This window comes from Peromyscus californicus, unplaced genomic scaffold (genome assembly GCF_007827085.1).
Source record: "Peromyscus californicus insignis strain IS unplaced genomic scaffold, ASM782708v3 Scaffold_24__1_contigs__length_46423439, whole genome shotgun sequence".
Taxonomy (NCBI): Eukaryota; Metazoa; Chordata; class Mammalia; order Rodentia; family Cricetidae; genus Peromyscus; species Peromyscus californicus.
Genome location: NW_026294535.1, coordinates 30,059,201 through 30,131,289, shown reverse-complemented (window position 1 = coordinate 30,131,289; position 72,089 = coordinate 30,059,201). Strand labels below are relative to the sequence as shown.

Here is a 72,089-nt window from a genome sequence, read left to right as displayed (position 1 = left end):
GTAGGGCCAAGTGACCTTTGGGTATGCAACCAAGAGTGGTATAGCTGGGTTTTGAGGTAGATCAATTCCCAGTTTTCTGAGAAACTTCCATATTGGTTTTCATAGTAGCTGTAGGAGTTTGCATTCCCACCAGCAATGGAGGAGTGTTCCCTTTGCTCCACAACTTCGTCATCATGAGCTGTCACTTTTGTTTTGATCTTAGCCCTTATGACAGGTGTAAGATGGAATCTCAGAGCCGTTTTGATTTGCATTTCCCTGATGGCTAAGGATGGTGAGCATTTCTTTGTTTCTCAGTCATTTGAGATTCCTTTGTTGAGAATTTTCTGTTTAAATTTGTCCCCATTTTTCATTGGATTATTTGGTGTTTGGATGTCTAATTTATTGAGTTCTTTATATATTTTGGATATTGGTCCTCTGCCAGATGTGAAGTTGGAGAAAAGTCTTCTGAAGGTGGCTGTTTTGTCCTAATGGCAGTGTCCTTTGCCTTGCAGAAGCTTCTTAAGAAACTTCTTGCCTGTGCTATCAGTGTTCTGTTCAGGCACTTTGAACAGCTTTGTTTTTAACTAGAGTTTAGGTTACCAGACTCTTTCTGTCTCAGATCCTCCCACCGTCAATGTCACTGAAAAATCATTACCTCATTTTCGCATACCACCATTGAATCTTTTAGTAATAGAATAAAATTATATCTCTACAGTTATTTATATTTATTATGATTCTCTTCTAGAATAGACAGTACAAGTTGACTTGTTTTCTTGGATTAAAAGCAACAGGACACTTAACTAATCTCTGGTCAAATTTTGGAACTGTTCTGTGTGCTATTCTTATAGAATCTATCTCAAAAATGCATTAGAAATTGTCAGCTTTATCTACTTATATATCAGAAAAGCTTCACACATTAGAATGATCTCTATCAGCTATAAATGATTTCTGCCTCAAATATGCTTTTTCATTTTGAATTAGCCATATTTTTTTTTTTTTTTTTTTTTTTTTTTTTTTTTTTTTTTTTTTTTTTTTTTTTTTTTTTTTTGGTTTTTCCGAGACAGGGTTTCTCTGTGTAGCTTTGCGCCTTTCCTGGAACTCGCTTTGGAGACCAGGCTGGCCTCGAACTCACAGAGATCCGCCTGGCTCTGCCTCCCGAGTGCTGGGATTAAAGGCGTGCGCCACCACCGCCCGGCCATATTTTATAAACTAATAAACAAATATTTATGGATGATCCTTGCTTACTTTTGGAAATAAAGTCTGAGTGGATGAATAAATTGGAGAAGATTTTCCAGTCCTTATCTATCCTTTGAGGGTAATCGGTTCAACTATTTTCTAAAACGCAAGCTTCATTTACATCAATTTTGATAATTACCTTTTTGCCTCCCATGATATAGGAAACCAGTTTAAGTAGAAATTGTCTAACGCTATGTGACAGAATCCTAATTGTTCCCAGGAGTATATTGAAGCTTTGGGTTTTCTGAGCAACATTAATACCTCTTATTTGTGAAGTGCGGTATTCTTCACAAGTATGGCAACTGCTAGAGACTTTACTACGTTGTACAGCAATGGTTCTGTCTCTGAAAGGGTAAACATTGCCAAACCCTCAGTGTCACTGATGCATCTCACTAGTAATAAGATGATTATTATAAATTACTTAATATAAAAATCCATTAGAGAACAAATATATAAGCAGCAATGCTGTGGAGTTCTTTATATAATTAAAGTTTTGGAAGTTTTTCAGAGAATTCATAAATCATATAACCATGCCATTAGTGTACATATGTATATATGCACATAGTACATATGAGCTATACCTGGCATAACCAACAAAACAAAATGGTCTGGCACCTTAGAAATCTATATAAATGTGGCACATCTGTTACTCCATCTAGGAGGGAGGTCATGTAAGTCAGTTGTTAATTGGTGATTCATTCACATTCATATGCAAATCAATAAGTTACGGGAAGATTTTTCTACAGAGAAGTGCTTTCTTATGAAAAAGATTAATGGGAAATTATTGAATTTTATCTTGAAACTAAGAAAAAAATTGGAATAATGAGCTGTTTTAGCACAATTATGCATAAAACCTCTTGAACATAATCTGGTGGACCCCTTGATGATTGCTGTCTTTTGCAATCAGTTAGTGAGGACACAATCAGGTATGGCCAAGGAGAGCATCCCTAGAACTGAACCATGTGTATATTTTTCTTCAGTGTGTATGACAGCTTTTCATTTTTGTAAGATTTTGTTACTAATTATGTAGAGTTTGTTGACTAAGTCTATAATTGGCCAATTTTTAAAGTTTAGATAAAGCATCCATCATTGTTATAAGTTTGGTCTTTATATAATGTTATTTTTTCTAAATCACTTCATATTAGATGTTTTCTTTCTAACTAGCTTTTTTCTCTGCTATGGAAATGTTTTGCTTTCTTGGCAAATCCCAAACTCAGTCTGCACTCTAGGATACACTATATGGCACAGAAATTGAGGACAAAAAACCACTCTGTATGTGTAACATTTCCAAATGTGGTATGCTTCTGCCTGTGCCTTTCCATGAATAAATTGTGAACACTTACACACTTATAAACAAGACATTCTGCTTCCTGATTACTTGGTTATTTAACAAAATTGCAGCATCCTGAATAAATCTGCACTCTCATAAGGGATGTTTGAAATCTCAGATTATGCCTATAAGGTAAAGGAAGTTCTACACTACATATTTTACAATTCAAAGTGTCCTGTGTATTTGATATGCATAAATATTCCTAAATATAACCTTGTGAAGCCATAGATGTTACTTTATGTATGTTTTCAAGACTGACAGTTTGGCACTGGACAACCAATTGGTGTGCTCTTCCCTGGGGAATATTACCTGTCCTGGCCCCAGCTTTTCTAAGTTGACTCTAGTTCTTTGTACAGGGTTGAGGAGGCCTCATGCGGGTGTTCCCTTCCATTTTGGCAAGTTCAGTGGTGTCCTTGATCAGCTCACGTATGAGCAGTTTATTGATGAGACTTTATAGATACAGCCTTTGACTGACGGATGCCAAGAATTTCAGAGTAAGTGATATACTTAGTACAACCTGTTGTCTAGACACCTACACCCATTCCAGAATATTTACTACTTATATGCCTCTATCCCTTTCTCATAAGTTTGTGCTTAAATCTATGATGAAACTTTTTCTTAATAAACCAAATGCTCTTCCTAATAAATTGATAAGATACTTAAGAAGATCTAAAATAAATAGAGTATTGGATGATACTTATAATCAAAAACCAGAGAAAGGGCTTGAGTTAGAGGACTGCCTCCATAGTTACTATGTGTTGTAACTGAGCTCTCTGGACTCCGAAAACTGCACTCTCATTTGCAAGTTTCCCAGATATTCAAATAAAATACTCCCCCCAATAACCCAGGAAAGCAAGCTCAAATATATAGTTATAGAAGATACTCGACCATGTTGACCTGGTTACTTACACAGTACTGAATAAAATTATTGCCAAAAAAAGGGCAAAGAAACAAAAGGCATTCTTTCTCAACTGCACATGTAACAGTTTATATTGTGTCTTGTCACAAAAGAAACAAAGTTAGATTCTAATCATAAATATGTGGTATTTGATCCCAAATGAAATGAAAATAGAAATCCACAATAGGATGATTTTATGAAATCTGCAAAATCTAAAAACTCTGCTTAAGAAAAGAGCTCCTTATTTAAAAGGAGCCTCAAAGACTAGTTAGAGACCAGATGTTATGACTTTTTCCTTGTCGTCAACCTTGGTATTTGAGAGGCAAAAGCACTTTCAAGTGCCCTAGGTAGCAAACTTCTGTCTCAGAAAAACTAACATAGATTAAATATAAAATATATATATATATATATATATATATATATAAAGCAGTAAATAGAAGAAGAGAAATAATGGAAATAAATTAAGTAACATGGAAATAAATGGAGAACACAGGAAGGCTACAGCAAAATCCATTGAACAGAACATTGGTTCGTTAGGGTCATAAAACTGCACAAAAGCTCCAGTCAGAACTACTATGCCCGTGTTATTTCTTTGCCCCACAACACTCCAAAAGCATCAGTGTAAGTGCATAGACCACAAGACAGCAGCTAATATACCTGCTGACTTAAAAATACTGGCCGTGGAATCTCTTGACAACTTTCTTTGGGCCATCTATAGAAGGTTTTCAAGGTTTTGACTTCCTGTTTAAGATTAGCAGTGTTATAATTCTGAAGTAAAAGTAGAGGATGCCTAGTTAAATTTGAATCCCAGATGAAAATCAGACATTTTAATAGTAAAAATATGCTGGGCATGGTGGCGCATACCCTTAATCCCAGCACTCAGGAGGCACAGGAAGGTAGATCTCTGCGAGCTCAAGGCCAGCCTGGTCAATAGAGAAAGTTTCAGGACAAGCTCCAAAGCTACACAGAGGAACTTTGCCTCAAAAAACAAACAAACAAACAAAGTATAAATATTACCCACACAACATTAGGGAATAATTATACTAAAATACTGATTCAAAGTTTCATTCTTAACAGACACCCTGTGTTAATCTGCCTGTCCTTCCCACGATATAGCTGATTGCTGCTACACTCTTATGTGTCTCTAGATATCTGAGCAATACTGATGAATATAAACATCTCAACCTATAGGTCAGCCTTATTCATTTTTACTGCCCATCTCCTACCCTCAGAAACTCTGGACCTTCCTCATGATGTCACATATGTAGAACTCATTTTCACTGATGTATAGCCCTATAAACTTCCACCAGAAGAGTAACATAACAATGATCATCAGGAGAAGCAAAGACAGTAAACTTTAAAAAAAAAAAAATCCAAACGACTTGTTAGTTGCTTGTGATAGCCAAGACAACTTGTCTCTGATTTATAGTATACTTACAATAAACATATCTAATTTCATATATTAAATTTGTCAAAATTAATTTGTGGGCTCTATATTTGACTTCCCTGCTATATATTGAAACTCCAAAGTCAATGTATATAAAAGCATACCTCGTGAAATATAGATTGTTATATCATCACATATTATTAAATATTACCAAGCAACCTTCAAATTCAATAGTAGAGCTGTAGTAATTTCATTATATGGTTCTCTGTCATGATACGTTAAGCAATTATTTAAAAATATATGTCCAAATAGCACATATAGGCATGATGAGATTCCACCCTATTTACAAGAGATCAAGGGACTCACCCCTTTCTCATTTGGTAATAGAAGGAGAGCAGGATGTATATATGAAAAAAATTGACAGAATGATCAATCACAACTTTGTAAAATACAAAAGCCATAGAAACACACACACACACACACACACACACACACACACACACACACACACACACAAACTGTTTCCATACAGACATGTATACACATATGTATATACCAAAAGAACTGGGTCTTTTTTTTTTTCAAAAAATGTTTGTCATGCAAGCATTTTTGTATACTAAGAACAGAGTTAGAAGTGGTTCAACATTATATTGGGTCAAAAAATTTCCAACCTAAAGGCACTTTTGTTTCATATCCTCCTTCTTACAAAGCCATCATTTGGTCACTGCTATATCACACTCTAGGGCAGTGATCCTCGACCTTTCTAATGTTGCAACCCTTTAATACAGTTCTTCATGTTATGGTGACCCCCAACCACAAAATTACTTTTGTTGCTATTTCATAACTGTAATTATGCTACTGTTACGAATCATAATGTAATTATCTGTGTTCTGATGGTCTTCAGCAGCCCATGTGCAAGTGTCATTTGACTACCAAAAAGGTTGAGCCCCCCAGATTGAGAACTGCTGTCTAGAAAATGGACTTTGGAGAACTACAGATATAATTCTTGTCTTGTTCATCTATGTATTATAGATTATAGTCTTTGTCTCCAACTAAATGAAACAAGTTTTCTATCTGTATATGCAAAGAAAACTGTGGCAAGGTAAGTTGTTATCTTGGAAGAAGGGTAGAGTCTTATCTCAGTTACTCAGTTTTTGGTATAGGGACTTATTAACATACATAAATATATTCCACACCTTTGCATAATAGTGATAGCCCAACATTTCTAATAGAGCCTGATATTTATTTTCTTAAAAAAAAAAGTGAAGTTCTACAAATAACTGGTGCTTCCCTCTTTAGTCTGTCTCCTAGCCCTGAGTCAACATTGAAGAAGACCTTAAATCAGACATTTGTCTTCTAGCTGAGAGAAGAAAAAAGTAACTGATGGAAGCATGCCAAAAGCTCAGCCCAGGTTGTCGCTGATATATGCATGTCACATGCCATTGGCCAAAACAAGTTTCAGTGACAAACACAATACTAATGTGACACAAGTGTATTTACTCAGTATAGCAAGTCATATCTCCATATGTGATGATGAATATTCCCTATGCAAGAAGAATGTGTATTTGGAAAGAACAATACAAACTAAGAAGATTGGAGGAAGAAGTATATAATGACAGCTCTTCTGAGGCTGACAGGATCACCACAGCTCTGAGGTGAACATGGGCTACAAAGTATGTTCCAAGCTAGTCCATGCTATGGAGTGTGACCCCTGTAACAAAGAAGGGAAAAGAGAGAGAGAGAGAGAGAGAGAGAGAGAGAGAGAGAGAGAGAGAGAGAGAGAGAGAAATGGACAGAGGGAGGGAAGGAAAGAGGGAAAGAGGAAATTGCACAAACTATCCTTTTATTTTATTTTATTTTATTTTATTTTATTTTGGTTTTTCGAGACAGGGTTTCCCTGTGTAGCTTTGCACCTTTCCTGGAACTCACTTGGTAGCCCAGGCTGGCCTCGAACTCACAGAGATCCACCTGGCTCTGCCTCCCAAGTGCTGGGATTAAAGGCGTGCGCCACCACCGCCCGGCCTATCCTTTTATTTTATCAGTAAATCAAAATAAATATACACAAACATAATCATTTTATGGAAAAATTACAAGAAAAAGTCCATAATAGTAACAATTGTTTTCCAATTCACTTTCCACTTTTCATAGTCTATGTATTACAAGGATTTTTTATATGCACAAATACTTTTATAAATGGTATAAATGTTGTTTAAGCAGTATCATCCTCTTCTACATTTCAAGTTGTTTCTGACTAGAAGAATTAATATACAGAACTTTACATTTCATTGACCATCCAGAATCATTTTCAAGAAAGGTAAATATTGCTTCTTCCTTTGAATCAATAAATCATGATCCACTCCTGAGGAGAAGTCAATATCTACTTTATTGTTTCTCAAGACTCCAAATGGGAACTTTGATAAATGTCTTTAAATTCTTTTCAAGTTACTGATGGGATGTTCTTTGACAATAAGCAGGGCTGCTGAAAGTTGGGCAATTAATCATAGGACAGATCCTCATATCTTGAAAATAAATGGACCAATACAGAGTAAAAAGATGAATGGATCCATCCTGTTCTTCAATCATATATTAACGCATTTGAAAAAGAAAATTAATCCACTTAAATGTTTTTTGTAACTCTGATATCTCACCTTCCAATGATTTTTCTGAAATCTGGTGGAAAGAACTTATTAAATACTTTCTTTACTTTTCTCTTATTTGATTAATATAGCATCAAGAATTTCATTAGGGTGATATAGAACTAGATGAAAATAAACATTTATAATATATTCATAATATCTTCTATTTCAAAACTGTTCATCACAGAAAAGATAGATTTATGAGTGTACATATATACATAAGAACATACAAAGACAATTTCAGATGGATAGAACTGCTTTTACATTGAACAGTATGACAAAATAACAGGATACAGATACCAGACCAAAATATTAAATAATTGTGAAGACCATAGCGGTTATTTTATTTATTCTTTCAAAAGTTGTGATTACAGTTTTAAAGCATTAATGTTTGCTTGGGGGAGAATGAATGAAACCATCTTAACTGAATTTCCCTTAATAAAGAAATTGTGATACTATTGATTATTAAAAGGCATAGAATTTGATTCTCATAGGTAACTCTTTTAAAACACAATATTGTTTTTATCTAGCAAAATGTTCTAACTAAATGTGATAATTAAATGTTTAAAATTACTTGGGCAAGTTTTAAAATTCCTACTTAGAATCTTTCCCATTCTCCCTGCTGCAGCTAACCATTGCTGGTCTTACTTTAGGAGTATAGGAAAACTACTGAATGTAGGAATTAGAAGGCCAATTATATGAGATTGTGTGTCACTGGCAACCAGAATGATCATGTCACACTGAAAACATGTATCCTTCAGTGTATGCTTGTAGTACAAAACACAAATCAAATTACAACTCAAGTTACTGTTGCTGCATTTCTCTGCCTGGATCCTTCCTATTCTCATGGGTAACTCTTACAGAGCCTCCTGAATCTAGCTTAAATATACAAAAAGCTTTTCTGGATCCCTGGGAATAACAAATTCACTTCATAAAATATGGCAAGTGCCATTTGCACATATATTTATGTGTTTGCTTAGCCTCTAGATGAGGGTCTATTCATCAAACATTTTTCACGATTATTATAATTAACAGTACACTTATAGTTGACTCATCTGCCTAGTTCATTGAAAATAAAAGCTCATGTAACATGTAAGTATATGTCTTTTGTAAGTGTATGTTTGTCTCTCAATCAAAAGCGTTTAACTCTTTGTAACACAGGGAGCTGTTAGCAAATGGTTGCTGAGTAGTACAAGGATGATGTTAGTTCCTTTTCTTTTTAATTTGTTTTTAATTGAAAATAGATTCTGCTCTCATTCAATGCATCCCAACCACAGCTCCCATCCCACCATTCCTCCCAGCTTCCCGCAACTCCCCTCTCCCCCAGATCTACTCTCCTTCTGTTTCCCTTCAGAAAAGAGCAGGTCTCCAAGGGACACCAACAAAATCACAATCCAACACAACAAAACAAGATCCAATAAAAGGAAAGAGCCCAGATATCGAGGCTGGACAAGGCAACGAATTAGAAGGAAAGGAGCCCCAAGAGCCAGCAAAACAGTTAGAGGCACACCTGCTCCCACTGTTGGCAGTTCCACAAAAATACCAAGCTTACAGCTAAAACATATACTCAGAGGACCTGCTGCAGACCCATGGAGACCCCATGCTTGCTGCTACAGTCACTGTGAGCCCATATGAGCCCTGCTTAGTTAAATTGGTGGGTGTGTTCTCCTAGTGTTCTCATCCCCTCTGACTCCTACAATTTTTCCCTCCTGACTTAGGGTTTCAATTGCTATGAAGAGACACCGTAACCACTGCAATTCTCAAAAAGGAAGACATCTAACGGGGTGGCTTACAATTTCAAAAGTTTAGTCCACTATCATCATGGTGAGGTATGGCAGCATGCAGGCAGACATCGTGCTGGAGAGGGAGCCGAGAGTCCTACATCTTGAACTTCAGTTAACAGGAAGTGAACTAACACTGGGTGTGGCTTGAACACATATGAGACCTCAAAGTCTACCCTCCCACATGCAACAACACACTTCCTCCAACAAGGCCATACTTAGTCCAAGAAAACCACACTTCCTAATTGTGCCATTCCCAATGAGCTTGTGGGGGCCAATTACATTCAAATTGCCACGCTTCCCTTCTTCTGCCGAGTTTCCCAAGCTTCAATCCAAGGGAGGGGGGCACCCAGTGGAGATCTCCAATTTAGACTCTTTCTCCCCATCATGTCTGGCTGTGGGTCTCTGCACCAGCTCCCATCTACTGCTGTAGGAAGTGTCTCTGATGGTAACAGGACAAGGCACTGATATATGAGTGTAGCAGAGTAGCATTAGGAATCTTTTCATTATTTTCATTTTGTTTTGTTTTTAGTGTGGGTAGGCAGCCCTGTTTGCTTCCACTTTAGGTCTCTGGGCTATCCAGTCTCTGGTTCCTGGTCATCCAGGCAGTGTAGTTCATGGGTTCCCCCTTGTGGAGTTGGCCTCAAGTTAAACCAGACATTGGTTGGGCCACTCTTGAAAGTTCTGTGCCACCATTTTCCCAGAAGATCTTGTAGGCAGGACAGATTGGAGGTGGAAGCAGCAGCCTATAACATGCCATAACCCCGGCACTGAAAAGGCAGAGGCAGAAGGATAATGGGGCCTACCTGCCTAAATAAAACAAATATATAAATAGATATAGAGATAGGTAGATAGATAAATAAGTAAATACTAAAACATATGAACAAAATAAAACTTACACTATCTGTAATTGATTCCTAAGTGTAACAGAAGTTTCTCAGGTCCCACCTGGCCCGGCGGTCCCATAGTCTCCTATAAAATAATCATTCAGAGGCTTATATTAATTACCAGCTGTATGGCCTATGGAAGGCTTTTTGCTAGCTAGCTCTTTCATCTTAAATTATCCAATTTCTGTTAATCTGTGTATCACCACGTGTTCCATGTCTTTACCTGCGTCCTGTTACATGTTGCTCTTTGGACAGTGGTTTGGTGTCTCCCCTTACTCTCCTTTCTCCTCTATCTCTCTTGGGTTTTCCCGCTTGGCTCCATCCTGCCCTGCCATAGGCCAATGTAGCTTTATTTATCAACCAATAAGAGCAATACATATTCACAGCATACAGAAAGATATCCCACAGCACCTGAGTCTGTTACTCATTAGTCCAGAACTTTTTTTAAAAGTTCTTATATTTATTTACTATGTATACAGTGTTCTGCCTGCATGTATACCTTGCACCCCTGAAGAGGACATTAGATCTCATCATAGATGGTTGTGAGCCACCATGTGGCTGCTAGGAATTGAACTCAGGACCTCTGGAAAAGCAGTCAGTGCTCTTAACCTCTGAGTCATCTCTCAAGCCCTAGCCCAGAACTTTTAATAGGTTTAAATCTTTTTGTACTTAGTTCTACTTCTACAAAGAATTCAAATTTCAATTAGAGCTTCATAAGGATTGCAAGCTAACCTGTATCTTCACTAGGGTTTCTGTTGCTTCAATGAAACACTGTGACCAAAAAGCAAGTTGGGCAGAAAGGGAAGGGGCTTATTTGACTTACAGTTCTACATTGCTGTTCATTATTGAAGGAAGTCGGGAACTCAAACAGGGCAGGATCCTGGAGGAAGGAAATGACGCAGAGGCCATGGAGGGGTGCTGCTTACTGGCTTGCTTCCCATGGCTTGCCTGGTCTGCTTCTTATAGAGCCCAGGATCACTATCTCATGGACTGCTCCCCTCCCCCCATTGATCACTAATTGAGAAAATACCTTACAACTGGATCTCAGGGAGGCATTTCCTCTACTGAGGCTCCTTCCTCTCTGATGACTCTAGCTTGTGTCAAGTCGACACAAAACCAGACAGTACAGTCTGTAAAGCACCTCAGTCACTGCATGTGTTAAAGCAGTTTACATTATACTGTATGAATACATTTGTTACTGTTACTTTAAACAAACTAAAAGCATAAGGTCAATAAAATTATATCAAACCATCCCAGCACTCGGGAGGCAGAGCCAGGCGGATCTCTGTGAGTTCGAGGCCAGCCTGGACTACCAAGTGAGTTTCAGGAAAGGCGCAAAGCTACACAGAGAAACCCTGTCTCGAAAAACAAACAAAAAAAAAAAAAAAAAAAATTATATCAAACCAATTGAAACAAGAGACACACAAATTCTAATTTCAGAAACACCATGTTGACTTGTTAATTCAATATTTCAACTAGTTTTTCTAAATTATTTTCTTCTTGAATCACACTTACCAACTTTACCCTATTTTTGCAGCTGAAAATACATCTTTTTTTAGTTAATTTTGCAGGTACTTCTTATACACATGTGCACCAATCTTTATCACCTTGAGGATACAAATTAGACCAAGAGAGATGAAGTTCATGATTTAATGGACCTTACATTTTCATAGGAGAAAAGAGTCCACAGGAGAAATGAAATACTAAGCCAGGCTGGGTGCCACAAACCACCACTTAGAAAGCTGAAGCCTCTCATGGAGAGGCACATCCAGTAGAGACCAGTCCAAGGCCTTCCTCCTGCCTCAAGGCTACACAAGGGGTCGCATTAAAGGTAGCGGGCTCCAAAAAGCCCCTGGTATATACAACGAATAGAAAATCTCTTAATTAAAAAGGGGGGCCGGGAAGCCTCTCATGCACCAGAGATGGATTCTGATCCTACCACCAGGGGACCCCCCAAGCAGATCAAGCTACACAACTGTCTCACCATGCAGAGGGCCTAGTTCACTCCCATGTAGGCTCCACAGCCATTGATCCAACTTTCATGATTTTCCCACTAGTTTGGTTTGGTCATCTTTGCATGCTCCCCCATCACGATCCTGATGCACTTGCTCATAGAATCCCTTCTCTCTCTCTTTCTGTCTGGACTCTTGGAGCTTGGCCTGGGGTTTGGCTGTGGATCTCTGCATCTGCTTCCATCAGTTACTAGAGAAACACTCTGTGATGACAGTTAGGGTATTCACCGGTCTGATCACTGGGCTAAGCCAGTTCAAATCTGGCACCCTCTCCACTATTGCTAGTAGCCCAAGCTGGGGTCATCCTTGGGGATTCCTGGCAATTTCCCTAGCCCTGGGTTTCTCTCTATCCCCGTGATATCTCCCTCTATCATGATATCTCATTCATTGCTTTCCCCCTCCCTCCCTGCTCCAACTCAACTATCCCTTTCTTGCCTTCTTGTGGGTGGGAGTTGGGGGTGGGTTGGGAGGGGGAGGCTGGGGGGTCTGGAGGAGGGAAGATGGGGAATCTTTGATTGGTATATAAAATGAACGAAAATATTTTCTTAATTAAAAAAGAAAAAAGAAAGCTGAAGCCAGAGGGTTATAAGTTTGAGAACAGCCTAACTAAGGTACAGAGCTAGGGCTTATCTTTAAGAAAGCAATTTAGTTTCAATTTAACAATGCTTAATAAATACTAGAGGAGGTGATGCTACAAAGTAATTAAAGCCATATAGAGACTGGGTCTCCCAGGAGGCCTGGGAGGTCTCCAACAGTTTGAGATTTCTGAGAAAGAAATGGATACTGAAAGTGACATTTAATAAAATCAAAGACATGAGTGATGAAAAGGACTCACTTTGTTGAGGGCAACAGAAATGTATTCTGAGAAGAGATGAAAGTTTCTGTAAAGACTCAGGGGAGAACTAATTTACCATGTGAAATACTCAAAACCATTCCAAACTTTGGGGATTTAAGAAGCAGGGAGAGGGAGGCTGGATCAACTTGAGGTCTGTGTGTTTAGCAGGTATGGACATGAAGGCTCTAAAGATTCTGATAAATCACTTTAAATAAAGACAATGGAAGAATTAGGTTATTGTCCTTAGGACTGGCATGGATTGGTTTAACTTTTAGGCCATTATTTAGGTCATGCCATGGATAACTGAAAGAGAAGGCAAAAAATAAGAGCCAAGAAATTTGAAAAAAAAAAAAAAAGCCTGACTATTCTTGTGATCTTGCCAAGAAATCATACTGGCCAAGCAGAGAGTAGTGAGTGAATCAGGCTGACCCTCTTCTAACAGGATTACCAGACATACCAGAAAATTGGAAGTTAAAAAATGTAGGCCAATTCCGAAGATTTATAAAGTTCAGATATTACACCCAGAGACTCAAGTAGAGAAACCAAGCCCCCAAGCCAGCCTTCAAAGACTGTGTTATCAGTAGAAGATAAGTCACACAAAACAAAACAAAATTACATAAAGCAAAAAATATCATTAAAATCAAACTCAGTCAAAGATGCAATCAGCTCACTAGCCTATTCCAAAACTCCCAGATAAGTGATAAGAAAAAAAGAGTATTGGTGATTTGAGAAAACTGAGTGTGTAAAATGGTCACTGAAATGATCTATGTTTCCTTACCTTTGGCCATTGACATATATACATGTATACTTCATTGGCATAATGAAAACCACCCCCATGGAAGATTTAAAATGACAATGATGAGAGGCATGATATTCTGGACTGGGCATGTGTGAGGCTCAGTGAGGAAAGTAAGTGATCATCTCCTAAGTGGGAGAAGCTGAGTTGAGATTCCTAGCCCTCACTCAAAGCCAGGATCAGATGCATAGCTGTGAGGTCATCATGGGGGTGGTGTGGTGAAGGCGAAGGCAGAGACATAGGCAGAGCCCTGGAACTCACTGGCAGTGGACCTACTCAGCAGGTTCACTGAGTAACTCTATCTCAAAGTAAGAGGAGGAATGAGGCTGAGGAAAACTTATCTCTGACCACTGGTCTCCATAGGCAACTCCTAAGAGAGAGAGAGAGAGAGAGAGAGAGAGAGAGAGAGAGAGAGAGAGAGAGAGGAAAATGAATTTTTACTTACTTACCTAAAACCCCATCTCTGTGTGCATCCATACAAAGAAAGCTAGACCCTGCCTACATAGTATATGTCACACAATCTGTAAGCTTGGCCTGTGTCTCATAGGCAAACCCCTTGGGATTTTCGCTCCCCACTTTCTGGCTCCCTTATAATCAAGTGTAAATATAAAGAGAGCCTTTCCTGTACCAAGATGCTTCTGTCTGCCTCTTCCCTGAGTGAAGATAAAATACATGAGGACAGTAGCAACAGGGATGGTGAGAAGCTCAGAGGTAGGAAAGTAACCTATACTTTATTGGCATAGTGAAAATCACAACCCAAGGTAAAGACTTAAAATGATAGCTAGACACAGTTGCACACTGAGAGTGTGTCTATGAAGTTACTCATAGGTAATACGTTGAAAGTGAATAAAAAAAAAAGAGTAATGAGGTTAAACCTTTGATCTTGGCATCTTAAGACTAAGAGAACAGAATTCTGAAATGAGCTGAAACTGAACATGAGAGTAAGATACAGGCTTCCCCCCCTGATTTGGGTATCCTAAGAACAGGAATGTGATGCAGATATTTCAGTTCCCAAATGGAGTTAAAAATAATGCTACTAATATTTAGTCTATTCCAAATCTTAGCTCTAATTTCCTACAGAATGTTGATCTGCTGTGGGTACCTACAAGAGTTAGTGCAATAACAGATATTGCCACTCTTTTGTAATTCAAGTACATTATGTCAAGCTGCTATACATCAATTTCAGATATTTTTTCATGCTGGCATTTTTATCAATACTTATCTGGCAACTAAACCTTTCCAGATATGAGGACAGAATAGATAACTCTAAAGTTACTTGTGACAGGTGCTATATTGAATTGATTAATGAGCTTATCCTGCTTTTCAGTTCACTAACAGCTCCCATTCATCACTGTGGATTGCCATTAAGATTACTAAAAAATTCTAAAGAATGTTTATGTTTAAGTTCAATGACCAGCTCTCTTCCTGCAGGTGCATACTTTGAAACACAATTTTGCTCTACTGAGAAAATGCCTTATTTAATTTTCATATATTCTCAGAATGAGATAATATGAAAGCTAACTCGTATTTCCTCACCAGAGTTCCAAATAAAGATGCACTTTCTCCAAATCTGGAAATAAGAAAATGGCCCTTTCCAATAAGAAAATGGCCCTTTCCAATGCAATTTGAATTGCTAGTCTGAAACAAAAGTAAGACTGGCCTTGGAGATAATCAAATTCTAACTCCATATATTATTCATTTGGCAATTATTACTGTTGTCTGTATGTTCTTGAGGAAGAAATATGAGAAAATTGGGAAGAAAAAAGAGTTTTGATATAGAAAATTTAAGAAAGAGAAAGGGTTGTGTGTAGCACAGAAATGGAGATTTTCATGATGAGTTATGTTATGGAAGGGTTTGAAAACATGATATCTGGTTGTTTATGAGGACTAGAGAGGCAATTTGAGAGTCATGTTAACAAATGACACATAAAACAGAATGACATGTTTTAATCACCCCCCTTTCCTATCCTCCCTCCAAACATTACCATGTACCCCTCCTTGTTCTCTTTAAAAATTCAAGCCCACTTTTTCCACCAATTGTTGTTATTATTATTTAAAGCATAAGGAGACTATTAACTGAAAAGCACAACCAATCAAATCCACAGCTGTGATGCCCAGACCTACCAGATTCTACATCTACACCCACAACTCCTGAACCTAAGCCTATGGGATGTTTAAAGAGTTGGCAAGGAGATTCTTAGAGGCAGAAGATTAGGGAGCTTGCTCTGAGATTTTGTCTCCTAGGAATGTGAGAAGCTACATCCGTAGGGTCTGACCAATGTGACTGCCTAAACATGAGCTGAACCGAAGATCAGAATGACACCGAAGGACATGCCAAGGTGGATGCTCATGAGGCTTCAACCTTATACAAAGAACTAGACACACCTGTGAAATGCTTAGAGTGGGAGAAATATTTCCCCAATGGAAGAGCACACTAACTGGTCATCCATACTAGATGTTCAGCCCTGAAAACATGTATACAAGTAGTGTTATATAGACATAGCAGGTTATATTTATGTATTTAACACACACACACACACACACACACACACAATGATATTTTATTTAAAAAAATTATCTTTGGTATTTCTTAAACTTCACAATAAAATTGTATTTCAGTATAAATGAATTGGATGGCTTTAAATACAGTAGGATATTTTTATAAGTGAGCCATTTGACTCACTGGCTCAACTTATTTGCCAATATCCACTTGCAAAACAACCGTGGAATTTGCCAGCGTGAGAAGAAGCAACATGATTTGTGTTTTAGAGATATGTAGTTTGACCTCATATTTGACTGTAAAAAAATAAAACAAAGTTGTTATTCATAACTGTGTTGGACATTTGTTTACAACTTACTATTTTTATTTTTCTCATTACGTCTGTTTTGAGTGCAGTTCAGCCTGCTTTGGTCTTCGAAGGGCCTATTCCTTTAGACTCTAAAGCAGTGGTTCTCGGCCTTCCTAATGCTGAGACCCTTTGATACAGTTCCTCATGCTGTCGTGACCCCCGACCAGGAAATTATTTTGTTGCTACTTCATAACTAAAATTTTGCTGTTATGAATTGTAATACAAATATCTGATATGAGACCCTTGTAGCGTCTCGACCCGCAGATTGAAAACTGTTCCTTGAGAGCGCTACCCCTTTCATGATGCTCTCTCACTGTGCTTCAGAAACTAAATCTGTTCCCTTCACGAAAACAGAGGTGGGGCCAGCAGGGAGTATAGCAGCGAAGGGTTTCTAAGTAATAGCGCTAATACCGCAGTGGAACTCAAACTGTTTAATTTTGGGCAAACTGAATGGCTAGTTGCCAGCAAGCGATCATCATTTTCTCCTGACATCCCATTTATGACTCCGTTCTTATCAGCTACCACTGTGAATTGATAATTGCTAACAAAGCATCGCGGTACGTTTGCCAGATTTAAACAGATTTCATGGCACACTACTGCAATTCCATGCCCTTTCCTCAAAGGGTAAATGAGTGCCAGCTACACGGTATAGCACAAGGCACCAGAAGGCAATATTTGATTGGCTGGACTACGGTGAGTGAAGAGTGTCATTCTACTCAGATACTTCTGCTTCCAAAGGAAACTAATCTGCAATGAGAATGAAATAAAGGACTTTTATTGGGCAATTTCCCACCAAAGCTTCAGCAAGTCACACAGTTCTTGAGTATAGTACAGGCTGACAATAAACAGCCCAATTTTAGGTAGGTCACATATACAACTCATTCTTAATTTATAACATGAGCTGTTAGGACTTCCATCTTCCAGGGTAGTGACTTCTGGCTGCTCAGTACTAAACGTTCAAGAGTCCTGAAGAGATTCAGTAAGGCAAAGGATTGAGAAATTATCTACAGTCCACAGAAAATAAAATACAAAGGGCTATATTAACTGGAAAATTCTAAGAGCTAAATGTGCACAGAAAAGCCATCTTCTAATTATATATACATGAAACCTGAGCATCAAGGGCCAGTGAGAACTGCTTGGGACACCTTAACAGAACTGGTTTCCTGATTTGCTCTTCTCCTAGGCAGTATCCTTTCCCTGTTCATTATTTTAGGGTTCATCAGAGCCACAAATTGAAGTCTTATTACTTGCATACATTACTCTCAAGTTGACTTTGATGATAAGCTGGGGCACCTCCTGCCATTATCATTGCCAGAGAAAAAAAGGTCAAATTCCTTCCTCCACCCATCCCCAGGGAAGAAACACAAAATAGAGCTGCTCACAGTCTGCTAGGCAAATGCATCCCCGCTGGTCCCTGATATTCCCTGACCACGGACTGCCAGATGTTTGAAAATATGTACAAAGAGATTGCTCCATGTTGCTTTTTCTTTAACCTTGGAAATGTAACTATACTATAGAGTAGGCCTGGTAATTAGCTCCAGTTTGCACCAGTAAAATAACAAGACTTCCACACAAATATCCACTTTAAAAGGACCACCAACTTCTCAGTTGAAATAAAAACTATGCAAATTTTCAATTGTTTGTTGTGTTTTCAAAATCTTGGCTGTAGTCTAGTTTAAACATTGTTCTATCCAAGTCATTATTCTATTTGTAATCATTAGTAGAAATATCAGTGATTCACCACAGTGACTTGATTTTTCACAATGAAATCACAGAAGATAAATATTCAGCATATGCCTGAGAAGAAAAGAAAAGAAAAAAAATCTCTCTAGAAATAGAAGAGGTAAGTTGCTTTGGATTTAGCTTTTTCAGGATGGTATGACATGTTATAGATAGTATAGATGCCACATGTGGGATTATAACACCATTCCTCAATAGAAACTTACATATAATCTAACTCAGGACGAAATAAAGAAATGACTTTGGTTGGGGTTTATTTTTCCAGTTGTTTCTTGCATGGATACTTTGTGGAATCTGTTAACTTTGTTTCCCTTCCGGCAAGTTAGACCAGAGCTTGTCTATTGCCCGTTTTCCCCTTGCCTCCATACCTCCTTCCTTTTCTCTAACTTGATCTAATCAACAGTCTAAGTTTGCTCTTTCCATACTATAATGGCTACTCCTGGATGTCAACTTGACTACCTCCAGAATTAACTAAAACCTAAGCAGCGGGGTGCTCCTGTGTAGACTTTTTCTTAATCAATCATTTGAAGTGGGAAGATCTACCTTAAATCTGGGTTGTGCCTTCAAGTGGTAGCCTATGTAAAGGACATTGAAGAAGGAAGCTTTCACTCTCTGCCTGCTTATGCCCTCACTCTCTCTCTCGCAAATTCATTCCTTCACTGGCATCAAAGATGATGTCTTTGGGATCCCAGCATATCCTGAAGACCAGTTCATACATCCAGCTTCTATATTCTTGAACAACTATTAGATTCTTGGACTTCCCATTGGTAGACAGTTATCATTGGACTAACTGGACCACAACCTATTAGCCACTCTAAAAAGTCACCTTTACATACATACACAGAGAGAGAGAGAGACAGAGAGAGACAGAGAGAGAGACCCCAGAGAGACACAGAGACACAGAGAGATTCAATCTATTAGTATTGTTCCTCTAGAGAACCCTAACTGGAGGTCTGTAGGAGGCTCTGTTGCTACTACTACTGCTGCTGCCTCCACAGAATCATGTCTGTGAGTAAGAATTGAGCTGCAGAAGCCAGGTTGAGTAGAGATTGTAGAAATGAAGGGGAGGACAGGACATAAGAGCTGGTGGAAAGATGGATAGCATGTCCAGGATGCTGGGCAGGCAGACTTCAACTGAACTAGGCTGATTTCCCACCAGGGATGAATTGGAGGTTGCAGCTCCTAGGATGATCAAGAATTCTCTGCCTTGGGGTCTTATGCTGCAGGCACTGCATGGTTAGATGATAGATGGGTTGTACTTTTGACATCTCAGTGTGAGACCCCCCCTCCTCTTCGTGGGGTCCAGGTGAAGGAATTGCAAGTTTTCCTGTATCTGGACTGTCTGGTAAATTGCAAGGCCTGCTTTTGTGGGTGTGATTTTAATACTTCTACATACCCCCCTCCCTGCAAGTCTCAATTTATAGGGTACCAATTTTTCTACTTTTCCTCATTTGTCAGTCCGTACCTTCTGGGTGGAGCTGGACAAATGATTTTATTTGTATTTCTATGTGAGAGGACCAAGCAAATATTAGACACATAAGGTCCAGTTCAGAACTAGGCCTCGACAGGCCTCATTACCAGCTGAGGACAAAGGGCTATCGATCACTGACCCCCCCTGATGGCAGGGAGGATGGAAACAGCATGTACACAGGCCTGGGCCCCTTTAAGATGATGAACAAATAAGGGAAAGGCCTGGGACTTACCCAGGCCCACCCAAAAAAAAGGAAGACTGTAGCCTTGACCAACCCCCAACTAACTTTAGCCAATTAGAAGTTACTATCAAGATTGCAAACCACATAAGCAAATTATAACTGAGATGAGCTAACTTCTTTAGACATTCCCCTTAGTTGGGCATAAAAAGACCCTCACTTCCCTCCCAGGGTCGCCATCTTGCCTTTGTGTGAAGCAGGTGCCCCCAGTATACTGGAACATTAAAAACACTCTTGTCAATTGCATATGTGGATGGTGGTCTTTGTGGGACTTCTCCAGGATGCCCAACATGTGGAAGTGCAAAGTCAGCCTCATCTTCAAAACGAAATCAAATGGTGCTTATAAAATGGAGTTTTTCAGCTCACAGTATTGTTTGAGAAATCAGTCTTAAACAATATGGAGTAACTTAGAGCACAGTCTGAGCTCTACATAAGTAGAGCCATTGGTCATATATATATATATATATAAAGAACTTCCTCAATTTCCACTCTGAATTTTCACTCTCTTAGTATTTCTCATGGTGTGGAATCTTTTGGTTGAATCAAGTCAAGTTAAGATAGCATGAATTTTGCCCAACCCCATTCATAAATTAAAGTACAAACAACCAATACTCTAGGATATGACAACATTTGAAGACAAGTTTTTTACAGAAACGATTGGTTTACTATAAAGTCATTAGAGTGGTCTCAAGATAATATGCCTGGCATTCTTCAGGAAAAAGAAATTAGAACAGCCATGACTACAGGGGAAAAGTATAAAGGATGCCATTAGATGACCATCAGCTACAAGCCATGGAGAAAGGTAGGGAACAAAGCCTTCTCCCACAGCACTGTGGAGAAACAGTACCTCAAACACTTCTATTTGTCTCAAGAGCTCTGGGGAAATTAATTCCTGATGTACATGTCATCCCACCAATAGTACCAAAATAACACAACCAACATGCTTTTGGTGTTGTAGCTAAATGTCATCTACCAACCCAATGTCAGCTGTATGTCACACAGGTTGTTTGTTTGGGGTTTGATTTTTCACACATTATAATAGCACAAGCTCCTTTTTCCCCCCCAGATCAATATATATTTCATAGGAGTATTGTTAAAACAAATCCCTGGAAGTGTTACTACAAGGTCAAAGTATATACTTTGTTTTAATTTTTCCAAATACTCTATCAAAAGATTATGATAATTTATTATCTTACCAGTAGTTTAGGTGCCTATTTCCTTTCACACAAGTCAGTAGAGAGAATTATTTCACTATAATAGGCAGGTCAAACTCAGAGAGAAAAGTTTACTTTTTAAGCAGGAATAAATTTAAGACTGTTGTTTTTCTATGTATGAATTTGTGGTGTTCATGTCCATGCGTGATGGATGCTTCAATGCATGTACACATACATGTATAGATGCATTTGTGTGTGTGTGTGTGTGTGTGTGTGTGTGCATGTTGAGGCACCATGTTGACAAAAGGATTCTCCTGGACCACTCTCCACTATAGACAGAAGGTATCTCAGGTCCTTCCTGCCTGGCCCCACAGTCCCACATTCCTCTGGTCTCGCAGGCCCCTGCAATCCCTCAGCTGCTTATACAATAATCACTCAGAGGTTTATATTAATCACAAACTGTATGGCCTATGGCTTCAGCTTCTTGCTAGCTAGCTCTTATAACTTAAATTAACCCATTCCTATTAATCTACATGTTGCCACGTGCCCATGGCATTACTGGTCTGCTGGCATCTTGTTGCTCCTTCTGCAGCAGCAGCTGGCGTCTCTCTCTCTCCTCTCCTTTCTTCTCTCTGTATATCTGCTTGGATTTCCCACCTGCCTCTAAGCTGCCTTGCCATAGGCCAATGCAGCTTTATTTATCAACCAGTCAGAGAAACCCATATTCACAGCATACAGAAAGACATCCCACAGTGCTCCACTTTATTTATTGAGGCAGTTGAATACAGTGCTCACCCACATGGGCCAATCTTGCTACCCAACTTGCTCTTGCTAACTTATCTTTGCCTTCAAACACTGGAAATAAAATTTGCCACCTACACCCAGCATTTGTATAGGTGCTGGGGTTCCAAACTTTGGTCTACATACATTTATGGCAAGTAATTATCCACTGAGCCAACTCCTCAACCTAAATTTAAGACTCGTTTTAGAAAATACATGCTATTCACTTAAATATATTTATAATGAGGTAAATATTTATAACTATTTTCAGTGAATTTTAATTTTTGGTTGGTGAATATCTTCTTTTCCACAATTTATAAAAAAATGAAAGAAAAATTTAATTACAATTAAACATATAATCATCCTTTGAAATATCTTCTGGGCTTTTAAAATAAAATGTATTCTCTGGTTATGATTTTCACAGGTATAGATTAGATGATTACCACTGTAATTATATATTATTATAGATTATAGATTACATATATTATATGTAGATATATAATTATAAATTATTACTCTCATTCTAATATTAGCCTTAATATTAACCTTAATATTGGCTTAAAGAAATGTACTAACCTTTCTACAGTTATGGTAGACTACTCAATATTGATTTCTCTAAAGTCTATCTGTGGTGTTTGCCAGAAAATGTGCACATTTTTATCAGGTTTATAACAGTAAAAGCTTCTATCATGGCTTTTGAACTTGAATCTTTCCAGACTCCCTGTCCTCCTGCTTTGTTAATTTAGCCTGCAGACCCAAAAGCGGATGCTTAGAAATTAAACATCACTAGCCTTATTTTCATATCTGTGGCAAAAATGTTTTGCCTCCCAAATTCTTAATCAATGTGCTACTTCCTCAAAATAGATTGAATGGCATAGGATATTACTATTTGATTCCTTTTCAGCCTGCAGAAAAGTACAATGTGATACGGTTCAACCTAATATGCAACAATATTTTTCTTAGCCAACATCAAAGGTAAGCCCTTTTACATTAACCATATGTGTTTTTACCCTGAGGTATAGTTACAGCATTCCTTTATTTTTTTCTTTTTAGAAATGTGCTGTTTCTTTTTCTAGTAATTGTCTATTTTCATAATGTGTCCTTACAGATTCATTTCCCACAACTTCTTTTCTCCCAAACCTCCAGTTAGATGAGATTTAGAATGTCTTCTCATGTCCTCTGTCTCTCGTTATTTTTTATTTTCTATATTTTGTCACATCATAATGTATTTTGTGTAGTTTTTTTAAATCTATCTTAAAGTTATGAATCTCCTTTTTATTATTTATAATCTGACATTTAATTTTTGACAGGTATTTCTCACTATCTTATCTTTGCCATTCTTACTGAAATTAAGTTATTTAATTGGTACCAGAGGAGAAGAAAAATTTTCCTTACAGAATTTCAAAATCTATACATAGCTATCTCAAGTTCAAATGGTGGAGGTCATTTATTATTGTTTGAGTATCGGCTGGATGCAATGAGCACTCAAGGAAAAAATATATTTAATATTGACATTACAGTAAAGAAACTTGGGGGGATCCACTTTACCATATATTCAAAGTTAACAACAACCATTGATGTCAAGTTGAAGACATATAGTCCTGGGAAAGGGTTATGACAATTGTACTTCACCGTTTCAGTTCCCTCCAAATCTGCTACTCAAATTAATCATAAGAAAACATTTCATAAAGCCAAATTGGAGGCAATCTAGAAAATCATCAATTCTCTTTCAAAGAATCAATGTTATGAAAAAAATGACTAAAGAAATATAAAAGGTAGACATGACTAAAAAGACAAGCTATCTGTGAGTGGTTTGGCAATTTTGATCCTATTCTGGTGGCAACTAAGAGTCATTGTTTTAGTTCATTTCCCAGTATTGAACCAAAGCTAATTTCTTAGTTTTAACAAAGATCTCTTCATTTAAAAGATGACTGTAATTGGATGAAATAATAGAATTACTATTAGTTTTTGCAAATTTCTATGAATATAAAATTACACCACAAATGAATGTTTGATTTTAAAGTATACTTCATGATTTGGATCAGCGGTTCTCAAACTTCCTAATGCTGTGACCCTTTAATACAATACATTTAATACAATTAGCATAAAATTCTAATTTTGCTAGTTATGGATTGTAATATAAATATCCATGTTTTTCAATGGTCTTAGGCTACCCCTGTGAAAGGGCGTTTGATTCCCAAAGAGGTCTCAAGCCACAGATCAAGAACCACTGATTTATAGGGTTCCAAGAATCATGGAGTTAAACAAAAAGACAAAAAGAGAGGTTGTGTAGAAACACTGGTTATAAAAAGCTTTTAAAAAGGAGTACATACATCTATATCATTACTATTTCTAAGAATGCCAAGGCTTTCTTTTTATCTTAGGTATTTTTATTCACATATAATAATTGTACATATTTATGGATCTAAAGAATTATAAGTTAATAGAATCAAGTTAGACTAATTTGCATTTCCATTGCCTTAACTATCATTTTCTTGTATTGGGAAATTTCAAACTCATCTCTTTTTGTTTTTTTTTTTTAATCTATAGACGTGCTAATGTGGAAGCAGGGAATATTACAGGATTTCTCCTATAGACAAAGAGGTACAGGCTATGACTGCTAAGAGCAAGGAATCAACCTCTCCCAATAATAAATCTCCCAATTGGTTATCCAAGAGATGGTTGGCTATGAAATAATAAACAAATAACATAAATGGACTCAGTAGGTTGTATTTATGAATTTAGGCAGGTGACCTCTACACTCTGTTCTGTGCCCAGGACAAGGTGATGGATTCTTACTGTGTGATTGAAGGGGACAATTGGGAAACCTAGTAGGTCATTAGTGGTAGGACATATATTTTATCTTCCATCTTAAGCATATCTGAAAGTGGGATTTGCCTTATAGTTTATGTCATCTCACAATCACAATCAGGCAGCCATTTTTTAACGATTTCGATAGTAGAACTTCATGCCTTTTCATAAATACATAAAATATTTCTATGTACTCATTGTATTTTTCTCAGTAAAATATTTATGCACCATTTTTAAGAGAAGACTATTGCTACCCTGAGTACTGCCCAGGTGATCTAGCTGAATTTCCATCCTATGCCAATTTGTTTTACCTGTAGGACAGGATGGATATAGGCCAGGAGCTCTTCTTCAGGGGGAGCTAGCCAAAACTCTCAGATGGACCATGGGTAACTGCCAGAGCAAGTGTCAGACAACCTTTAACACCAGTATAAATTTGTCCTCCATTTCCATGGTAGTTGATTGCCATGGTGTCCTCTATAAAGAATCATAAAGGAGTGACTGAGAGATTCTAGACCTGTGGCTGAAGACAGATGCCCCAACTTTACAGAGGAACTTTGGATGACTGTCCAGGCTGCCAGCTGTCTCTGTCTACTCTCACAAGACTCCTGAAAGTTGCTTGGATGACTGTCCAGGCTGCCAGTTGTCTCTGTCTACTCTCACAAGACTCCTGAAAGTTGCTTGCGTCCTTCTCCCTTTTCTCAGGTAATAGTATATCCTTTTGAGGTCTTTGATGTAGTTGAAGACTAGATAGCTATAATTTCCTTAGTTATGATAAAGGATAAGTTAGGTATGGAACCTTAGACTCACAAATATAGGATAGATAGGATAGCTTCTTTAATTTTTGCAAAAACAAATAAACTAGATATTATAAATAGACTAGATATTGTAACTGTAATTCTTGCTTGATAATTGTTTTGTTATATGTAATTTTACTATGTTAAAGTTAAAACCTTCCTTTTTGAAAAAGAAAGAGAAGAGAGAGTAATGTGGATATCTGTATCCTGTGAATTCATTGCTCTGATTGGTTAATAAATAAAGTGCTGATTGGCCAGTAGCCAGGCAGGAAGTATAGGCGGGACAAAGAGAGAGGAGAAAGCTGGCAAGTGGAAGGCTGAGTGAGGAGATGCTGCCAGCCACCACCAGGAGAAACAAGATGTAAGATACCGGTAAGCCACAAGCCATGTGGTAAGGTATAGATTCATAGAAATGGGTTAATTAAGATAGAAGAACTAGATAGCAAGAAGCCTGTCATGGCCATACAGTTTATAAGTAATATAAGTCTCTGTGTGTTTACTTGGTTGGGTCTGAGTAGTTGTGGGACTGGCAGGTGAAAGAGATTTGTCCTGACCGTGGGTCAGGCAGGACCAGGAAAACTTCAGCTACAAAGGAGTAAGGGAGGTGTGGGCAGAATGACTGGAAATATAAGGCAGCCTTATTAGTTTACACCTCTCTCATCTTTCTCTAAGCATGTAGCCTCTGGCTTTTGGAGGTTGACAAGGCAAATAGGCAAGTTTGCCTCTCACTTCAACTGTTGGTCAGGACCACTAGTCCTTCTCAGTGTTCAACTGGCACTTTACCTTATTATCTTCCCATAGCTCCAAGAGTTTTGAAGGTCCCAATTGGGGAGCAAAATCTGGTGATAATGTGGATCATGATTGTTTTTAGGAAACCAATTAATGTTGTCTAGTAAGACTGGGGAAGACTCTGTATTAAACCTTTGAAATGGGTGCCAAAACTGAATAAAATCTTCCACCAAGTGGGGAACAACATTCTTGGAAATGCTTCATATAGACAGCATCACATCTGCTCACACGATGTCGCTGTGACAAAGTTCCTGACATGTGATTAAAGGAAAGAAGGGTTCATTCTGGCTCAGATTCAAAGGGAACACTGTCCACCAGGGCAGGGAAAGTGTGGCAGTCCATGGCATCAACCATCAGGAACTAGTAGTGAATGGAATGAGATGCCAAGTTCCATCTCAGAGACTCACTTCCTCTCCTGAAACCCCAACTCCTTAGGGCTCTGCAAACTTCCAAACAGTCCTACCAACTGGGGATCAAGTATGCAAACATGTGAATGTATGGTGCACATCTCACTCTCAAGCCACAATAATTATTTTATTTATATTTTACTTTTTGTGTTTCAACTAGAAGGATACATAATAAAACCACAAATTTATATCTAAACCCACACCATTAATATTATTAGATTGAAATATATGAGACAAGGGGCTAAGTTGGTCAAAAAGATTCTTTTCCTTCAATGACTAAAACAATGTCATGTTGTCCAATCATGGTATATTTAGCAAATGAAAATAGAGTGGCCTATTATCATGAATATTACAATAAATTTGATCATTCATTCCCAGTCATTCCCCCATATCTCTCTCTCTCTCTCTCTCTCTCTCTCTCTCTCTCTCTCTCTCTCTCTCTCTCTCTCTCTCTCTCTCTCTCCCCCTTCTCTCTCATGCACACACACACACACTCACATACTCATACACACACACACACACACACACACATATGTATTGCTTTTTTTCAGAGGGAATTTTGCTATGCTGTTTCCTAAGTTTCTCCACCCCCTATACTCCAGCAACACTCCTGAGCAGCTGAGACTATATAATACAAAGCACCATTCCCTCCTAATGCTGTTATCAGTCCAGTTGAAAGCAATTGATAAATTGGGTCTTAATACTTACAACTGAATATAAGTCAATATATGGGACTGTACTGCTAAACTTCAGTAACACTGAATAAATGGTTTAGACAACACTTAGAAAATATTCATACTCTTTCTTCTCTTTTTTTACTGTTTGACAGGCATATAATTTAATGAATTTTTGTCATTTTCTCCCCATACCTTTCTCTCATTCCTACCCCTCCCACTGAAACATTTTTTTCACAATCAATCTCCCTCATAGTTTCATGTCTTCTTTTGTGAATGGCCTGCTGAATTGCATTTGCTTCTTACCTGAGCATGCATGGGAACTTATTTTCTAAAGCAAGAGCAACTTACCAATGACTATGCCCCTGAAGAAAATGGTATCCTTTTCCCCAACAGCAGTTAACTACCCATAGTCTCTCTGGTAGACTTGAGGCCCCATACCTCTACTGTCAACGAAGAAATGTGGATGGGCTTGATCTTGTTCAAATCTTTTGCCGATAACCAGACCTGCTGGGGGCTTAGTCAATACAATAGTCATATTACCAGAAGACACAGTTAACTGAACATTTCTCCATTCTTTGGCTCTTACATTCTTTCTACCATCTCTTCTGTGTGTTCCCTGAGCCTTGGAGGAGGTAACACAAAAGTGCCATTAGGCTAAGTAGCATGCCATCATCACTTGTTCTTGGAAGGCTGTCCAACGGCAAGTTTTTATAGGAACCCACTTTAATGAGAAGCTTCTCTGACAAAGGATAGATGAAGCACAGATTTGGGGGTATAAATTTGAATATTTAGAAGGCAGTTTGGCAAACAGTAATAGTAGGTTCACCTACAATGACCTATTAACACCCCCACCCTCAGAAGACCAGGGCTTTTGATCCTGAAAGAGCCTTCGTCATATCTCTCCTTTTAAAAATTCTTCTCTAGCTTTTGACCAGAGCTATTGATGAGTGGAATAACTTCTCTTTGTATTACTGCATTAAAACTAGCTATACCTCAATGTATATCAATTGAGATACTTGTTGTTAGCAATAGAAATCATTTTTACCTATCTGAAAGGAAATTAAAAGGAAGGATATAGGTTCTGCTTATCCAATCAAAGGACAGCTTGAAAATTATGTTGAAAACCATATATCACCAGGCTTTCAGGTGGCTGATACTGACTGGTTGGCTTATGTGCATTTACATTATCTTGCTCTATTATTTTAGCATCCTCTTTTTCTGTGCAAGGACAAGGAACATTCCCTGTCAGCATTTCCTAGGAAACACACATAGGGAGAAGACATTTGTGTGAGGGTAACCAGACGTTATTTGGGAAAGCAAACCATGACTTCCGGTGACAGAAAAAAAGGGCAAATATCCACTGCAGAGAACTTATTTTCATGTTTATCTAGCCATTACTTGGGCGTTTTCTGAGTTCCCAAGCCTGGAGTGAAGGATGTGTGTATGTATTGAAAGCTCACCGTGAGAAAGACTAGCAAATGCAAACACAGTGACACCACTTCAATGACCCTAGGACCTAAAAGCACCAATTTGTATTGAGAGCAACAACAATATATGGCTGCATTAACTTGATGAGTGGAATCTTAAGTGATGAGTTAAGCAGTGCCCCAAAGTGGAGTTTTCGGTGCTCTATAGAGTTTAAGGAGCTTCTTGCTAAAGGGAAAAGTTCTCTGAATAAGTGGTTGATGTCAGAAATTAAAGCCTTCTTCAGTTTAGATTATTTGTTTCTATTGTCAGTATTGTCCCATGCTCATGTGAAAGTACAGTACTATTTTGATTAACAATCAATAGGCTAGGATAAGAGAGTCTTACAACTTGAACACAATTCATATCTCTAGCTTTCATAAATGTAATTCAGACATGCCTTTATAGATAGTGGTGTGTTCAGTCTCCACATGTATTTGAACTGTAGCTGACACTGAATAAACTTTAATAATACAGAAAAACTCTAATTAATATCTTAGATTCTATATAAGAGATTTTCTAGTCGTTTTACATATGAGCCATGGATTCCCCTGTCCTCCCTCCTCCCACCCCCAGCCTTTCCCCCCCAATCTACCCTCCATTCCAACCTCCTCCAAATTAAAAAAAATGCTATACAAATAAAAACAAATAATTTTTTCCAAAAAAAAATTTTAGATTCTGCCTACCCTTCTTTTCTTACTTTCCTATCAATTAAGATATTTCTTCCTTATACCTTTTTGTGTTTTCCTCATTTGGGCATTTCTTCTAGCTTCCAACATATCTTATAATTGCTCTAATAACATAGATTTAGTGCAGATTCAGAGGCTAAGCACACAAGGAATGTTTCTTCCAATTTCCACAGAGAGCTGTTCATCCATTGGTAGTTGGCAGCTTTTGCTGTTGGTAATGTCCTCTCGAGCCATGCTCTGTAGTTGTAGTCACAAATGTTTTAATGTGATGAAATATACCAGTACCCAGAGAGTTTATTTCTGGGAGTTTTTGTCACTGCTGCAACCTACTTGGAAGTCAGAGCTTCTCCAGTGAAGTGACAAGGGGTCCTAAGGGAAATAACTTGGTTGTTGTAGCAAAAAGCGAACAGAAACTCTTGGAAGGAAATAGTGAGCTATGGAGGGAGGCGGGGGGGGGGGGGGGGGGGGGGGTGGGGGGGGGGGAGGGGAAGGGGGAGGGAGAATAGAAGGAAGACTCAGAGAATAAAATACACTATTGATCAAATTCAAACAGGCCATCAGATGTCAATACAAAATGATCTGTGCCTGGAGCACAGAGCAGAAATATGAGTGACAGGCACAGTCCACAGACTTGTGGAAGACAGGGGATTTCTTCCTTTCCAGGAAGGTTTACCCCACAGTGAGAACAGTGGTGGGACAGGCAGATCTCACCAACTACTTTCATTCTTTATCTCGTTGACAGGATTTCTCACAGGAAAGATCCGATTAGGAAAAGTAATCAAGTAATTGGAAGGCAAGGGAATATGAACAGTTCTAATGAGCCCAAAGGGTAAAGCTGTAATTTTACTAATCAACAGGAGCCTGTCAAGTCTTACCTGGGAATTAAACCACACCAAAGGAACACTTGTTTAGAGAGGTTGTCAAGCCATAAAGTGGGTATAATAATGGGCATTCAAGAACACCAGAAAGAAGTTGAAAAGAAAATCACATCTGGCTCCACACATGAAAATAGACAAACACAAAATCCTCACATCACTGGTTTTAAAATTCTGCAGGATAAATAATAGTTGAAAATAAATTGAAAACTATCTTGTCAAAATTCAAGAAACATGACAAGTCTGTGCAATAATTATTTGTAAACTAACTATAGAAGTTCAGACAATATAGATAAAATGTGGAACACCTAATGAAAGACACTCAGTCCAGCATCAAAGCTATATGTAATGGAGGTAAATATTTGAAACTAAAATATCGACAAAATGCTAAGGTTTCTAACATGGAAAGAGAGTTTTCAAATCAATGAGACAAATGGATTGACTATGAAAAGGGAAAGATATTAATAGAATATGCAGAGAAAAATAAATATATTTTAAATATATGAAAATGTTTTCATATTCATTTAAAATAAAAGAGATACAAACTGGAAGTGCATAAATGGAGGAATATTTAAAGTATCAACTTAAAAGCTGAAATGTGTCTGTGCTATGCATAGTTAAGGATTATGTAAGCAGGCATCTCTGTATTTTACTGTTGAGAGGAAGTTGCCACAGTTACTCCACTCAGCCACTGACATTACATTTAAAGAAATACAAATACTTAAAACATTGCACATGCATATAATCATTATCTCATACTTTTAGGTAATTGTGTTTCAAGTAATTCAAAACTAAAGACTGATATTTGTGTCAAGTAATTAATTGAAGTTGTTTATTGTCATGTCTTCTATCTTCTCTCTACTCTGTATCGCTTCTGCATTATTTTTACTCAGCATAAAGTTTTGCCTTGTAAATATGCATACAATTTAAAAATGTTAGTAAATTTACAAAGTTGTGTTACAATCAGGACAATCATTTCACATTTGTCTCAATATTTCCATTGTTTCTGGAAGTTAGCTTGAACTTATTTAAAGTTGATGTCCATTCCCAGATCACCCTTTCTGGAAACACTGGTCTATTTTGTTGTCTTTATCCCTGAACTTTCTTTCAATTTTGTAGAAATGGAATCATATGCAATATTTTGCATGTGATTGCTTTCATATGGCATGAGTCTTTTGACATTCTTCCATGTTATAATTGGAGTATTTGTGTTTCCTTTATTATAAAATAATATCCCATTGTATGGCTATACACTACTTGTTAACCATTCCTTAGTTGACACACATTGGAATGTAAATTTATAAAATTCTACTAGCATAGGAAAGTATTTCTTTGAACATTCATTCAACATTATGTTTGTATGAGTCTTTATTTCAAATAGAGTCCTAAGAATAGAGTTAATGAACAGCATGAGAAATTTATTTCAAACATTTTAAAGCAAACAATATAAATTGTTTGTTTGTTTTTCAACAGGGTTTTATGCAACCTAGCCTGGCTTCAAACTCTGATATACAGCTGAAGATAATCCTCCTGCCTCCATGACCTCAGTATTGGAATTTCAGGCATATGGCACCATGCCTTGCTGAGAAAGTACTTTATAGAATAGAACCACTACTAGACATAATATCAACATTATATGAGTATTCTAGCTTCTCTGATGAGAAAACTGTTGGGGGCAAATATCTAATGTGTCATGATAAATGCGCTGTGAATCTTAAAAAGGAAAGAGAGCAAAAAATTCATAAAATTGCATGAGAATAATGCAAGAAAATTTCTAAACTCTAAGACACATTACTCAGAAAATGCAAGAAATTCAGAATATCCAGTGATAAATGTAAACATGAATTGTTTAAATCCAAAGGCTGAGAAAAACATGAAGCTATCAAGAAAAAGAATGATAAATAGATAACTTGCTAGAAGTAATGAAGGCCATATGGCATAGGAATGATATAATCAGTAATTCTAGAGTGGAAAAGATTGTGAACTAAAAATTCTATATGCAAGAAAGTTCCACAATTCCTTAAAAATAAATGCTTGACTTTAATCATTATGTTTTAAAGTACCTTCAGATAAATATTATTTAACCCTTTCTTTCATTGATTCTAAGATGTTCTTTTAATGTTCTAAGCAGTTGTGTGTGTGCACGCATGTGTGTGTATTTTATTGGCATATATTTATTTGATATGCTAATAGGATTCATAAGGACATTTTAATGAGAATACATAAGGTACTCTATACCTGTACTCCCCACCCACATATATTAAGTATAAACATACATAAATATATAATGTTCAAATACGAAATAATATATATTACACTCATAAAATCTTAGCATCAATAGAGTCACTGCATAATTGTGACACAGCACTTTTTGTCATTTGACAATGGACAAAAAGCCTGTGTTTCCACTGTGCAGAAAAATCTGAAATGGATAGTATTCAAGGCTGTAAATGTGATTCATAAATCAATTCCTACCACCTTCAGGAAGCCCCATATTAATGACCATTTAAACCAGTTCTCCACTGAAAAACTAGTGAAATCATCCTGAGTAATTTCATTACCATGCCAAAAATTATATGATGGTATTAGTGTCCTTACTTTGAACTATTATAAACTTATTACAATACAAAAAATTATATAATCAAACATATATGGTATAATATACTTAAATTGTTCTTCACACACCTCAGGCCAGTTTTCTGATAATAGTAAAACTTACTTGATAATTCATTATGCATATTGAGTGAATTGAGAGAAATTAATAATCAGCAAACATTTTTATGAATAGCTTATATACTCTAGATTATCTAACACCTGAATAGAGATGATGATTTTTAAGATCACTTACTTTGTAAATAAAAAAATATTTGAGGCTGGACATGGTGGTCCATACCTTTAACCTCAGCATTCAGAAGGCAGAAGCAGATGAACATCCATGAATTCAAAGACAGACTAGTTCACATGAAAATAAAAAGCACCTCTCCAGACTATGCTAAGTTCAAAATAAATTTAACAGTCATAAAAAAAGAAAATGAAATTGTTGAAATACCAGAAGAAAATGTCAGTAAGCAAAACAACACAGTACAATGATCATTTATTGACAATCTAAAGTCGAAAGACTGAATAGAGCCATAATAAACTAATTCAACTAGAATGTGAATAACAAGAAGAAAAATATTTGCCACATGCATAGCCATATCAAAGAAAGGATTAGAAACCTTTATACTCATTGTTTTTACATGCTAACCACTAATTTAATTTAGAATTAAGATAAAACAGGCAAACCAAAAGAGTGGAAGTTGTTTGAAATGAAATCAGCCTTCTTACACACAACAAAATATAAATTACTGCTGATATTTTAATAATGGAGAGTAAAATTTACTAGTGGAGAAGTAAATGAATAGAATCGTCTAAGTAGACATTTTGATAATGTCTCAAAATTTACAAATGCATAAGATTTTTTCTATGATATCCCTGAAATGTAATAACATTAGCACAAAATTAATGTAACAGCTAACAATCATGAAAAATTTATGAAACTGTGTTGTTGTAGCACATTTTTTAGTTTTATAGGAGAGCAAGTTTAACAAAACATTTAATAAATGATTCAGTGAAATGTTTGCTTTTTGTCTAAACAATCACACTATACTGTAATAATGAAGTGGCTGAGAATATTCTTCTCCTAATGTCTGCCCTTTAACTTTCAAAAACAAATACATTAGAGTTGATCATAGTTCATAAGTCAATAACATCTGAGATCAGAATCTGCCCAGCTTCTGTGATCTTTAAAGTGCTTGTGCATGCAAACATACACTCAGATACACATACTATTTAATGCATAGTTGCATATACAATCATCCATGTCTGTTATGCGTGAATCTGCATATACACAGAACAAGAGTCTAACTTGCTTGATATTTATTAGTCTTCTGTAGTCAGACTGTAGGGCAGCAGTGTTTTCCTTTAACTGAGTGCTTGAAATAAACTTTCAGTAATAAAACATTCCTGCAGGCTGGTTTTTTCCAGTTGCACTGTTACGTCTCCAACTTAGCTCATGTGTCTACATTTCCTTTATAACAGGCAGATGAGAAATGCATTCCCCTTGGAATTTTCAAAAAGTCAAGTTTCAAGGAACACTTTGGCCCCTTAGTAGCTCCTGACATTTTGAAAGTTTGTTTAAAGAAATCACCTTTTACAGGACATGTATCCTGAATGTCATCTCTAAAAAGAAAACGCCTCTCATGTAAGACTCGTGTAAGAGCTTCCCTTCCTCCTCTTTCATGTCAGAGTGCAATGTATAGATCCTCCAAAGAGAATAAAATTCTGTAGAAAAACACTCAGATCATACAAAACGGATTTATTCATAAGAGAAATTAGTCTGACTGATGCAGAATTTATGAAATGCTGTCCCTTTATCTCTGTCAACAGATGAACCAGGCTCAAAAAGTTGGAATCAAGTGATGTGCTAATAAAGGTAATGATAGCGTTAACTCGCTACCTTCGAAACTCTTTTTCTCTTTCTTTCATTTATGTAGGTAGAAAAAGGAAAGCCTTGCTGTTTCTGTACTTTTCTTGAGTTAGAGATGATCCTGAGGCACACCTTTAACTCTGGGATGCAAAGAAATGTATATACTAAAGGAGCTCCATTTATAAAAGCTTGGTGATGGATAGAATGGCACGTTGTCCATGGTTCTTTCACTCTTTATTCTTCTTCCATGAAAAGCAAATATCTGGAAGAATAGTAGCAATTCAGATTCTACAAAGTTGACAGCCACAAATCAATAGTGTCAGGCATTGATATTAGAAAGATTCTGATGTCAGATGTTACTGACCTATAAACCACCATCAACTCTGAGAAGGGCAGAGCCTTCTATTATTGGAGGAGAAGGCAAAAAAAAAATCTGTAGTGGAAATCCTTGTAAATGTAATATCAGTTAAAAAGATGTCTATAAACATGTAACTGTCATGATATGAAGGTCAATATTTACCTCACAGTCAAACTGAAGAATTCATTATTCATATGATTGTTTAAGTAATTTTCTCCTCATATCCTTATCAAACTCTGAAAAGTCATATTTTTATGAATTGACTTATATCTATAACTAAACTCTTCTTACACATATGAAGTATTAATAAGAATATTAACATAAACTGATACCAAATAAGATAGCGATCAATTTCATATTAATTCAAAAATCAGCACTGACCTGTGTAATACCATAAATAATAATCAGTAGTTGGTGTACCATGCATGATTCTTTGAAATAGGCTAGCAATATAAGCAAAACAAAATAAAAGCCCAATTTTCATAAGATCCTGATTAGCTTTTATCATGATGTTTACAAAACCTAGTAATATGAACTTAACCTGGCGGTGGTGGCGCATGCCTTTAATCCCAGCACTCGGGAGGCAGAGGCAGGCGGATCTCTGTGAGTTCGAGGCCAGCCTGGTCTACAGAGTGAGTTCCAGGAAAGGCACAAAGCTACACAGAGAAACCCTGTCTCGAAAAAACAAACAAACAAACAAACAAACAAACAAAAAACCTAGGATGTGAACTTAAGAGAGAGATTGCTAATATTCTGTTGGTTAGCCTGGCAACCTTTCTACCTCTACAAAATGTATCAGAACATTGCAAAGTAAGAAAAAGTAAGAACAACATTATTCAATAATCTATAGTAAATTAAGTCAAATGTGGTTAGTATTAGACATTTTATCTTTTTTTCCTTGGACTATATAATAATTTCTGTCTTAAAATTGACATTACAATATTGTAATAAAAAAAGATTATCTGCATAAATTTTTTCTGGAAATATATTTAGCGGGAAAACAAGCATTCCTGAATTTAACATTTTAGAAATAACCACACAACACAAATTGAAACTGTGAAGGAAAAAACAAAAGAAAGAAAGAAACTGGGAAGGGTGGTTCAGTGCCAAGTGACCGGAGAGCTCTGCTGTACAGCAAAAGCAGCAAACCTTTATGCTCAGGCAAAGCTTTCACCTTTTAACAGCATAGTAATATATGAACTTTACTTTTCAAGATGTTCATTGTCCTTGATACATTAACTGAATTGTGGTTTTCCTTCTTCTACTACTAACAGTCCCTTAGACACAATAGGCAGATGCTAACACATAGAAATGGACTTTGCATGACATATTAATTTTACTCTCCAAGTCATATGCTTTAAGCAAATAATTTACCAATTACTATATTCTTGCATGATATTCCAGGACTCGGGGAGAATTTCCATGGCTTTCAAGGTGTATTTGATATTCATGGAAACAGGGAATAATGCCCTGACCTCATAGGCTATTGAGTCAAAGAAGTGGTTGATTTAGTGAATATAATTTAATTTCATGCATATTTATTTATTTATTATTTTCTATTTCTCCATAAAATCTTCGATAAATGTTCCACTCCGCATTTAAAATGGGGTTTGAGAAGGTATGTACTATCCTAGGAATGGTTAACAATTCTTGATTTATTCTATGTAAGTTTGAAATTATCTAAAACATTTAACTTAAAATTTGCAGAATTTCACACAATAATGAACAACTTTTTCTCTCTGATATCAAGTATTGCAAAATACAATAGTTGTTTGGGATTTTGAGCATAAATCATACAATATGAAGCAGAATTTAAAAAAAAAATTATGACAGCTCAATAATATCGCAAGAAGGGGTCATAAATGTGCCAAGATAAATTGATGGTTATAAAAGTTTTAGGGTGATAAGTAAATAGTGAGTAGGCTTTATTTTTAACTATTCAAACTTTCCTAGCATTAAAATAATAATAATTATCTCTTTATATGGCAATTCAGTCTCCATCTATCCACAACTGGGATTTGCCTTCTCTTTCCAATAGACATGAACATGAGTGTCAACAAAATATACGAGGTGATTCTTTATGCTGGAACAATAGTCAAAGCACAGTTTCAGTACTTGACAGAAAGCGCAATGTTCTGAGTACTTTCCCTATTTTCCTTAGGGAGATGGAGCTCTTGGAAAGCAGAGCCAGATCTTATCTGATTGAAGTGGATGGAATTGGCAGTGCGCTTTACTGGATAGTATTCAACTGACAGAAGAATCCCAAGAAATCTACCAGGATTCACCGTGGGCTTTCGGTAGACATAATGACATCAAAAAGACAGCTCCATTTTTTTTATACTCAAAACCTCTATCTATAATCTATCTCACTTCCTTTCTGTAACTGAAAGAAATGCAGATTGAAGAAAATCATCCAGAATTATTGTGTTTTATCTTATTCTATAATTTAACTGCATGGGATGGAATGAAAGAAGTCCTGACCCAAATAACCTTGGCAATAACTAAATTTAGTTTTAAATGCAAAACAATATATAATAAGAATAATTCTGGTTCTAATGTTACAGTTGAAAAGTTGTTAAAAGTTAATGTAAATTTATCTTTAGGCTAAATTATACACTAAGCACACATTTCATTAAATATATATATACATATGTATGCATATATACATATTTATATATCCAGAGAAAGAAAACTATGCATGGATATTTTTCATGCATGTATTATATAATATGAAAATATATATTTACTATATATCATATATTATTTTATATGATATATATTATACACACATTGTATATATATTCTGGCTGTGTTCACTAACAAGGCTAGAACTAATTATACCTCAATTGTATTGTCAGTATCTAGAACCCAGAATTTGATTTTTAAAATCCTTCTTCAATAAAATGAATAGGGTTCTGTATCAATGGGTCTTAATCTACACCTCTTACAGGGATTATATGAAATGAAATTTTATTATACGAAATAAACTTTTAACATACTGCAGGCCAAAAAAAAATCAATTTAAAAAAACAAAGAAAGGGGTCAAGTCAAAGATGAACAGAAACCCTTCTTATCAGAGTAGGATGAAACAAGTCAGGGAACAAAATATATATCCCAGTGTTGAATTATGCTCCAAAGAAAAATTAAATGTCTCTGCTTCAACTCTGCAATAAATAAAAATAAGCAAATCTGCATGGAGAAATCCAAATAATTTAAACAGATGTTTCTTTCTCCTAAAGGTAAAACATAACCTCCTACTCCGTATTAATTTGAGGCTTATTTCTAAATATTAAATTAGTGAGAAATGTGTATCTGTAGAAGAGTTATCAGTGGAGAAGCCAGGCAAATATTATTTCATACAAGAAATCATTTTTAATGCTGATGTCCTATACCGTTTCACTCAAAGACCCATAATCTCTCTCTAACCATAAGAAGGATCATGAGACAAACCCCAATTCAGATTAACTCTATAAAATATTTGATCAGTGACCCTAAAAACTGTCATCAAAATAAGGAAATTCTGAGAAACTTTCACAATGTAGCAAAGACAAAGGAGACCCATTTCGTAATTAAATACAAAGATGTATTCTAGATAAGATCTTGTACTAGGAAAATGGTACTAGGGAAGAAACTAATTAAATCTGTGAGAATCTTAGAGAAAATGATAATAATGCCTCAGTTTTCGTTTATCCGTTGTAAGAAATTCACAGCACTATGTAATATTAGAATGATAGGGCAAATAGGGTAGGGGGTATATCTATTTCTTTCTTCAAGGCTGAATCTATTCAAATTTAAAAGATTTTTAGTAGCAAGAAAAATGAATGTGCAGTCAAAATAATGATTGTTGATACCAGAATGCAAACAGAATAACCTCCCGCAGCTGAAGTTAATGAAAACAGAGAATGGTTCAAAATCCACATGTGCTTGTGTTGATGATGATTTTGGGTCCCAAAAACCCATATAAAAGCTGGGCACCTGGTGGAGTATATTTTTAACCCCAGCGCTGGAGAGGCAAGAGACTGGAGGATCCAGCAACTTGGTGACCAGACAACTTAACAGAAATGGAAAGCTGCAGGTTTGGTGATAGACCCTGCCTCAAAAATATAAGGTAGAGCAGTGATTCAGTAATACATCCTAGTGTGTCAATCTCGGGCCTCCACACCAGAATACAAGGGCAAATTACCTGTGCACATACATGCACCTGCATGCAGTACACACACACACACACACACACACACACACACACACACACACACACACACACACACACACATCCAAGAAGCCTCTGTGCAAGAAAAACTATATTTTTTCTTCTAAACACCCTGCTTTTTCCCAATACAGTGTAAAGTACTATAGAGGCTGTGAGTGCTTAAGACATGTTAAGACATTAAATTAAGACAGACTTTAGACCTGCTGGTGTGTTGGGATGGTTGGATGGGAACCCATTCAAGCCAACAGGAGGTAGTCCTTGACATAGGATTTAATCAAATTCCAGGAAGAAAATACAGAGGCCCCAGGATTACCAGACGATAACACTGTACACAGATGTTTCCAGCCATCTGAACAAAGCATTTGCCGGATTCCCTAATTTAACACAGAGCTCAGAATATTGCTGTCTGTATACCCCAATAAATTAAGACGTGTGATTTTTCTCTTTAAAATTACTTTATAGAGTATCCTTTAGACTCATATAAGGAGATGGCTTATTGGGTAAGTATTACCAAATAATCAATTCTTATTTAGAAAACTGCCTTTATTTGTGTCACATTTAAGAGCTGAGAAATAAAGGCATAAAAATACCAATGACAGATAAAGCTGAGAAAATTACTCTGAACAAGCTCTTCTAGAACAGAGTCGTGCATATAAATTAGGTAAACACTAAAACTAGATCAAAAGGAAGTTCTTTAAGTTTCATTTAAATGCATGAACAGCTGTGGCAGATCTAGTGTCACTGAATATACTGCCCAACAATGTGGAATATGAAGGAAAGATCTTGGGATATTTTTAAACCCATGCCAGATATGGCTGGATCTCTTCAACAATAAATGGATAATAGAATTATGTTATCTGTACAGTAGTTAATGTCAAGATTTATAGGACTTTGGTCACAGGTGTCCTTTGCTATCTCTATGAATAGAAAATATAACAAAAATAAATTTGCTCTTCACAATCACTATACAAATGGAGACAAGTCAAACTTCAGTTGAAAGATACATACTGAGCATGACTGTTTGGAAGTATCTTGAGTTTTCCTGTCTTTAAAAGTTATTGCCAAGGTAACATACATTTTAGCTATTGCTGACATACTTTATAGAAAGCCTTTTGTGTCTTTAAAGGCACTGATTATACATTCATGGAAGTAGATAACAACTCATAATCTTATAGGACTTTATTCTTTCTTATGAAGCAATTTTATTTAAAGTATTTCATTTTCTTTGAAACTATTATTTTATTGCTTTTAGTGAAATTTCATCATTATTCCCTTCTCTGAACATGAGACTGACCATAATATGCTGAACCCAAGTAATAAATTGTTGACATATTTTTAATAGTTTCTATAACATATAATTGCTTGGATTTATTCTTTACCTCCACTCAAAAGCTATTTGGATGAGGGATCAGATTCCTTTAGCACTATATTCACAATTTGAGGCAACACACATAAAAAAAACCTCAGAGTTTAATAAACACAACAATAAGCTGGTTGAAGGACTGTTTACATTTGAAGACTAATTTTTTCCCACATTTTTAAAAATGGTGTTTTCTTTACCCAGACTTTGAAAATTTCACAGTAGTACACAAAGTACTTTGGTCACATCTACCTCTCTTCCCCTCATTCCAACTTCTACAAGATTCTCCAATCTTTCCTCCCAGCTTCGTGTACTCTCCTTTGTTTTTACTTTATAACTCACTGAGTCCAATTAGAGCTGCAATCGGTGTAGATGCAGACACTGGAGCACTTTAACCTACGAGAGACAACACCCCTAAAGAAAACTGACTCTCCCTGACAGAAACTGCAATGTTGGCCAGAATGTTTATTGAATATTTAATGATTAATAGATTTTTAAGCAAGTTGCATCATATTTTACTTCCAGATAATCTTGTAAGGAATGTATCATTTTAATATCATTTCAGAGAGGTTGTAGCTGTTTGACTTACTAACAAAATCCATAGGGCCACAAAAGTGGTTATGTAGCCTAGGCTGCGTCTTTAGAGTCTATGGATACAAAGTCAGTAGTACGCTTCTATAACAGAAGTGGAAATGTGGAGAGTAAAGGATGAGAGAAATTACACGTTAGATGTAAGGAATTTATTCCTTTCAGTTCCTAAAGCAGGATAGCATCTATCTCACTGCACAGAACTGCTTCAAAGGCACAACACAAGTGCCTGCGTTTTAAAGAGAAGTTCTCATAAAGTCAAATTATGGAGGAGTGCTTCAAATTTTGGGGCAGGGTGTTTTCAGGGTCGGCTGATAGGTGAAAAAAAATAGAGATCCAAAATAAAATACAGAAATATGGAAATTCTAAAAAACTATTAAATATGGTCATGAATTCCACCTTGCCTAAGTATATTCTCCTATTTGTTCTTTCTTCTCATTAATATTTAGTTTACACATCTATCAAGACAAGACAATCACCACTATCATTTGCCATTTGAATCTAATGGAATTTTATATTTAATAATTTTAATTTCATGACTGGTTTTCAGAAGGAGGAGTAAAGAAATATGAGAGAAATCAACCCAACGTTAGAGACTTGAACATGAGTTTAAACATTAAAATCCTTCGTCTCACAATTCAATTTGAAACACAAACATCATAAATTAGAGAAAATATATTCTCACATTTCCCTTTAAGAATCTGTGCTATAAAACACCATCTCATAAATTCTTATTTAGTCACTTCATCAATGGAATTGTGATGTCCCCACCGTCCTTGGGAATATATTATTCACTTACAGTTAGAGAAAATTAATGTGAGTATCATCATCTGAAGATTCATTGATGATGGTGTTGGAGAGATGGCTTAGCAGTTAAGAGCACTGATTGCTCTTCCAAAGGTCCCGAGTGCAATTCCCAGGATCCACATGGCAGTTCACGGTCTGATGCCCTCTTCTGGTCTGCAGGCTTACATGCAGAAAAAGCACAGACACACACACACACACACACACACACACACACACACACACACACACACACACGTATATATTCTTTAAAAAAATTAATGAGATTTTACTTGTATAATTCACTTCACCATTATCATTCAACTTATGTTACCTATTCCTCTGAATTGGTCTTTTGATTCACTGATAATTCTAAAACTATTGTTAATTTTTTGTATATCATTAGAAAATAAAAGAAAAATTCTCCAATCTCAATTACATTCAGTGAAAGCACATAGCAAGCTATGGAAGTGATGTCTTCATGCTTCTTCCTCATGTTTTTTCAGAGACTGCAATATTCTACACAGCAGAACAAGCAAGTGGAGATTAATAATTATTTTACAACTGCTATATAATTCCACTTTAAAAATGACATAAGCAAATGTTTCCTTACAGAGTCATGTAATACTTTATGTATATGGGATAGAAGTTTTCATTTGCAACTACTCCAATTTTATATTGAAGCAAAACATATATATATATATATATATATATATATATATATGTACAGTAAAGTGTAAGTCCCATGGTTTCTTGGCAAAGTTTTACATTAAATGTTCCAATTCTCAATTTTTATTAAATATATTATTTAAATATTTCATATCACCTGTATGCATGTTGGCAAATCTGGTTTTTTTTTTCTGAGAAGCTTTATATGTATTTGGTAAATTATTTTTTATGTCATTTCTCTTTGCTCTTTGGAATAATCCTCAGGGGAAACATCTGTCAGATGTATCAATTATATGAAGAGTTGGGCTACTAAATGATAAACTGCAAGTCTAAAACTTTCTGCAGTAGAACTCTTTTTTATTATCAAGTATGAAGATGATTCTGTGCACATAGCATTGTGGTTATTACAAAAGAAGGTATGTATTATAGAATTATTATTATTTATTATAGAATAAATGCCCAAGGCTCTGGAAGTAATGGCTATTCTAATCAAAAAGTAACAGAAAGATATGTAATGGCTATGATATGTTTATTCATAGTTTACTAAAATAAAATTCTAGTAGCTTTATGGAATTGCTAATATGATAGTAGAAATGGTAGATGACTACAAATATCAAGGGTTGATAAAATTGGGGCAAGATAAACAAAAAGGGTGGTTGAGGAAATTTGGAGAGAGAGACTAAAGGAAACCAATGACCCCTGTAAATAAACACACATGAAAATTCTGGAACTTCTCTTAGCATTGAAAAGCAAATAACAGAGTCAACACAAATGGAATGCAAGAGTAAACAAAATGCTGTGAGATTTAATCCAAAGAGAGAAATCAGAATGATTCACTTAGTAATTAATCCATGACCAGTTCTCAGCTACTCTCCTGTTAGTACCCTAATTTTCTCTTAATCCTACATTTACCAAGTTTTTTCAAGAAAATTAATCTCTCACTTGGTGGCATATGCCAGATGACTTTCTGTGAAACACAAGAAATAAAACCATCCCACCCACCAGTTTAACAGCTTGACTTGAGAAAATAGCTCTTCATGGGAGAAGGCAAACAAAAACAAACCTAATGAACATTAGTCAAATTAGAACAATGTATGTTCAATTAATTACATCAATCTGTCTTTGTAACATAAAGGCAAAGCACTGTGGAAAGAGGATAGAAATAACCTTGATTTTATATCAAATAATAAAAACTCAACTTGGTTAAAAGATGTAAAAATGATGCTGGGATGGTTGGTGGTACACCACTATAATCCTAACATTTATAAGGATTAAGCAGGAGGATCAGAAGTTTGAAGACAGCCTGGGGTACAGAACAACATTGTATCTCAAAAAAAAAAAAAATCTAAATTAACATCTGATGCATTTCTAAATTAAGTGTGTGATTCTCATTTGGATGGATAATTTGCTAATTTGAAAAATATTGCGATTTATTTCTATAATAACGAAATAAATATAACATTATACAGAGTTCATAAATTCCATATAGTTTTCATTCACCAGTACATTTCATACTGATAATATGATTAATGTCTTATAAATTAATGCTGATTCTATTTTTTCAATACATTTAGCCTTTACTAAACTTTTGGCAAATTAAAAACAAAAAACAAAAAACAAAAAACCAGACAGTGGGAAAACTATCCAGACAAGGAAAAAAAAATTAGATGAGTCAGCAGATTTGCCAGTTGGTCCTAACTTCGTCACTCACAGATATCTCTTGATATCTCTGGCTTTAGTTTCCTTATCCAACATGAAAGTATTGTTTTTATTTACTGCTTTTTCTATTAGATGAGTGTAAAACTCAAACCATGAGTCTTTTTTCATAGAGTCTTCTGTTCCAATATCTCACACCATATTGTCTACTCTGAGGAGTACTAGAAATTAATAGACATGTTTTACTAATCTAGACTGGCCTTGCACCATAGTTTTGGGGTCATGATAAAAACTCCTCACAAATCTCTAGGGTTATGTTTCCAAACACTACTGTGTTCAGCAAAACTACAGTTAGCAAGATCAAGATCTATTAAAGGACATGGCTTATCAGGGAAGAAAGGGGAATCAATATACTGTCACTTAGAAATTGATTTAATAGACGTTACAGAGCGTTTTTATGTCTAAAGGGAGCCCTGCTTGTTAGCCTTGTAAAGCTGCTGAATAGATGAGCTCTCCTTCACTTTCAGGCACCATTACTGTAGCAACCTGACCTAGTAAAATAATTTTACCACAGGATTCAATTGAACAAATTAGAATCTTTAAAACATTTGATACTGTCAGTATGTATTGATTACAGTTCCTATTGTAGTACAAATGAACAAACAACAACAAAAAAAAACTGATAAAAGCAACGGAAGGAACTGTTAGTTTACAGTTCCAGGATACAGTCCTTCATGACAGTCAAGGCATGAGGCCAACTGGTTCTACTGCATTCAGTTAGGGTGTAGCAAGTGTTCAGGAAGTGGGAGCTGCCTATAAAGCCTACCTACTACTGACACACTTCCATCAGTAAGGGGTCACCTCTTACAGGTTCCACAACCTTTCCAAACAGCTCTCAACCTAGTGTTCCTAGGGACCTTTTGTTCAAAAACATGAGCATATGGGATATATTTTGCCTTCAGTCCATAATACCATATTAGACTAAAATTGAATTTATTTCACCTTGAATTTCCATGTGAAGAAAAGCTATCAAAAATTATTTGGCTTTTATTTAAGAACATGAAATACTGAAGAAGTGCCACAATCTTCTTAAAAATATTTTTAAAGAATTTGCCTGTACATACAAACATATTCCCAAGAAAATCACTGTAGAAACCTGATTCTCAGTTGGGTTATTGACTTCTAGATCCATCTAGATGCATTCTGCTACCTCATTTTTTTATTTCCTGGGAACACAAAAATGACAATGTATGTGTCCTCTTGTTTGTTTTACAGAGAACACAAACAAAGTTCTCACCACCACTAATTATGCAGTCAAGGTCCTCACATTTGAAAAAGCCAAAGATGTCAACACATTCCAAGTCCAACAATGAGTTGTCCCTAGGAAAATGCCTTCTTGATCATGGTATCTCCCCTGCCAGGTAAGTATAAACATATATGTAATGAGTCTTTTTCTGTCCCACCAGCCTGTCCCCAAATAATGACATGGAGACTTATTAATTATGAAAGCTCAGCCTATAGCTTAGGCTTGTTTCTAACTAGCTCTCACAACTTAAATTAACCCATTTATATTAATTGGGTTCTATCATGTGGCATTACCTCTCACCCATCCTGTTTCCTTTCCCTGTCTGGCTGGCCTCCCCTGCCTCCCTTCCTTCCAGAGTCCTCTCTGTGCCTAGAAATCCCACTTATACCTCTTGCTTAGCTATTGGTCATTTAGCTCTTTATTAAACCAGTTAGAAGGTGCCTGGGCAAAGACATATCTTCACAGTGTACAAAAAGATTGTTCCACAGCAAATATATAGTTTATAGCCATTAAAAAAATATGTTTAGATAAGAATTCAAGTGTTTTCCTCTTTGAAAGAGTGGCTCATCCCATTGTACACTTTGTTTAATGGGGAAAAATAATCAAAGATGGTTGGAATTTTATTGTATCCTTTTGGTGCACTACATATTTTAATGCATATCCTTTAAGGTCATTTACGAAGTAGTATTCCATATTATTTGCATTGTACTTAGATAATGAATTAAATATTGATAAATTTAGCACCTTTGACTCTCAATTAAGAGAAATAATAAATTATTTCTCACTTATTTTTCTGATAATGTTGATTTAAAATGAAATATCCAGTATATTTCCACACTATTTAAGGAAATTTAGCTAGTGATACAAATAGAATGTAAGACAAAATTACAGTAATACTACAAATTTTCAATACGCTAGTGTTTATTTAGTAAGGGTAAATCGAATAAAACATTGACAGGATTTTAAAATGGTTGCGATCTTATTATTTGACTTTCTGTGAACACAAAAGCACATATATTTTGAAACTTTTTTTATTGAATTTATTAGCTAAATAGAAGACGGTTTCCAACTCACATAGTACAAGGTTTTGAAAAATAATCTCATATTTTTTGGTTAAAATTAAGTGAACAAAGTTTCTTTAGATGACCAGGCAAGAAAAAAAAAAAAAGACACATCGATGACAACAAAGGACATTTGTCTTTTAGTAAGAATTTTTGCTTGACACTGAATGTGTCATCACTAGCTTATATCAAAGTATGCTAGAAATACAGAAAGAAAGATATTCAGACCCAACCCAAGACCTGCAGAAAACAAAGAAAGGAAGTCAAAATTTCACACAGGTCTCAGTGATTCATAGATATACTCTGGAAAGCCTTGTTTTGGATTAAGTTTGAATAAAGACTAAGAGGAAAGAACTGCAAAAATGCCTAAAGTCATAACCATATTTTTCTCATCTAACTAGGCCTATAACAGTTTACACCACTAAGATATGATGCCAGGCACCGTGTGAAAACTCATACGTATTGCCATGTGTCTCACGACAAAACTATGTGATGGCATCTATTACTGAAATTAAAAAAAATTAGCAAAAACAAATTCAAACCCGAGATTTACATAGGCATTTACTGTAGGAGGCAGTCTGGTGCCTGAACATGAGCTTTTAATCATTATATTATATGGTATTGTATGGCTACTAGACGATTCCACACTGCATCAAAATGTTTATTTTTTAATCTAGAATATATAAATCAAACAAAACTCAACTTTTTTTAAAGAAAAAGTTCTGCCTTAAATTATAAAAAAAAGACCTGTGGGCACACAAAAATTAAGTTTTCCTAAGCTTTCAAAATGATCGGTATCTGCCAATTTGTGATTTCTACAATGATTCAATATGTAATCAGAAAATCAAACTGTTTACAAATGATTTCCACTCATAAGCCGATGAGTGTAAGATAATTCTGTACTCATGAAAACGTATATATCAATTAATGTTGAAACTAAGAGTGTTGTGATGTTTTGCTGTAATATGGAAACCTTGAATAAGAAAGCTATAAATGAGCATTTAATTTTTTCTTTAGCCACAGTTCTCCTTTGATAACTTACAAGGGTAAAGCAGTTGGGGAGGAGAATCAAAAAATGAACGAAAAAAGAGGGGGAAATAATACAGTGGCTTTCTTATATTTGAATTCACAGCTAACCCGATTAGGAAGAGTTGACATTTTCTGATGCACTGTGGTTAGTAGTGTATTTTATTAGTGACCTTAACCACAGAATAAGGACTTGATTTAGTCAAACGAGAAAAAGTTGTAAGAGCTGGCTGCAGGGAATCGGGTGGGCCGACTCCAGTTCTCACAATGAAAGCCAAGGAACGTCAGGAAAAGCTTCCGCTGTCTGCGTCTTCCAAACAATGCACATATCGTTTTTATCATCTAGCGATTTTAGAGACGTATGTAATCATTTCTTTACAGTCACGCTGACTTAATGGTCTTATAAGTGAGATAAATGCCTTAGGTTTGTTTGATCAATATATTTGAATTACGCGTTTAGTGTCAAGATTCTAGCTTTTTTTTTTCCATTCAAAGAAAGACTCAAACATAAACTATACGGTAATTTGTTCCCTTGCACCATCTAGTGGATTTAAATGACAACTGAGGCAGTACCGTAAATAATTGTAAGTCAGTCCTGTGGGTCAAATTTTCAGTCGTCCGTGGGAAAAAAAAAAAAAAAAAAAACCTATGCCTAAAATCATTCGATTGACTCCACAGCAGGGCGAGCCATAATGATTAGAAATCGATTAAACACAGGTGAGGTCCTTCGCGAATGTGCAAAGAGCTATGAGAGAGAACACAGCCGCTCTGATCTCGTTTCACGAACCCGGAGGAGGTTTAGTCCTCCCCACCGGCTCTCCCCTACCCATCCCCCACCCCTGCTCGCGGCCAGCTGCGGCTTCTGCTGCTGCTGCTGCTGCTGCTGCTGCCGCTGCTGCTGCTGCTGCCGCTGCGGCTGCTCCGGCCTCCGCACTGGCTGCGGGGGTGGGGATGGGCGGGGGGGGGGGAGCCAGTGCGCAGGCGCACGGCCGGGCGGAAGTGGGGGGGCGGGCCCAGACCGTCCGCGAGCGGAAGCGGCCGAGACCGGGCTGGGTGAGCAGGCGTTGGGACGGTTGAGCGGTGAGTCGGACCCCGGGGACGCAGCTCAGAATCCCCAACCCCACCCCACCGCACCCCACGAACGTGGCTGTCGTCGGAGCCGGGCGAGCGTCGGGGGCTCCGGAGCAGCCGTTGCTGCTGTCGCCGCCGCGGACGCCCGCCGCTGTCGCCGAGCCCGAGGAGGAGGGAGGGACGCGGCCCGGGGAGAGGCCTGCAGGCCTAGCGCGGCCCGCGGAGCCCGACGCGTGGCTGTCCGCCCGTGAGTAAAAGAAAAAAAAAGAAAGAAAGAAAGAAAACCAGCGCTTCCCCCCACCCGTTAAGATGGAGGAGATCTCGTTGGCCAACTTGGATACTAACAAGCTGGAGGCCATCGCCCAGGAGATCTATGTAGACCTGATAGAGGATTCCTGCCTGGGCTTCTGCTTTGAGGTGCACCGGGCGGTCAAGTGTGGCTACTTCTACCTGGAGTTCGCGGACACCGGGAGCGTGAAGGATTTTGGCATCCAGCCAGTGGAAGACAAAGGAGCATGCCGCCTCCCGCTTTGCTCCCTGCCGGGGGAACCTGGGAACGGGCCCCAGACGGAGCTGCAGCGTTCACCTCCAGAATTCCAGTAGTCACAACCGTGAGAGAGGGCGACAGTGGCCAGGACAATCATGTAGACTGGTCCCGTGGCTTGGAGGAGTAAGCTAAGTTGGAGGGGGAGAAAAAAAAAAGAAAAGAAAAAAAAAAAAGCAGATTAAAGTCCCAGTTACCCCTTAAAGATCTTAAGCATTTAAAAAAAGAAAATCAAAACAAAAAAATCCCCAAAGAAGAGAGTTTAGGAATTTGGATCCATTTGAAAGGGTACCCAGTGCCAGCTCTGAAATCCTGAGCGGGACAATGTCCAGAGGCATCGTGCTGTATTTTGAGCTCTATACATACACCTGGATGTACAGGATCCCTGTACTGCCCTCAGTACACAGGTGAGCAGCTGTGTACCCAGCGTAGAAAATGCTTCTGTTTGTCAGATTTTGCATCTGCTTGATGTCAAGGGCTTCCTGCAAAGTTTGGATGCTGGTGATGGTCAGGCCATAATCAGTCAGCTTCGGTGGACTGCTCCTCTGATTCCTAAACCTCCAGTTGGGCCTCTTTGATACAAATGAAAGTCAGGTATGAACTTGGATACTAAAACAATATTAATTCCCGTTTGAATTTGGTAGGAAGCCCTGGACCTTATCTACAAGAAGTTCAGAATCGCCTATTTTCCAAAGGTCCAGCATTTTCAGTGATTTCAGCTGATGTGGGGACAAGGCCTCGCCTTTGGCTCATCAAAAGCCATGTCTTTCCATCCCACTCAGCGGCAAAGGTTTGGCAAAGGACAAGGTGGTTTGCAAACAGTTGAAGATTGTGTTTTGATGCTGTGAGGATGAAGGAGACCTCCGCAACTGCATCACCATCTCCACCTGGAAGATTCGTGTCGTGAATTAGTGTGGACCTAAGTTTGGTGGGACAGGCTTTTCCTACTTTTGAGTTACTGGTGATGTAACCAGTCTGTGGGTCTGTCTCCATCATTATGACAGGTCACTGTCCTCCACAGGCACCACTGAACTACAGAAGAGCACGGTGGCCAAGCAGGAGGGAACTTTTTCCATCTGCCCTCAGTAATGTGAATGAGTTCAATGCTAAGAGCCCTGAAACAGGCCTTGCTTCCCTGGTATGGTTGTAGAATCTCCTCTTCCTTAAGTTGGGCAGTCAGATCCCTGCTATGGTGAATTCAGACTGTCGCCACCTTCTCTGCCCTCACAAATGACAGTACTTCACTGGGTCCACTGGACCTTGTTGGCAGCAGTGGCTATCTTTGTTGTTGAAAGTTAGGAAAAGACCTCCAAAATTCCCTGACTTTGGAGGCTGGGATAGAAGTGGATGGGAAGTGACTGGCGGATCGAAACTGTCCTCTGATTTAGCCCTTCAGTGAGGGTTTTGGAGGGTAGGAGGGTGGGAGTCCTGAGGTGAGCAGAATAGAACGGTGCTGCTTTATTTGAAATGTTTTCTTACCTCATTCTGTGCCCCAGTAAAGGGTCCAGCCTCATCTGTCCGGCTTGGCCATGGTCCTGTCACTGCTCCACTGCCTATCTGGTGCAGCTCATAATTCCAGGTGCTGCTTGCCTGCACTCTAGCTTTTATCCTGACCAATTTCAGTTCATCTTCCAGTGTTCCTGCCTCTGAAGCCTACACAAGTTTCCTTTTTCCTTTTGTTTGCCTTAATTTTTTTTTGGTTTATTGTTGTTCTCTTAAGTTTTTAAGTTTTTATGTTGTTGGTTTTGTTTTACCTGTTTTTATGGAAGACTCAGAGGAGAATCTTCTCATGGCTCCCTCTGGATTGGGATGGGAAAATAACAATTTCTTTTGTGTGTGTTTACAAGGCAGTGTCATGCCTAAACATTTCTCTTTTATAGGACTGCCTTGCTAGTATATCCCCCTGCTTTGTCATGAGATCTTTTTTCCCATTGCTACTTGGATATCGCCTCTTAGGACTTACAGCAGAACCATGAATGCTGGTATACACAAGGATGGAGTTAGTTCTGCTCCACTTTCCTAACCCTATTGTGTACGTATCTCCCTTTTCCCAGGTTCTGTTTGAACTGTATGGACTAATTTGGGTTACTGTACTCAAGAGTTAAGGAAACTATAGTGCTTGGGCCTTGAGACTATCCATTGCCTTCTCAGAGTTTTCCAGCTCAGGGTTGGGGCCTAGTTACAGTTTGATGGATCCTCAGTCCAAGAATTTTGAGAACTTGGAAAACAATGAACCCTTGGCCAGGAACTAAAAATACTTTTAAAAGATAGCTTGCTCCATGAGTTCTTTCAGCATCCTCAGTAAATTCAAGAAAAAGCAGTCTTAAGGCTCCTGTCTATTAAAGTACTTGGAAACACGATGACAGGAGAATGGCCATGGCCCGCTCACTCTTGCCTTCAGATAGGAAGCTCAAATGTGACTTGAATATTTCCTTTCTTGTCTGTTCTGGATAGAACATAAGAAGTGGGTGGTAGTGTGGGGTAATGGTTTGCTATTATGACTTCGCTTTTTTGTTTTTGTTTTTCCTGTCTCCATCATTTCCATTAGGGCCATAGCTCCCCACCCTGTGTAGATAGAAGGTGGGCTCAGTTCAGCTATTATTGCCCTGGGGAACAACTACTTTTTGGGGAGCTAATGTTCTCCACCATATAGTTGACAGTGGTTAGGAACTCTCCCTTCCCTGCTTTTCCTGTAACAGCAGAATCCTATCCTTCCTCTTCGATTAATTGTATTGACCACTCTGTAATCCTACTATGTATCTGAGTGTGTGTGTATGGGGGAAAGGGGTTCTTTAACATTTCTGTGGTTTGTGGTTTTTTCTTCCGTAAATTAGTTCCCACCACCGCATGCCCAGGGGCCACTGCCTGGCATTATCGCATGCTGGGATCATTGGGGGAGGGTAGTGTGAAATTTACCACTGTCCTTTGTTTTGGAGATTCTTATTTTTTAATAAGTAATCCATCCTATACAAATAGCTAATTAATGTGTGTTCCCCTGCCCATATGGCTGCTGATGTAAATAAATTGCATTTTCCCATTGCTAAACAGTAATAATAAAATTTAAAAAAATATATATTTGGCTCATTTTTTTAATAGCAAATTTCCCAGGTATTGGCATAACAAAATAAATGTTTAACCACTCTTGAATTTTGGTACTTGAATGGGAGGTATATTAGAATCCATAGAGGAACTCTCTAGCTTTTGTTGCTTAATCTAATGCTTCAAATTTAGCTGTCTCCAGTATCCAGTGAGGAAAAAAATACATAATCTTCCCTTTTCCATATGAGGTAAGAAGGGAATACAATAAATATAACCCAGACCTATTAAAAATGCATTGTGGTAGGTTAACTTGAATAGAGCTTATTGTTTTAAATATATACACCATCATCAAGCTTTTAGGACAAATAAATGATACATGGCAGAAAATGCTTCTGCCTTCATACAGGATCACTGTCCTATATGATCCCATTCCTTTAGGGTTTTCGTTGGTTTTAATCTAGAGTTTGAGCACTTTCTAGAAATTGTTCATAAAACTACTTAGTTCTGATCAAAGTCACCATTTTTTACCCAGCTTAGAATTCATTAAATAGTTCCAAGTTGGAAATAGATGAATACAAACTAGTCATGGCGATGGGACCAGGGTAGTAAAGTCTTACTAGGACACTTCAGATAGCCTTCAGACATGTAATATATACCATTCATGCCTTCTCTTCCATGAGCACAAGTTTTAACTAAATGCCATTGTACACTGAAGATCAATGGTCCTATTTGTTGAGAAAATGTTTAAAAAGAAAAAAAGGGCCTCTATTAAAGTAATAAGACAAGTTTAACAAGAGAAAGCCTGAAAATTCTCACCAAATTTTCCTAAATTTCCATTACTTAAATCTATATAAGAATCTACTATAAATTAATACTTAAATTAGCTGATGAAAACAACAATCCTATTTTGTAGATTTCGATTTATGATAGTTAGTCCTAAGAGTTTTCTACAGTGAGATAAAGACCTAAGTATGTTCTATAGTTAATATCTATGGGTAGAAAAGACATCAAATAGTTTATAGCTATATGCTAGATTTAATTATATTAGGAGTTTTTTTGATACAAAAATAGCATGCTGAAGTAAGGATTCAGGCAAACTTCCCCTGCAAGCAAACTGCCCCCTGAACCTGAGTTGTCAACTTTTATTTACTTTAAAAGTGTCTTAAATGATGAGCATGTATCTATGTGCTTAAACACAAGGCGAAAGTATTTCTTACCATTAATGCTGAAAACAGTTGAAGTGTCAGCCGTCTGGTTATCTTTAATACTTCTAAAGAAGTTTACTGTGCCGGTGAAGGTTCACCTTGTTTTTAATATTACTTATGAAATTATTAACATGATGTCCTTAATTCAAAAAAAGGTTACACATAAAACGGAAAGGCCTTGGAGTTTAGTTTGTTTTTCCAATCTTCAAAAAATTTCTAGTTCTGCTTGGGCCTCCTTGGAAATACTCATGCTAAAAAATAATTATTAAGTTGATTTTAGAAATGAAAATGCTATGTGTCTTGCTGACACTTTGAAACCTTAAAGTTATTTGAAGTGATGAAACATACATAAAATGCAGGTATTGGGACTCATTTGTTGAAATAATGTAATAATGAAAGGATTAAGTTTCTAAATCCCTGAAATTAAGGTGAAAAAAAAAAAAAAGAAAAGCATGATTCTTAATAACTTTATGATAGTCAATTCCAGAATGAAAACTAAATGTTTAAAATGCAATTAGTCAAAGGTAACTTAAGCCAAGCGTGGTGGTGCTTAGCTGTAACCCAACTCCTGAGGTAGAAACAGGACTATCAGGAGTTCAGAGCCAGCCTTAGCAGTATGACAAGTTCAGTCACTCTAGGCTAAATGAGATACTGTCTCAAAATAAAATGGAGGCAGGGCTTCAAGAGTTTCTAGATAAATGAATACATCTATAAAAATTCCCATCCCATCTAGTAAAAAAAATTATCCCATCCAATAAAAACTACTCAACAGAATTGTATAGGTAGAGCAAACTATCACCCAGCCATATATTCCAAATATATTTGATAAACAAAATGGTAACAAGCCACCACTCAAAAATACCAAAAGTCAGTATAATCAAGTTAGTCAGTCACATACTAGCACACAACACATTAATACTGGAGGGAAATCATAGGAATTGCAACAGAGACACAAAGATAGTTTTCTGAGAATTAATGATTTTTAAATGATCTGTGTAGAGACGAGTAAAGGCCTTTTGTGCATTGATGAAGAGGGGAGGCGGTCTGCAACAGTTACCATGCTTCATGCTGATACTGGGAAGTGGAAGGATGCTTTCAAAAGCAGAAGTGACTTCAGCACACTGACTAACCACTTGCAATCCTGGGAAGGGGAGGCAGGAAGACTGCTTTGATTTCAAATCCACCCTGAATTACATACTGAGTTCAAGGCCTGTCTGAGCTACAGAGAGAAACCTCATCTCAAAAAGAAAAAAAAAAAAAAAGAAAGAAAAAAGAAAAGAAAAAGAAAAATGAATGATTGAGAGTTAAATTCACACTTTTCAGTAACTTTTAGATGGATACTTTAATAGACTCCATAAAAATAACATTGTAATGAGAGATTGCACCAATATTAATGGATGTAAGACCAATTCCCACAGAAATCAAGAGTGTGTGTATCACATTTTACATGTGTAATGGAATATAACAAATTATAATTGTTCTGTGAAATAATATACCAACAAAGGTTTAAGAGCTTAGGCAAAAAGTGAAATATTCTAGTGTGTTGAAAATGTCTCAAATGGAGAAAGGATGGATGCCCATGGGTAAGAGAGAAAATATGTCCTCGCACCAAGTACCTGAGTTAAAAATGATAGTGATTAAAATACAATAGATGTTTTTTTCAAGTTTGCTAAACTGTTTTATGTGAAAAGTGAGATATAAAAATGGATAAGCATTTAACAAATTGATTATTTTACATATTACAAGTTTATTTCAGAATTGCACATTGATGTCATGATAAGCTGATATTAGTGAATACTAAGGCAATATATATTTTCTTATATATTATTCATAAGTGAATAATAGAATCACTAAGTTATAAAATTTCCTCTGCAGATTAACAACGTAGTGTAGAACAGTAACATTTTTTAATGTAGGAGGATGTTTATAAATGTATGTAGGAAAAAATTTTAAAGGTAAGAAATCAAAATAAATATTAAAGCTAATAAAATCAAAACACAATAACCTGATGTTAAAGTTTTGCTGTCCTTTAGGATGTGGGTATTATGTAGGAAATAATTATAAAATTGACAAGTGTTCAGAGTACAAGAACAGCCAAATATCCAAATGGCCAAAAGGATATGAAAAGTTCCCGTTAAGTTCAGAGAAATGGAACCTGAAGTCAGATGGCACACCAGTTTATCCTATTCATTGTGAGTAGACTAAAATAAATAGTGATGACCATACTTGAGCACATTCCCAAAGTATGCCACATCCTACTTCAGAGATTCTTAACAGTTTTTATTGCTACTCTTCACTGTAGAAAGGAAATGAAATGATGCTAGATGTCCACCAACTGATAAATGGAGAATGAACATAAGATATGGAAAGGAATTTGAGCTACTTATTAAGATAAATGTATATGTTATAAAATTTTAATTTATTGAGAAGAGTTAAATTATGAAATTTGCAGGGAAATGGATGGAACTGGAAACAGTAAATGAGGTAACCTAGAAAGTGTCTCTGAAGGGTCAAAGGTTCTAGTAGAAGCGGGCTGGGGATGGGCCTTAGGAGTTCTAAAGTCGAAGGAGGAATGCTGAGAGCAAGAAAATAAAGAGGAGGGCTGAGCGGTGGTGGCCCACGCCTTTGATCCCAACATTCGGGAGGCAGAGGCAGGCAGATCTCTGTGAGTTCGAGACCAGCCTGGTCTACAAGAGTTCCAGGACAGGCACCAAAACTACACAGAGAAACCCTGTGTTGGAAAAAAAAAAAAAAAAAAAAAAAAAAGAAAGGGAAAGAGGAGGAAGGAGTAGAGATGTGGGGGCAAGGGCTCAGAAAAAAATGGATTGTGTATACAAACTTTGTAAAGAATCCTATTAATGCCAGGCGGTGGTGGCACACGCCTTTAATCCCAGCACTCAGGAGGCAGAGCCAGGTGGATCTCTGTGAGTTTAAGGCCAGCCTGGTCTACAGAGTGAGACCAAGGACAGGCACCAAAACGACACAGAGAAACCCTATCTCGAAAAAACTAAAAAAAAAAGGCAATCGTATTACTTAGCAAGCTCACTAAAAAGGATAAATTCCGACAGTCAAGTGGAGCAAAAGTGAGCAAAAGCCTTGCTGTCTTCCCCACAAGACAAGGCTAATACCCATGATCCCACTGTGCTCGTAATACACACAAAGTCCGAAATGCAGGTGAAAACGGGGAAGCAAAGAAGAAATTGCACTGTGAAAAAGGCAAAACACTGTTATGAAAATGGGGGACTAGGCTCTGTTCTTCACAGCTTAAAACCACAAATGCGAGCTTGTTGACAAGCCTCCATCCATAATGAGAGGATGGGCAGGCCTGATAAAATGATAGATAAGTAGATATGTACCTTCCGGTCTTCAGAGAGCAGATGAGAAAGCAAGAATGCCAGCCAACAGTGAACTAAATGAAACGGATCGTCAGTGTTCCCATAGTTGCTCTCAGTCCCCTTCTCTTCTACTGAAAGTCAAATGTGCATCGGAAGTTGACCTTTGCAACACCTGACCGACTCTTTTAGTTTTCACAAAATATGAACTAATAACAAATATGTATTTCATTAGGAATTTCATATGTAGCCCTTGTATCTAATCATTTACTTAAAGGAAATTTTGTTTCTATAGTTCGTTGTTTTTCCTCACTACTGAATTAGAACCCCTTTCTTATGAATATTATTGGGTACAGAATATGATTGCTATAAATGAAACCTTAAATTAAAACTGAATTTTAACATAAAAGAAGGACAAGGAAAGACCAGAGAAATAACTCAGTTGTTAAAAATTCTTTCTGACAAGCATGTGTACCTAAGTTGAGATCTCAAGCACCCACAAAAATAGCTAGGTGTGATGACATACCCCTATAACTTCCCAAAAATAAAATGGAGAGCAATCAAGACACCCAACATTAACTCCCACCTAGCATGTTACCAGCTTACACATGACACATCCCCTCACTAACAGGTACATATACTGCACACAACACATACACGCAAAACTAAAAGAATAAAAAGTGAAAAGAGAATACTGACATAGTATTGAATACAAAAGCAGTTGTACTTGGAAACATGAAAAATAGAAATAAATAATGAATAATGGGGAAACAGCTCAACTGGTAAAAGAAGAAATGAATTGAAGAGAAGCAGCTGATTCAGTACAGTAATTGTTTTTTGGTCTTGTCTCCAAGGGATAAATGTACATGATATAGTTAGATCAAAAGGGGATGGGGGGAGAAAGGGGAGGTAGATGAAAGAAAGGAAGAGAGAGAAGGGAAGAGCAAAAAAAGAAGGAAAAGGAGAAACAAAAGGAAGAATGAAATAGGGGAGGGAGGGACGGAGGGAGGGACGGAGGGAGGGAAAGAGGGAAGCACTAACAATGGAAATAGAAATGCATGTGATCAGATGCTGACCATGGCATGGTAGCATGACTCAAAATCTAGAGACCATGGATAAGCAACCAGAGGAACTCAGTCAAAGAGAAATTACCAACATAAACAAGGAAATTTGGGGTTGGGGATTTAGCTCAGTGGTAGAGTGCTTGCCTAGCATGCATAAGGCCCTGGGTTTGATCCTCAGCTCCACAAAAAAAAACAAAAAAAACAAGGAAATTTGCTTTAACGAAAAGGATAACGTGTCAAAGGAAAGTAAAGCTGCCAGTCAACTTCATGTTAAAGATGGGTCATAGATATTTCAAAATATTGATAACACAAGGCATAAAAATTGAGTGGTGAGCACAGTTTGCCTTTCACTATTCCTGACCCCTACTTCTTCAAACCCAACGAGAGTGAAGGGAATTTACAAACTAATTGAAGTAAATTGAAATCTGCTGGATTCAAAATATGTGCAATATTTGGGTGGGCTTGACCTAGTCAGTCATTTGAGCAGGGAACTGTCAGATCGTAAGTGATGGCTATCTTAAATAACACAGTAAGAAATAAATATTATAATAAGCTCATCAAAATTAAAGGGGATGATGCGTCACCAAAGCAGGGAAAGACAGTTGTGCTTCAATGTCATCCATACAGGGGGAGACAGCAAAGTCAGTTATCCTAGATGCATTAGACAAGACCTGTCTCCTAATGTTTAAGACTGCGGTGTACTAAAAAACTGATTTTTCCCCTTTCCCCTCATTTTCTCATGCTTCTAACACCAAAAATAACAGTTTATTTTAATGTGTTGACCCACATTATTGAAAAACCACTGAATAGGATCCCAAATCTTTCCATTTATTATTTTTAAAAAATCGCACAATTTGAGCATCTATGATTATGTTTGTGGTCCCTTAAAAATCTATGGCTGCACATACTGATATTGTTTATTTTATTCAATAACTCCAGAGATATTGTTATTTATCTATTCGCATATTTAAAATCCAAAAGAGTATCGGTTAAGAAAAGATACGTTGAATTTCCAGAGATAACTTAAAAAACAGAACCCACAAGTATGGATTGGTTCTCGTGGTAGTGTTTTGTGGAAGTCTGCCAAAGTTATCGAAGAAAAACAAGAAGTAACCATAGTAAAAGGGAGAAAGAAAAGTACCGACTTGGTGAGATAAAAATTGTTTAAACAAGAATTGAGCGGAGGTACCACCTGAATTAACAGCAGTAACAACAAAAATTCCATAATTAATTTTATAAGTAAGACAGCGTCCAGTATAAGGAAAAGAAAGTTCTTGGGTCTTAACACTCAAAATGTGTCTCCCAGTCATCAACCTTCTCTTGATTAGCGACGTGGGGGAAATGATATTTAGTGAACGCAAACATCGTATTTAAAATAAGGGAGGTAGCAATATATTTCACTCTTGTAATTGCTGAATAGGTTTTAGCCTAAGGGGAGGTGGAAAGTGACAGAGGTAAATGAAGAGTCTGCTGAGAGGATAGTTATGCTGAGTTGGCAGTGTAGATCAGTGGTGCTCAACAGGTGGGTTACAACCCCGGGGGTCACATATCAGATGGTTACATTGCAATTCATAACAGCAGCAGAATTACAGTTATGAAGTAGCAACGAAATAATTTTATGGTTGGGGATCACCAAAACATGAGGAACTGTATTAAAGGGTTGGAGCTTTAGGAAGGGTTGAGAACCACTAATGTGGCTAGAGAACTCAGTAAGTTTGTAAGAGTCAAGTGAAGGTAAGGGGAAGGCATTTGAGCTGTAGTAGCTACAAAGAAAGAAGGAAAAAACAAGTTTAAATGTTTGGATAATTAATGCTAATTGCATTCAAAGAAGAATGTTAACATCAACCCTTCCTCTTCCCCTTACCTATCATTTTGGGTTTGCTATTTCTTGCAATTGTCAGGAGATAGTGAACTTTCTTATTGGCATAGTCCCTTTACTACTGTATTTTAGGCAAAGAAATGATAAGTACAATGATTATTCCAAGGAGCCCAGGGAAAGCAGTCTTTCACTAATATAGCATCTTGTCTGTGCGTGGTCAGCTTTACACATGTAAGATGAAATGTTCATCTGCTGTGACTTTACTAGTCTTCAAGTGCTTCTTCTCTTCTCAAAGGTAACTCTTCAACAATTAAAAGTTCCCCAGTTCCCTGTTTTCAACACACAAACACACACACACACACACACACACACACACACACACACACACACACACGCATGCACGCACGCACGTACGCACGTACGCACACACGCACATGCTTGCACGCATGCACACACATGGGTTTAGTTTTAAAGCAAGACCTGGATAGGGGAATTCAGTGTAGGTTAGTTAATAAACTGTTTTACTTTAATGCTGTGTAAATCATTACAGACCCAAGTCCTTACTTACAAATCAGCTCCCTTTTCACTTTGAAGTTTTCCTGTGCCCACCCTCCCTCCCCTTCCTTGTCGTGTGTGTGTGTGTGTGTGTGTGTGTGTGTGTGTGTGTGTGTGTGTGTGTGTGTGTGTGTTCAAGTGTGTGGGCACCTGTGCCTATGGCTGTGCATTCACCCATGTGCATTTGAATGTGTAAGCCACAGGTTTACAGATGTTGAATGTCTTCTATTGTCTCTCTGAATATGTACCATAAGGATGACCTGATTTGTAGGCAGACATCCTCTAGTCCTCATCGTAGACGAGATGAAGTTGGAAGTTACTGAACTTCAGACTTCAGTTCCTCCCCATTCTCAGTTTCCTGTCTCCCAGAAACCCCACCAGCTACTCACAAGGCAACCATTCAGTAGTTTTCATTAAAACTTGGTGTTCAATATCTCACAGTTTTGAACTCGGATCACTTTCTGTTACCTTCACACAGTTCTAGCAGAACTTTACTCTTACTAAGTGAGGACTCTCAGCCTTCATTTCATAGGAAGCATGAAGATCTTCTCCATTCCTGCACAATGGTTACCATAAAATACACTGAATCAAAAGTTCTAATACAGAGAGATGAAGTTTATTGAGATGCTCATGGGAATAACATGAAATGTGTATAGACTTATTTTCTAAATGACATATTCATCTTTTATTCTTTGGCAGACTGCTTTTAGAATCTAGCATGCAAGAGAGGTTTTATAATTAATTTTCAGTGTTAGTTTTTTGAGATACTTGAAATAAAACACTTTTTGAATGTAAGTGATATAATGTAATACAATTAGCATGGTAAGTTACTTATAAGTTGAACTAATTGACAGGATACATAATATTCTTTTGGAACATTCATATTTCTCCTGTTTGCTAACGTTTTCTAATTAATTTTCTTTTTTGGGTGTGACAGGGTTTCTCTGTATAGATCCGGCTGTCCTGGAATTTATGCTGTACACCAGGCTGGCCTTGAACTCATAGAGATCTGCCTGCCTCTCTCTCCAGAATGCTGGGATTAAAGGTGCACCATTTGGCTGGTTTCTAGTTCTTTCATCTGTTTGTTCTATTGTTTTTTGAGACAGCATCTCACACTGTAGGTGACAGTAGCTGAGACTTTGTGCAATCTTTCTGCCTCAGCCTCTGAATGCGGGATTAAAGGTGCGCGCTGCCAAGCCCGCTGACCCTTCTTATACTACAAGCAACCATTTCAGTTTTATGTCACTACAAAATAGATAACAGTACCAAAAATGAATGTACAATCCAGCCAGACAAGAACTCCTGCCTCCTTTCCCAATGCAGCTCTTTCCTCCACCCTCAAAGGAGGAAACTTTGTGTTGCCACAGAACTGGACTGTTTTCTTTTCAATAGCCTCATGATATCGGTTTGCATAGAGGAAAATCAAGACAGCAGAACATGGAAATGGAAATAAAATTTTTTTGCAGGATTTTGCAACTGGTGAGTCATTATACAAACAACTTGAACTTGACTATTTACTTCTTTAATGTGCTTTCTGATCAATGGTAGGTTTGTGTGAAGTAGAAGGCATTTTAAAAGGTCTAATAAAACGTAAGTTTTGATGTTACTAAAATATGAAAATGATTCATGAGATGCTGATCATGCAGTATTTTCTTGCTGTTCAGTAAGTTCCCTGTGTAATGAATTATTTACCGTTTTGTGGGTATGCTTATGCATGGAATAATCACTTTGTTTTTTTACCAATTTTTAATGATAGAACAAATGAAATTTAAATACATGTAAGCACTTTCTTATTATATAATAATTTAAAAGAATTACTTCATAGAGGAATAAAAGTGAGAAAAGAAATACATTACTGTATACTTAAACAATAAAGACAATTTTCTCTTAGAAAAAAAGTCATTATAGCCCCCAATCATGAGTCAACATAAAACATCTGATATATTTATAATATTTTTCAATTACTATAAAAATTTACCTCTTCAATGTCCATGAAAAATATAAATTTAAAATTTTAGACATTTTACATTGCATATATTATACCTCTGTGCACCTACCAATTTAAGGTTCAGTTCATACTACTAATTTTATTGAAACAAATATATAGATGTAGATATATAGATATAGATATATATTATAGGAGGTATAGCTAGTTTTCTCATTTAGATTAAATAACAACTAGGATGATTTTGATTGGTTGAACAAAAGTCTGGGTTTTTCTACAATATTCCATCCTTAGTATCCTATGTGTAAGTGGACACTTTGCTGTATTTGATGATCATTTATGGTTAAACTCTTGGGATAGCGTAGTTTGCCTGAACCATGAGTTAACCTTACTTTTATTTCATACAAACACACCATAATTGAAACCTCAAACATTTGAAACTATTGTACACCACGTTGTAGTTTTAATTATTGATTTTAGTATGTGACATGATCCTTATTTTGTCAGTCGTTTCACAACAAAAAAATACACAATAAAACTAATTAAAACAACGTCTAACTCTTAATTGTAAAATTTGACATACTTTTAACTATATTCTGCACCAATATCATACTTATTCTAGTTTTAAATCTGGAAGAAATGGACAATTTTCTGGATAGGTACCACATACCCAAATTAAATCAAGATCAGTTAAACAATTTAAGTAGACCTATAATTCCTATGGAAATAGAAGCAGTCATTAAAAGTCTCCCAACTGAAAAAAGCCGAGGGCCAGATGGGTTCAGTGCAGAATTCTACCAGAATTTCAAAGAAGAGCTAATACCAATACTCCTCAAATTGTTCCACACAATAGAAACAGAAGGAATATTGTCAAACTCTTTCTATGAGGCTACTGATATGGAATAATGCTTTTTTACACTGATTTAATAAAGTATTGCTTTGGCCATTAGCTCAGGCTTATTACTGACAAGCTCTTACAATTAAATTAACCCATAATTCTTATCTATATTTAGCCATGTGGCTTGTTACATTTTCTCAGTTCTGGCTTCACATCTTGCTTCCTCTGTGTCTGGCTGGTGACTCCTGACTCAGCTCTTCCTCTTCCCAGCATTCCTTTGGCCTGCTCACCCTGCCTATACTTCCTGCCTGGTTACTGTCCAATCAGCATTTTATTAAACCAGTATACAAAAACATTACCCCAAGCATTTCCCCTTTTCTGTCTAATCAATAAGGAAAGTTTTAACTTTAACATAGTAAAATTACATAAAATAGAACAGTTATCAAGCAAGAATTACAGTTACAATGTCTAGTCTATTAGTATTTGGCAAAATTAAAGAAAATAGTCTATCATGTATTCTATATTTGTGACTCTAAAGTTTCATATCTAATTTATCTTTTATTGTAACTAAGGAAAACTATAATTATAACTATCTATTCTTCAACTACATCAAAAACCCCAGAAGGATATAATATTACCTAAGTAAACAAGAAGCGCATTATGAGCAACTTCCAGAAATTCTGGAAATGACAGAGACAGCTGCCTGACTGGACAGTTATCCAAAGTTCTTCTGTAATGTTGGAGCATCCATCTTCAGCCCATAGACTTAGTCTCTCAGTCATTTTTTTCTGTGTCCTGTAGAATGTCTGGCAGTTTTTTATGTAAAGCTGGAAGCTGAAGGACCGTTTTGTCTTGCAAAGTTCAGTGGTTACCTTCCTATGGGTCCTGCATGTCCAGTAAATACAACATTTTGTCAAGCAGTCCAGGCAAGAACAGTTTCTTGCCCAAATGGCTATTTTTGCCAAGAAGAAGATAAATATAGAGTGTCTTCAACACCCATCTTTCTCTTTGAAGTAAATAGGTGTTGCCAGGAACAGACATGTCTCACTGTCCAGAAAATCTAAGTTTTTAAAACATTTTAAATGCCATATTCTGCAGGTCTTTGAAGTGTTTAAAGATTACTTACCTAATTGAATTATATCTATGTATATGTAGAAAACTTAACCTGACTATAAGTTTGACTATCATAGAAGACTAATTATTAATCAGTATTTCTTAATTATTCATTACAATTTAAATGAGCTGCACAAACATAATAACTTAAACAAGAGTAGAATATACATACAGTATAACAAAAATTAACTTTAAATTTGTATCAATAAACTAAAATCTATACCAATGTAAAACATTTTAAAGTTGCTCTTTAAAAGTAGGTTCAACAATCCATCCTTTTACCCTATCATATCTACATCCTGTATTTCAATTTCAGGCTAAAGTTACCCTGATACTCAAAACACAACGATACAACAAAGAGAATTACAGACCAATCTCCCTCATGAACATTCATGCAAAAATACTCAATAAAATACTAGCAAACTGGCCGGGTGGTGGTGGCACACGCCTTTAATCCCAGCACTCGGGAGGCAGAGGCAGGCGGATCTCTGTGAGTTCGAGGCCAGCCTGGTCTACAGAGCGAGATCCAGGAAAGGCGCAAAGCTACACAGAGAAACCCTGTCTCGAAAAACCAAAAAAAAAAAAAAAAAAAGCTAGCAAACTGAATCCCAGAACACATCAAAAATATCATCATATCATCTATCATGATCAAGTGGGCTTCATTCCAGAGATGCAGGGATGGTTCAGCATATGAAAGTCTGTCAATTTAACCCATCATATAAGTAACCTGAAAGAAAAAAACACCACATGATCATCTCATTAGATGCTGAAAAAGCCTTTGACAAAATTCAACACCCCTTCATGATGAAGGTTCTGGAGAGATCAGGAATACAAGAAACATAACTAAACACAATAAAGGCAATTTACAGCAAGCAGACAGCCAACATCAAATTAAATGGAGATAAACTCAAAGCAATTCCACTAAAATCAGGAACAAGGCAAGGCTGTCCACTCTCCCCATATTTAATCAATGTAATACTCAAAGTCCTAGCTAGAGCAATAAGGCAACAAAAGGAGATCAAGGGGATAAAAATTGGAAAGGAAGAAGTCAAACTTGCTATTTGCAGTTGATATGATAGTCTACATAAGTGACCCTAAAAATTTTACCAGAGAACTCCTACAACTGATAAACACCTTTAGTAACATGGCAGGATACAAGATTAACTCAAAAAAATCAGTACCCTCCTATACACAAATGTTAAACAGGCCAAGAAAGAAATCAGAGAAACATCACCCTTTACAATAGCCACAAATAATATAAATACCTTGGAGTAACTCTAGCCAAACAAATGAAAGACCTGTATGACAAGAACTTTAAGTCCTGGAAGAAAGAAATTGAAGAAGATATCAGAAAATGGAAAGATCTCCTATGCTCGTGGATAGGTAGAACCAACATAATAAAAAATGGAAGTCTTACCAAAAGCAATCTACAGATTCAATGCAATCCCCATCAAAATCCCAACACAATTCTTCACAGACTCAAAAGAACAATACTCAATTTCATATGGTAAAAAGAAAACCTAGACTATCTAAAATAATCCTTTACAATAAAGCAACTTCTGGAGTCATCACCATCCCTGACTTCAAGCTCTACTATAGAGCTATAGTATTAAAAACAGCTTGGTATTGGCATGAAAACCAACATGTTGACCAATGGAATCAAATTGAAGATCCTGACATTAATCCACATACCTATGAACACCTGATTTTTGACAAAGAAGCCAAAATCGTACAATGGAAAAAAGAAAGCATCTTCAACAAATGGTGTTGGCATAACTGGATGTCAACATGCAGAAGATTACAAATAGATTCATATCTATCACCATGCACAAAACTCAAGTCCAAGTGGATCAAAGATCTCAACATAAATCCAGCTACACTGAACCTGATAGAAGAGAAAGTAGGAAGTAGCCTAGAAAGCATTGGCACAGGAGACCACTACCTAAATATAACACCAGTAGCACAGATATTGAGAGCAACAATTAATAAATGGGACCTCCTGAAACTGAGAAGCTTCTGTAAGGACACAGTATTTAAGACAAAATGACAGCCTACAGAATGAGAAAAGATCTTCACCAACCCCACATCTGACAGAGGGCTGATTTCCAAAATACTTAAAGAACTCAAGAAACTAGACACCAAAATATCAAATAATCCAATTAAAAAATGGGTTACAGATCTAAACAGAGAATTTTCAACAGAAGAATCTCAAATGGCAAAGGAAATTTAAGGAATTGCTCAACATCCTTAGTCATCAGGGAAATTAAAATCAAAACAACTCTGAGACACCATCTTAACCTGTCAGAATGGCTAAGATAAACAACACTGATGACAGCTTATGTTGGAGAGGCTGTGGAACAAGAAGAACACTCCTCCACTGTTGGTGGGAGTACAAACTTGTACAACCACTTTGGAAATCAGTGTGGCAGATTCTCAGAAAATTGGGAGCCAATCTACCTCAAGACCCAATGATACCACCTTTGGACATATGCCAAAGGGATGCTCAATCATACCACAAGGACACAGGCTCAACTATGTTCATAGAAGCATTATTCATAATAGTCAGAACCTGAAAACAACCTAGATGCTCCTCAACTGAAGAATGGATAAAGAAATTATGGTACATATAAATAATGAAGTATTACTCAGCTGTAAAAACAATGATATGAAATTTTCAGGCAAATGGATGGAACTAGAATATATCATCCTGAGTGAGGTAACCCAGACTCAGAAAGACAAACATGGTATATATTCACTTATGTGTGGATACTACATGTAAAGCAAAGGATAACCAAACTACAACCCACAGCTCCAGAGAAGCTAGGAATCAAGGAGGACCCTAACAGGGATGTATGGATCACCCTGGGAAGGGGAAACAGAGGGGATCCCCATGAGTAAACTGGGGATGAAGGAGGACAATAGAGGGGAGGGGATGGGGAATGAGAACATGAGGGAACAGGATGGTCTAGCTGGGAGAGAGATGGAGTGGGAGAGCCATGAAAGAGATATCTTTCTTGATAGAGGGAGACATTATGGGGTAAGGGAAAAACCTGGAGCTAGGAAAATTCCCAGGAACCCACAGGGACAAGCCCAGACTAGATTACTAGCAGTAGTGGTGAGGGTGCCTGAACTGGCCTACCTTGGTAATCAGATTGGTGAATACCCTAATTGTCATCATAGAGCCTTCATCCAGTAAGCAGAGGCAGAGATCCACAGCCAAGCACCAGGCCAAGCTCCAGGAGTCCAGTTGAAGAGATGGAAGAGGGATTATATGAGCAACGGGGGTCAAGACCATGATGGGGAAATCTACAGAGACAACCAAACCAAGCTCAAAGGAACTCACACACTTTAGGCCAACAGCTGTGGAACCTGCATGGGACTGGACTAGGCCTTCTGCATACAGGAGACAGTTGTGTAGCTGAATCTGTTTGAGGGGCCCTTGGCAGTGGGATCAGGATCTATCCCTGGTGCATGAGGTAGCTTTCTGGAGCCCATTACCTATGGTCAGACACTTTGCTCACCCTTGATCCAGCGGGGAGGGGCTTGATCCTGCCTCAACTGAATATACCAGGCTTAGCTGTTCCCCCATGGGAGAACTTACCCTGTTGAAGGAGGAGATGAGGGGTGGGGAGGAGTGGGAGGAGGGATGAGAGGGAAATCTGTGGTTGGTATGTAAAATAAATACAGTAATTAAAAAAGAGAAAATAGATCTCATGAAGGTGAGCACAGTTTTCTTGTATACTGTTTAAAATAATGTCTCAACTTAATATACATTTAGAGACTGAACTATAAAAATAATTGTACTTTGTAAACTGAATAACATTTTGTTATAATAATTTGAAAAGCCAAATGATGGATTCATCTTGAGGCTGTCAAAGAATATCAGAAGTTTTTTTTTTTTAAGATTTGGTTTTTTTCAGCTTGGTACTGGCATAGAAACCGACATGTGGACCAATGGAATCGAATTGAAGACCCTGACATTAATCCGCACACCTATGAACATATAATTTTTGACAAAGAAGCCAAAAGTGCACAATGGAAAAAAGAAAGCATCTTCAACAAATGGTGCTGGCAAAACTGGATATCAACATGTAGAAGGCTGCAAATAGATCCATATCTATCACCGTGCACAAAACTTAAGTCCAAGTGGATCAAGGACCTCAACATAAATCCAGCTACTCTGAACCTGCTAGAAGAGAAAGTAGGAAGTAGTCTTGAACGCATTGGCATTGGAGACTACTTCCTAAATAGAACACCAGTAGCACAGACTCTGAGAGAAACAATCAATCAATGGGACCTTTTGAAACTGAGAAGCTTTTGTAGAGCAAAGGATACGGTCAACAAGGCAAAGCGACAGCCTACAGAATGGGAAAAGATCTTCACCAACCCCACATCTGACAGAGGACTGATATCCAGAATATATAAGGAACTCAAGAAATTAGACATCAAAATGCCCAACAGTCCAATTAAGAAATGGGCTATAGAACTAAACAGAGAATTCTCAACAGAGGAAACTCAAATGGCCGAAAGACATTTAAGGAATTGCTCATCATCCCTAATCATCAGGGAAGTGCAAATCAAAACAACTCTGAGATACCACCTTACGCCTGTCAGAATGGCTAAGATCAAAAACACTGAAGACACCTTATGCTGGAGAGGATGTGGAGCTAGAGGAACTCTCCTCCACTGCTGGTGGGAATGCAAGCTTGTACAACCACTTTGGAAATCAATATGGCGCTTTCTTAGAAAATTGGGAATCAATCTCCCCCAAGATCCAACTATACCACTCTTGGGCATATACCCAAGAAATGCTCAACCACACCATAAGAGCACTTGTTCAGCTATGTTCATATCAGCATTGTTTGTAATAGCCAGAACATGGAAACAACCCAGATGCCCTTCAACTGAAGAATGGATAAACAAAATGTGGTACATATACACAATGGAATACTACTCGGCAGAAAAAAACAATGGCATCATGAGGTTTGCAGACAAATGGATGGATCTAGAAAAAATCATCCTGAGTGAGGTAACCCAGACTCAGAAAGACAAACATGGTATGTACTCACTCATAGCAGGATACTAGACATGAAACAAGGATGAATTGTCTGCTACTCACATCACCAGGGAGGCTACCCGGAAAACAGGACCCCAAGAAAGACACAGGGATCGCCCAATGACAGAGAAATGGAATGAGATCTACATGAACAGCCTGGACATGAGTGGGGGTAATGAAAGGCGAGGGTCGAGGGAAAGAGAGCTTGGGGGAGCGGGAGATCCCAGCTGGATCAACAACAGAGAGGGAGAACAAGGAATAGGAGACCATGGTAAATGAAGACCACATGAGAACAGGAAGAAGCAAAGTGCTAGAGAGGCCCACAGAAATCCACAAAGATACCCACACAACAGACTGCCGGCAATGGTCGAGAGACAGCCCGAACTGACCTACTCTGGTGATGGGATGGCCAAACACCCTAATTGTTGTGCTAGAAACCTCATCCAACTACTGAGGGATCTGGATGCAGAGATCCATGACTAGGCCCTGGGTGGATCTCTGGGAGTCCAATTAGCGAGAATGAGGAGGGTTTATATGAGGGCGAATTGTTGAGACCAAGGTTGGATAAAGCACAGAGACAAATAGCCAAATGAATGGAAACACATGAACTATGAACCAATGGCTGAGGGGTCCACACTGGATCAGGCCCTCCGAATGGGTGAGACAGTTGATTGGCTTGATCTGTTTGGGAGGCATCCAGGCAGTGGGACCAGATCTTGTGCTCATTGCATGAGTTGGCTGTTTGAAACCTGGGGCCTATGCAGGATTGTTTGGCTTGGCCTGGGAGGAGGGGACTAGACCTACCTGGACTGAGTCTACCAGGTTGACCTCAGTCTGTGGGGAAGGCTTTGCCCTGGAGGAGATGGGAATGGGGGGGGGGGGGGGCGTTGGGGGGAAGGTGAGGGGGACGGGAGGGGGGAGAACAAGGGAATCCGTGACCGATATGTAGAACTGAATTGTATTGCAAAATAAATTAAAATAAATTAAAAAAAAAATTAAAAAAAAAAAAAAGATTTGGTTTTTTAATTTTTATTTTATTTATTTATTATTATTATTTTTGGAGCTGAGAATCAAACCTAGGCAAGCGCTCTACCACTGAGCTAAATCCCCAACCCCTAATAACAGAAGTTTTAACTTATTAATACTATGAAATCTTTCTAGTTATTTATATACTCAAAATGTTTAGTCTACAGAATTTTTTTAGAGTTTTAATTTGAATTTACTTTTTTTAAATTCACATAAACTTTACTACATTACATTTTTATAGTTATTATATTTACTACAAGTTATTATTAATCTATTGGATCTAATATATATATTAAACTTTATTATGAGCATATTCAAATATATGTATAGGATAAAAACAAAATACATAGGTTTAGTACTTGTGATGCCAATTTTAATCACCAACTTGACACAACCTAGAATCACATAGGAAAACTCCCAATGAGAGATTGTCTAAATCAGGTTGGACTGTGGGCATGTCTGTGGAGAATTTTTCTTGGTTACCTTAACTGATGTGAGACGACCCAGCTTGAAAGTGGGTGGTGCAGTTCCCTAGTTTTGGACCCTAGACTGTAGAAGAGCAGAGAAATGGAGCTGAGCACAAAGCATGCACGTTTCTACCTCTCTCTGCACTTGACTGTGAATGTGATATGAGGATGTGCTTCAAGCCCCTGCTGCTGTGACTTCCACACAATGGATGAGAACCTGGAATTGTGAACTAAAATAAAGCTGTTCTCCCCTAAGTGGCCTTTGGTCAGGGTGTTTTAACACGGCGACAGAAATGAAGCTAGGATGGGACTCAGCAGTTTCAGAACCCACTGGAGGTCTTAGAATGCATCTCCCATGGATATATGGAGGGTTAGCAGACTGTTACACCTTCGTAAGGAAAAGTCCTGATAACATTTGCTAAAAAGTATGCAAAAACATTTCATGTCAGTTAGGTAGATAACTGAATCCTAATTGCTAGGGTAGGGCTGACTTATTTTGTTACAGGTATCACATCAGGAATTCCCTTATGACTGGTATCTTCAGATATCCATATAAATTAATCTGTAATAATCTACTCTCATTGTCTCTGTCTCATCTGACGTGTGATCAGACACATATCCTCAAGAAATGAGACTGTTAAAGATATTATAGGAATATTTAAACACTGATGGTTTTGCAAGCCTGGATAATGAGTCTGGGTATTGTAAAGCTTGCCTCCGGTTTACTTTTCTTGACATATGGAGGGAGGTAAGAGTTGCACGATTGTCATTTGAGGCTTCCTAACCATTGTGGTTTGAATGTGTGTGGCCTCTCAAAATTCATATGTTCAGATAGAACCTGGCTGATATCAAATAGGTAGGGGGCTCACAACCTGATTGAAACTTGATGGTGGAGTGCACACAAAATGAAATTTACTTTTTAAAACAAATATAAGAGCTCACATTTCTAAGCAGCTTTTAAATAAGACATGGCTTTTTGTATCTATGTTTAAGAAGTACAGCTATGCATGACTGG

At 37.2% G+C, this 72,089-nt stretch overlaps 1 protein-coding gene and 1 non-coding gene across 2 annotated transcripts; one reads left to right on the top strand and one right to left on the bottom strand.

The window, feature by feature from the left end:
• Positions 1–45,880: 45,880 nt before the first annotated feature.
• On the bottom strand, positions 45,881–46,036 carry LOC128120117 (U1 spliceosomal RNA). The gene has a single exon (XR_008221767.1). It is a non-coding gene; the product is annotated as a U1 spliceosomal RNA (small nuclear RNA).
• Positions 46,037–49,024: 2,988 nt separating this feature from the next.
• Atxn7l3b (ataxin 7 like 3B) lies at positions 49,025–52,688 on the top strand. The gene has a single exon (XM_052753382.1). It carries the CDS (start codon positions 49,381–49,383, stop codon positions 49,672–49,674), a length of 294 nt encoding a protein of 97 aa, XP_052609342.1. The 5' UTR covers positions 49,025–49,380; the 3' UTR covers positions 49,675–52,688.
• The last annotated feature ends 19,401 nt before the right edge of the window (positions 52,689–72,089 follow it).

What these genes read in the sequence shown, in the direction of transcription:
- Atxn7l3b (XM_052753382.1), top strand. Translation starts at nt 49,381, where the DNA reads ATGGAGGAGATCTCGTTGGCCAACTTGGATACTAACAAGCTGGAGGCC.